Below are 63280 nucleotides of genomic sequence, written 5' to 3'. Positions count from 1 at the left end.
AGATTGTCACAAAAGTGAAAAAACTAATGTGTAATTTTCGTTTTCTGAAACTATAATATAATCTTGTATTGCTTAAACAACATACAGTGTATATATTTATTTATTTTTTATTTTTTTACTTTTTACCAATTATAATGATTGACTTTTATATTTATAAAAATGAACTTTGAAATGGGCTTCTCTTATTTCACAAGTAATTGCTTTGTTAAGTGTCAAAAAAATTGGACATTTTTGCGATGTGCATTAAACTAGTTATGCACATATCCTGTAAATTATAAAAAGAAACCGGTGCTGTAATATTTACACGCTCGTCATTTTCAGAAAACCAGCAGCCATGAAATCCATCGCCATCATCGCAATTGCCCTTGCCTGTGTGCTCGGACTTGCCACCGCCCAGTTCGGTTATAACCCAGCTGTCCAACAAACCGGGGGATTCGGAAATGGTGGATGTAAGTGTATACATTAGATTGATATCATCATTTCACTGATAGTAGTAATTATCTTCCATAAGGGGGCTAGAGTACGATTTTCTTTTATCAAAATACGCGTTTATCATAATGAAAATAACTCATTTTCACGTTAAACGGTTTTTATTTTTGGTATGTGATAAAAAGAATATTAAATGAGTGTAAGTTCATTATTGAATTTATTGAGCCCGTTAAATAAAATAATAATATGCTCGCAGGAGGCTCGCATTATATAATTTTATTTAACTCCTTCAATAAATTCAGTATTGAAATTACACTCATTTAATATCCTCTATTTATGTTATTAACACTATTAGTTTTATATAGGCTTTAATCCTTAAATACTGTAAAATCTCCTTCTTTGTTATGTGATTTAATTCGAAGTGTTCGACAATCTAAGCTATTTAAATAGATATAAGATAGTTACGCTGCTATATTTTTATTTTAACGGCTGTCTTACAAAAATACTTATATGAAAAGAAAGGATTGTTGTTTGGGTTATTCTTAAACGAAGTTCGATTTTATAAACAACTTTATTTGTAAACAAAGTTAATTGCATGATATATGGATATTTTGTAGAAATAAAATTCCAGCCATTTTTCTCAAGACGCAAAACAGTACAAAATCAATTAGTATATACATGCAACAGTAATTCCTAAAAGCTAAAAGAAACTCATTACGTCAGCGAATAATAACCACATTGTAGCAACAAAACAAGCGTATTGCAAAACCAAATAAGTGTATTACACAAAAGCACTTCTATTTTTCATAGTACTTCATAGAACCGCATAGTGACGTAATAAAGTGAATGATAATGAGGCCAAATAAAGGTTGACACTAAATATGTTAGTATTCATCCGTGCTGTTCTACAGAAATTAGAAACATTCTCCTGTCGCTATCGCTCCCGTCGAAGTTTCTAATTTCTGTAGAACAGCACGGATGAACACTAACATATACTAAGTATATACATGCAACAGTAATTCCTAAAAGCTAAAAGAAACTCATTACGGCAGCAACTAATTACCACATAATAACAACAAAACAAGTGTATTGTAAAACCAAATAAGTGTATTACACAAAAATCACGAGAACTGATTTTGTGACTATTAACTTAAATATTTCACTGCATTTTTAATTTAGAAGATGTAAAACGTATATGAAAGACAATATCAATTTGTTTGTTTTTGTTTTTTTGTTTTGTTAAAAAATCATTTATTTTTTTATTTCATGTAATGTTACTATTTTGGGTCAATGAGCTCTCGTTCTTTTTTTTTTAAATTAAAAATTCACATTTCGTCACATCTTTCATATTGCAGTCTTGTACCTTATTGGTTTATTGGTGGTTCTCTTTGCTCTATTTAACAACACTTCGTCTGGCAGCGGAAACACCAACATTATCTACGGCAATTTTTCTGGCGTGTAAGTTCTCTATATTTATTACTTATTTACCCATGTTTTAATTTTTCCAGTTTTATATCTGATCGGACTCCTGGTTGTACTTTTCGCCCTTTTTGGCTCTGGCACATTTGGCTCAACTAATACGTTCATCTACGGAAACTTCTCAGGGGTGTAATGTAAGTCAAATCTCGTTCATACCAAATCTTAGAAAATTATTCGAACCCTTAGAAATAAGTACATAAAGAGCACTTATTATACAGGCATACATGTATGTTAACGACCACGAATACTTACATGGAAATTGAAAATGTTTCAAATATCATAATACATGTACATACATACATACTTAAATCTTGTAATAACGCTCTGTATGACAATTGTGCTGATTGCCAGTAATAAATATGCTAATTGTTTTAAATATAATTTAAAAGAATTATCTGAACAGTAATACTGGTTATAAATTAAATAAATAATCCATTGCATTATAATAATTATTCTCTTTCTTATTCCAGACGTAAATAAGCGCTAAATCCGCGTATCCGTCCTGTATACCGGATAAAGAACAACTGGTGGATATTTGAACGTTTGCTATGTGATCAATATTTCATCTGTACTGCTGTGGTGGCAATATCTCATGGACTAAAAAAATGAATAAAATTTCATCTGTCTCAACAAATATCTTGTTTGTTTTATTTCTAAATTGATGTGTGTATATCAAACACCACTTGTGGACCGACCAGATGACTTCCTTAATACATAGCTCGTATAATTTTGTTGTTAGAAATTTACAAGTTAAATGTCTTCCCGGAAGGAGAATTTTTTAAAACTTTAAGGATAACAGACACGTATGTCTTTAAGAAAGTTATAGTTTTCTATTCTAGAAAGCATAAAGCATATGTTATAAACTCATCCCCGTAAAATTGTCTCCCCTTTTCACAGACAAATGTTCAAATAATTAAAACCAGTGCTAAAGTGTAGGGCATCTTATAAAACTGAATAAATACATTGTACAAGATATATAAGCAAGTTGTAAAAATATGGAGAAAATGCCTGACAACAGTCTGATATTTATAAATACCTTATAGAATTTTGGTTGAACGTAGTTTGTAATTTGCAAAAGAATATTAAGCATTTACATCTTTCTATTTTTTTTTATTTACCAAATACATATGTAATATCTTTGTTGAAATTACTTGAGAAAATACAAAGTTCAGATCAGTAAAATGAAAGTAAGCGATTCTTGAGTATCGAACCTAAGACCTCTTATTTAAAAAACGAGCATCTTACTACTGAACAACGGCCTGTGCACGATATCGCCGGTAAAGGTTAGGGTACTTATACAATTCGTTGTGTAAGGGGAGATAATCATAACTTCGGGCGTCAAAACATACGACATTTTATCCCTTTTGTCTTATTTTTTTTATATTTTTAACACAATATTCTCTCATTAAAAAATGACCGTGTGTGCATTCTTTGCTGCTTTTATTACTGTCTTATCATAAATAATCTAAATGAAAAATTCGTATTACATTATAATGATTGACCAATCCCGTGCGCATTTAAAATGAATTATTTATTTGTAAGATATCTTATTTGTAAGATTGCAAACGTAAACTTCTGATATGTTGTTTAAGCAACTGAGCAGATTTTCGAGTACTCAAAAGCAAAACAAAGAATGAAACAATATAAATGAAAAGGAATAGACAATGAAAAATAGAAAAACTCGTCTATATAAAGCATTGTAAGGAAAAAGTAAATTTTTGAAATATAGTTCCATAAAATCTTTGTTATATGATAGTTGTCGCATTGTTACAGTTTTGTCAGTTCATCTATAAGCCACTTCAAATCACTTTATTTTTCTGTATTCCGCAGCCTTTGATATTCCCGCAATCTGAAACATAATAAACTTGCAGATACAACTTTGATATCTGGTTCATTTGTTTGCTTTTTACGCCAATATGAATATATGAGCCGCGTCACGACAAAACCAACATAGTGCGTTTGCGACCAGCTTGGATCCAGACCAGCCTGCGCATCCACGCAGTTTGATGAGGATCCATGCTTTTCGCTAACCAACCATATTACAAGTAGAGAAACTGATAGCGAACAGCATGGATCCTGATCAGACTCTGCATCAGATGTAAAAGGCAAATGACCATTATGCCCTGGTCACATATTCACGGATAATGCCACGGAAGAGTTACGGTCTAATCGTTCACGGATTACTACGGAAATGTGAAATTCCGTTGTCCGCTACGGTTCCAGTACGGACACACAATGGTATGAGTACGGAGTCTGACGGATTTACCACCAAAAGCCCCCGGAGAGACACGGATTGTTACGGACCGACACGGTTTGATACGGAGCGACACGAATCAGGACGGACGCACTACTGATACACTACGGTCTGTTACGGTATAAGCACGGGTTAGTACGAATAAGTACGGTCTGATGCGGAGAAGAACGAATTGATACGGAGAATAACGAATTGCCACGGATCTATACGGACCTATTATATCCGTCCAAAACCTCTTGCATGCAAAGTTTCAAAATGCCTCACAAGAAAAGAACACATAAAAAAGGAATTGCAAAGTTCAATGATTTTGGCGGAGAGGATTCGGCCTCATCGCGTTCGACCCCCGAGACATATCAGGTCCGATTAAAGTAGATTTCTTGAAGGACGCCGGAACCTAAACAAGGTCGGCTATGAGAGCCTCATACTAAACATGAAGGGGTCTTCGTAAAAGCCCATCTCTAGTCCACCATCTCGTCTACATTAGGACTAGTAATCATTAATGAAAAATGTTGATCAATACTGCTTCTCTTTTAATTTTAAAATTTGCTGTTAATTTTACAATTACATTAATCATCGTGAATGTTTATGTTTTAAAAATATGTAAAAAGCTTGTTAATTAATCTTATTATCATTCAAGAGCCAGCGTCCGAGGCTTATGAGACACTTCGTTTTATGTACATATTTACTCCATTCTCACGATCCAATGTTTGTAAAATATGTAACATTAAATGTTATTCTATCACTTATGAATTGGTTTGCCGTAATGACTGCTTTGATGCGCAACTGCGTGTTGTTGTTGTGAGTAGCTTCGTGTTTTTCGCTTACAGCCTACAGCCTCACCGCTGGCTTCCACCTAGTGGGAACCGGGGAGCCACTTGAAAGCCTTCCCTGCCAGTTATAGCCTCTCATGCAGTAAGACCGCTGTGGCCCATTTATGGGACCTCCCCGAGGTGGCAAACGGAAACTGGGCACCTTGCGGCCCCAGGCTAAACCACTCGGTCTTGGAGGATCTAGGCCCCTAAAGGCATGGCTTGCATGGCCCACCGGTGTGTGGATATGCCCTGAAGCCTGCTAACCTAGAACCCAGCTATGGGTCAAAATAGCTCCACAGCCTCGTGGTTTAACAAATGGCCTGTCACAACCTGGGTGACAGTAGCTGGAACGACGAGCACCATCATAACCGGTGTAACGGCAATCCAGCAGTGGTCTCTGAGCACAACAGCCCGAGTTAGATCGGAACGGTGGAGAAGGACAACTCTTATACCAAACCAAGGGAGACAACCCTTTCAAAATCACCACTGCCTTGTGGTCAGTCGTTGGGTCGGCAAGGGCTTTGGGTGAGGTAACCCTAACCAACCTAGAGAGTTGAAATCGGAGATGCTGGGCCATTGGCACTCTCTAACAAACCACTGCATCACGTAACCAACGCTATGACTACACGAAACAAGCGTGATCGTGTAGAGCGAACGCCAGTAAGTAAGTAAGTACTTATGAATTGTAGTACGATATAAATATATTTTTAACTCTAGGCATGTCATCAAGCAGCTCGACGACTGCCTCTGCATTCTGAGCAATTTCAATATAAATTTGTAGCCAGTAAATGGCAATTATCATTTATTGAATATTCCCGCAAATATGTCTGTTTTTAACAAGAAGCTTGAAAAAGTACATTCTACTTAATTTTATCCGTACTAAACAGTGGTGGACCGTACCATTCCGTACCGTTTCGTGTTGCAACGCAATATACCGTATAAGACAGTGCTAATCCCTGCCTCTCCGTAGCACAACGTATTACGATCGTGGCTTTCCGTGACAATGCCGTATTAATCTGTATTAAAACCGTAGCTTATACGTAGGGTAACGTACAAATACGTAGTTCTCCGTACCAAACCGTGGAAATCCTTGACAAGTTGGTGGACTACGAATCAGTACGGACTAGTACGGTTTTCGTACGGACAAGTACGTATCAGTACGGTTTAATACGGACTAGCAGGGATACGCTACGGTTGATTTTTCCGTAGCAAATTTTTGTGCATGTTCAAAAATTGTCAAGGATCGTTACGTATATACAAGGACTACTACGATTGATTAAGGTTACATTACGGAGAGCTACTGACCAGTACGGGTAGCTACGGACGATGCCGATGTACGAACCAGCGTCCCTTTGATCACAAACCCCGATGCTCTCCCTTTTTGAGCGGGCGGACATTATTTCCGAAATGGCAAACTTAAGGAACGCTAAGATATATTGTGATATTCCTAGATACTTAAACTATATAATTATATATATATACGCTGGTGACTCAAATGAACCATTCAAATAAAAGAAATAAAGTTTGTTAAACAACTTTTATCTTTTAAAATTTAAATAAAATAATAATAATAATACCTTAGTGCATTTATTTTAATAAAACCTCCAGCATCCATTGGTTCATACTCCCCTTGTACGTTCATACTAAAATCAATAATATAACAGGGAATTAAAACCTACATATTCTATGTTAGGGCGTACTATGAACATGTTCAGATAGTTCCACCATTAAAGGGACGAGGCTGACATTTTATGACATGACGGGACTGGAAATAATTTTTCGAGATTAATGCGCCATATGACGAATGTCCAGATCAAAATTTTATGTACGAAATTTCATATCATTCGCTCAATTTGCAAGAATGATTATCCTAATTGTGTCTTATTGTAAAATAACCCGTACTAAAAGGTATTGCAACGCATTTAACTCAAACTGGGCTTTGAATATGACAAAATACCATTTTAATTCATTTCTGCGTATATATTGTTATTATATTTGCATACCTTTCTGTTTATAAAAAGTGCCTAAGCTTATCTATGTAAGAAATTCAAATTTTATGTTTTTAGGCTTTTGGACCTCAGTAGAGTTCCTTTAATGCATTTGATCACAACAGTATGTATTCGTTAGTCAGAAATAAAGTTTTGATTTAAGGTAACTGACTATATGAACAATAATGAATAATTTGGACCCAAGTGCCATTATGAAACATGTTCCGCTTAATTCTGTGATTTCGACGACAAATATTAATTGATACACAAATAAACGGAATGCTAATGAACTTGATCAACATTTCTAAAATAAGAATCACGTGCTTGCATTGCCAAGACTATTCTGACATCTATATAATAATATATACTATTTGTAAGATAATATAGAATCTGACAGGTTTTTACCTAACTAATTCCTCATTATATAAACTATTTGTAAGATAATATAGAATCTGACAGGTTTTTACCTAACTAATTCCTTATTATATAAACTATTTGTAAGATAATATAAAATCTGACAGGCTTTTACCTAGCTAATTCCTCATTATATAAACTATTTGTAAGATAATATAGAATCTGACAGGCTTTTACCTAGCTAATTCCTTATTATATAAACTATTTGTAAGATAATATAAAATCTGACAGGCTTTTACCTAACTAATTCCTTATTATATAAACTATTTGTAAGATAATATAGAATCTGACAGGTTTTTACCTAACTAATTCCTTATTATATAAACTATTTGTACGATAATATAAAATCTGACAGGCTTTTACCTAACTAATTCCTCATTATATAGAGAATTGGGTGACTTCCGGCCAAGTATATACACGCCACCTTTGTATATCTTTAGTGTAACCGACCCTTCAACAAATGTCTGACTTCCGGCAATACAGCTTCGGGTGTACTCACACTCTGGACTGAACCAAAATCCTAAAAAAAATACAAATATGTATAACTGATACACTTACATAACTGCTTAGTACGTTACTGTAGTGCCTTAAATGCTGACATAATACTTATTTTTTGAATATACGTTTGGTTATATTTTCGTCGCCAGGTTTATCCGTTTTCGGCTCCATTACTTTATTTCCTGAATATATTAAATTCAAGAAAATTGAATCAAATTGACTCTCATCGCTGTAGGTTCGAATCCGCCGGGGACTTCGGACTCTATAATATGAGAGAACTATCCAGCTAACTTAGTTTTATAAAGGACCCGCTCGGACGGTGGGCACCTGAGGTCTTCCTCATCCAGTAAGGATGAGATATCACCACATGGCCTTTACAGTGTTTTTGCGACGTAAAATCAAACAACAAAAATTTCAAAAAAAAAAAAATAAATTAAAAAAAACCTAATAACGCACAATAACCCTTTACGAAATAACTCCTTCCTATAATCAAACTCACACAATATTACACTTACTTATCTCCCTTGCCCAGTATCTCTCTTTCTTAATATGTCTCTCTAACTCACTATATCTCTTTACTCTGTCGCGCGTACACACTCGCTTAATATCTATTTTACTTAATATATCGCGTATTCTTTATATATCTTACCTACTATCTCTTTCGCAATACCTCTCTTTAAACTTAATACCTCTTTTATTCAAAATATTTTATAATTATGTCTCTTATTTACTATCCCTCTACCTGTCACCTCTATCAATCACTATATCTATACTATATTACCTATCATTCTAAATAATTACAACTCTTACTCACAATCCCCTCTACCTTACGAACTCTCTTATCCACTATCGCTCTACCTCATTTTCTCTCTTACTCACTAACCATCTAACGCATTACCTCTCTTACTCACTACCCATTAACGCATCACCTCTCTTACTCTTTAACTCTCTTATGCATTACCTCTCTTACTCACTCTCTAACGCATTACCTATCTTGCTCACTATCTCTCTAAAGCATCTGCTCTCTTACAAACTAACACTCTAACGCATTAGCTCTCTCACTCACTATCACTCTAACTCATCACCTTTCTTACTCATTAACACTCTAACGCATTACCATTCTTACTCACTCTCTAACGCATTACCTATCTTGCTCACTCTCTCTTTAGCATCTGCTCTCTTACAAACTAACACTCTAACGCATTAGCTCTCTCACTCACTATCACTCTAACTCATCACCTTTCTAACTCATTAACACTCTAACGCATTACCTCTCTTACTCACTCTCTAACGCATTACCTATCTTGCTCACTTACTCTTTAACGCGTCATCTCTCTTACTCATTATCTCTCGAACTCACCACTTCTCTTGCTCACAATCACTGTAACGCATTTGCTTTCTTACTCACTTACTCTCTAACGCATTTCCTCTCTTGCTGACTAACTCTCTAACGCATTACCTCTCTTACTCACTAACGCATTACCTCTCTTACCCACTAACTCTAACGCATTACCTCTCTTGTTCACTAACTCTCTAACGCATTACCGCTCTTGCTCACTAATTCTCTAACGCATCACCTCTATTGATCACTATCTCTCTAACCCATTACCTCTCTTGCTCACTTACTCTCTAACGCATTACCTATCTTGTTCACTAACTCTAACGCATTACCTGTCTTTCTTACTAACTCTAACGCATTACCACTCTTGCTTACTAACTCTAACGCATTACCTGTCTTGCTTACTAACTCTCACGCATTACCTGTCTTGCTTACTAACTCTAACGCATTACCACTCTTGCTCACTAACTCTCTAACGCATTGCCTATCTTGCTTACTAACTCTAACGCATTGCCTATCTTGCTTACTAACTCTAACGCATTACCCATCTTGCTTACTTACTCTCACGCATTACCTGTCTTGCTTACTAACTCTAACGCATTACCACTCTTGCTCACTAACTCTCTAACGCATTGCCCAGCTTGCTTACTAACTCTAATGCATTACCTATCTTGCTTACTAACTCTAACGCATTACCTCTCTTACATACTACATGTGTATATCTCTAATGCATCACCTCACTTATTCACTAACTTTAACGCTTTACCTCCGTTGCTCACTATCACTCTTACGCATTACCTATCTTGCTTACTAACGTTAACGCATTACCTCTTTTGCTCACTTAAATTACTGTTACTCACTAGCTCTCTAAACGATTACCTCTCTTACTGCTCAATGTCCATCTACATTATTATCTTTTAATTCTCATTATCTCATACTCATTACCTCTCTAACTTACTACCTCTCTTACTCAAAACCCTTTCTTCTGAATACCTCCTCTGTTAGTTTTACAAAAAACATCTTAAATCAATTGACGATCTTATATATATTAAATTGAATGTTTACGTGTACACAATAAAAAAAACTTTAATAGAAACACTGTTTAATACAGAGTATTTGCTTACCTTTATAAACTTGTTCTGAAAATTTTATGTCAAGATCACGTTTTATCTTCCTCACTTCCTGAAATAAATTTTAACAAACAGAAACAGCAAATAAAGTTTGTTTCATTGTTTATTTCATTTTTTACAACAACATGTTCATAATGATGATAATAAAATGGCACACTAGAAACTAATTTTTGCAATGTGTAATTACAATGTACTTGCAATTGTAACCATTCGGCCCTTTACCGTTGGTAACATAGGTAATCAAAGTGCTCATTCAGTATTAAAATAGAAAATTAATGCACATTTGTCCGTCATTGACATTTATAGAAGCACGAGGACGCAGTTAAAGCGCGGAGGGCGTGGGGTTTGATAAGTCAGTGGGCTTCTCTCGATGTTCATGCATAAAGGAATGTGCATAATCATTATTCTTGCATAAAAATTCACTTGTAATCATGCTCATGCTTAATTGTAGTGTGCTGTCACGTGCTAGTAACGATGCTTTTGAACGGTTACATTTTCACTGTTGTACAGCGTCCACCGGAAATAGCCCCTAAAAACACCGAAAACGAAAGTAGAAAGCTGCATACCGAGTACACCCAAGGTAATGTTTTAACTTATTTCTTCATCATAACTTCATCGATTTTTCCAAACTAAACAATATTGTGATACTAAATGTTTCTAGTTTTAGAGCATTATATGCTTTTGTTTGCAAATTGAATACTTTTTGTTAACTAGGCGATAAAATGTAGCGTATTTGTTGACATGTGCGAACGATGTTGATATTTACCACTAAATTAAGCCCAAAACGCATTTGCTGTATCAAAATTCGCTGTTTAACACAAACTATAGTTATCCCTCTACTTATATTTGAGTTTCCACCCTTCAATTCGAGCTGCCTTTAACAAAATTTGCAAAAAACGGCCTTGCCTTGTGTACAGAGTCTAACAAAGAAAACAAATTCAAGGGAACGGGGTGTAGTAGTTTAATGTACAGGGTTTAGTAGATGTGTACGGTGTATAGCAGTCACATATTTTTTAAAGTATAGTCTTTTATATTATTTTTAATTGGAAATAATCTCAATTCAGGTTAAACATGGATAAATTAGAGGACGATACAGAGTTATTTGGTAAATAATATAACTTTTAACTGTTTTTGAGCCTAAAAGTATAACTACATTTAATTCTTATTGTAAGATCATAACAACCATAAGATGAATAGTATCTGTCGGTATTTATATGACACATGTTGAGGAGTCTTCTGACCAACTCGCTGAATGGAAATAGTCCGAATGGGGATTTATACATATACATGTATAACTACACTACACGTAAGACAGGAGGTCGATAATTGATCAGACACTTAAAAGATTATGCACGTGTGTCATTTTCTACAAAACGGCATCAGCACTGTCTTCTATGAAACAGTCTTAGTCCCCTTATATAAGCTATAATTAGTCGTCTTAGAATAATATTGAGATACTTGAGATACCGTTTCTCTGCTACAATTTGTTGCATAGTACACATTCTTCTAGCTGACCACTGTCTTTAAATGAATAAATTACAGTTGGTAGAATCTGTACAAACTCTGCACATGCGTCATCTTCTTGAGATAAGTCCAATGTACAAAACTCAGCATTTGTGGAAGAAACATCAGATGTACAGAATTCATTTTCATTGAGATTGCCAAATTTTATGATTTTCTTGAATGGACTATCCTTTGGTACATTGTTCCCTCTAGAAATATGAAATCTCTTATTTTTGTCAGCAATAGCTTTTGTTCGACCTTGTTCTGTACATAACTATGCGGTCACTTTGTAGTTAATGATTTTACCAAAGCTCATTAACATATTTTTGTTTTTCATTGAAGTCTTAAGACCAGTAAAGTAATAAACCAATATAACAAGTTTAGTTCACAATGCATAACTCGAACATGGTTTGATATTGTTTAAGACAAATTATAGAATTTGCTGTAATGTTCTACCCATATGGATTGAAATTGCGGTCTTTTGAGTTTTACATTTTTCCTATTAACTTCTAGTCAAGAATTAAAACGTGGTCTAGCAGGACGGAAACTGTTTACTGCAATTAATATACATGTTGCGTAACATGTTTATAATTTAATTAAACATGTTTATCTTTTATAAAATAAAAATAATTCACTTCACAATCCCTGCTCCCGACATCGATCGTTTTCTTCATCAGCGTACGTGTATATGCTCTGGTACTGAATTTATTTTGCAGAAAATGACATTCGTTTACCTACTACACCCCGTACACTCGCTGACAGTTTTCCATCTTCACCCCGTACATATCTGTGCTAGACTCTGTACACAAGGCAATGCCGTTTTTCGCAAATTTTGTTAAAAGCAGCTCGAGTTGAAGGGTGAAAACTCAAATATAAGTAGAGGGATGACTACAGTTTGCATTAACGGCGGAATTTGAAAAGCGTTTTGGGCTTGATTTAGTGGTAAATATCAACATCATTCGCAAATGTCAACAAATACGATACAATTTATCGTCTAGTTAACAAAAAGCATTCAATTTACAGACAAAAGTAAACACTGCTCTAAAACTAGAAACATTTAGCATCACAATATTGTTTAGTTTGGAAAAATCGACGATGTTATGATTTAGAAATAAGTTAAAACATTACCTTGGGTGTACTCGGTATGCAGCTTTCTACTTTCGTTTTCGGTGTTTTTAGGGGCTATATCCAATGGACGCTGTACAATAGTGATTTTGATAATGTAGCTTCTGGGGCTGTCATTGCAGTAAGCTATTTTCAAATGGCGCCATAACAAAGCATATAAAAAACGTGCAAACAACGGTGCGTGCTCACGTGACTTTCTTCAGTAAATGCATATTTGAGCCGCGCCATGACAAAACCACATAATGGGTTACAGACCCTATAACAAGTAGAGAAACCGATAGCGAACAGCATGGATACTGATCAGACTGCGCGGATGCGCAAGCTGGTTTGGATCCATGCTGGTCGCAAACCCATTATGTTGGTTTTGTCATGACACGGCTCAATTTTCTTCTCTGCATGCGCAATGTTTATGCAAGAATGGGGGTTACTAACAAGAACCTATTAAGGCGGGATATATCAATTATAGCCGTGTTCAGCAAAACTAAAAATATTTAATAGTAATAATGAGACATCGTTGTCAATTTTAGTAATTGATGAATTAATAAATGAAAAGCCGGAAAGTATTTACCCTGTCTAATGTGAAAACTTCCAGGTCAATGTGAGCAGCTAGAAGAATGTTTCCACCAGGTGTCTCATAGATTCCTTAATATAAAAATAACATCAATCATTTTCAACTATATGTACAGGGATTGAGCAGTAACAGTTTTTTTTGGTTCCGTCAGAATTGGTTTACTGAATAGTTGGCTAATTAAAGGCAGAATCTGGTCGTAACTTATCATTAATTAACAATGGATGCAATTAAAATGAGATTACAACAGACAGTACTGGTAATTTTAAAGTATTCTCCTAAATAGTCCAGTAAATTTTGTGTAAGTTAACCCTTAACCTGCTGGAACCAATAGTGACAAGACTTTGACATCAGTATGAAGTAAGGTTAGTCTACACATTTGTGCGATCTCAACATGCTCTTGGTATTGTTTGAAGTTCAATTCTTGTATTTTGATCTTCAAATCTCGTTAAATTTTGTAATGAATGCTTGCTCCAAATTTAAAGTAGGATCAATCAATTGCAAAAATAAGGCTTCACTTATAGCGAACTCGGTTATATCGAATTTCCTCTTAATTACAAATGTAGATAAATTCAGCAGGTTCGACCTTCAGCTGACACATTAAGTTTTGATTTGATGTATAATATTCTTTACCTCTTGATTTCATCCCTATAAATCTGTTCTCGACTATATCTATCCTCCCGACACCATTCTGTCCTCTGAAAATTACAACTTCTTGTATATAAATGGTAATCGTAATGTTAAACCCCAGACACACTAGAGCTTACGATTACTTACGACCACCGGCGACTTGTAAAACTGACGATCATCAGCGATTGTCTGCGACCAAAACCATTTATGCACAGATAAATTTACGTTTGCGAGTATCGTAAGACAAGTAATCATTGAAAATCGTACGACAGGTCATAAGTAAACGTACGATGGTCTCAAGATTGCCTGGGATTACTTACGACTACCCGTGTCATAACATGCGATCACCTACAACTTGTCGTACGACCATCACACGATTACTAAAGACTACTTAGGATTATCAGTGACTAGTGGCAATTTGTAAAGACTGTCGTAAGATTGTCGCACTTCCGAACAACCATCGTGCGACAGTCTTAAGACCTTATAAGATCACTAGCGACCTGTTTGATCGCAAGGAGGTTTTTGTGCAAGCTCAAAAACCTCTTTACGACTGAAATTGGTCGTGGGACCTAAATAAGATAACCTGCGACTGCCAAAGATCACCGATGACCGTCGTAAGACGTTTTGAAGATTGTCCGCGACCAGAGGTCACTCGTGATCGTGAACTGGTCTTCACTGGTCGTAAGCTCTAGTGTGACTGGGGCTTTACGTACATAAACATATACACGCATATTGTATTTCGGCACCAAATCATAGGCGTTCGGCATATTTGTCTTGTCATTAATGGTAAAATTATCATAAAATTATCTCCCCTCGATCATCAAGAACAAAATTACTATCCAGCATTCGTCTAATATACATAATATATTATTTTCAAAAAAGCTAAAGTTAATTTGAAACAAATATTTAACATTAAAGTACTAGTGGCAAGTGATGCTTCATTATGATAATATGGTTTGTCAAATAATGGTTTCAACAAGACATACACTGTTGTTATTTTCTTAATCTGACATTTACTCCAAAGAAGGTTGGTGGCCCTATCAATGAGCCTTCTAGTATCTAAATGAAAACGCAACTTTAGAAAGTATTTCTCAACCAAAGTAATTTAATCCACTTTTAGTCCTAAAAGTTTTCATTCTCTCAAAACATTCCTGCAACTGTTTCAGTTTTCAGATTTTTTTTGCTTACCATTTTAATTTATTTCAAACTTGTAAATTAGAGTCGTGTAAAAATATATTACCCAATCAGATTACAGTATTGAAAAAGCTCCAGCGGTTGAGTTTTTACCGTGCCGTCACCTTCATTCCGTACTGAAACCGGAAGACCTAAATAACGAAATATTTTGTCCTCTGTTAGTTTTGCCAAGTTTTATTTATTATGTACTTAAGTAGGTCCAACTTTAAAAATTAAAATAAATGAACAACAAGTTATTGACACAAGCATGATATTTGGACTAATACTATAAGTATAAGGCCCCCCTAGATCATTGCAAACTGTTTGCAAAGTGACAAAATGAAACAGATAAAAGAAACGAACATAAACATTTCAAATTGTTTAATTTGTTGTAAGCGACTTTGGATGCCAACTGTTTCACAATACTTTTACTTAAGTACAAACATTTATAGAGTACAAATGTAACGTCAGAGACTTAATTTCCATGTTAACTTACATAACACACAAACATATACAATACAAAATCTTAATAACTTGGCGCAACTTCATATTTTAAGATTGGTTAGATATTAAAATTAGAATTTTCTTCAGTCATTATCGTCGGCTGTCCTAGCGCTGAATAACCACGTTGTACATTATACCCGAGAAACCTGGGCGCTGCACAGCGCCACCTATAGCAAATAATTACAACGAAACAGGGGGAAATAATTATCTTCTAATTCACTGCGTTCAAACGCAGAAAATTATATATACTTTCCGATATTGTTACTTATAAAATAAATGTATAATATTTTTTTCTGGTTGCTGCACATGCCAGTTCATTTAGTTAATTGAACTTAATTCTACTTGAAATTATAAAAAGGCACATTTATTATTCAAGTATGCATGTTTATATAGCAATATTTGTACCATTCGCCAATCAATGATATCAAAAACATTTAGATACATTATTTATTGCTGGATTTTTTTTATATTGAGTACAAAAGTAAATATTTAACATTTACTCGACTTTTTTGTATTTATCATATTCTTTGAACTAAATAATGATTTCAGGTAGATTAAATAAAAGGCAGGCAGTTCATAATGAGACATCAGATGTCAATGAAAGCAGAAACTGTGTAGTAACTGGCTCGCCATCTCCAAATTTGTGCGTACACTGACATTTCATCAATCTTACTGATATACTCGAAAAATGTAGCGTGTATTTCTTAGTAATCACTCGACCATGCCGGTTTTTATGCAGCATTGTTGTATATTATTTATGTATACTTTTAATTGTTTCAATTTTTTTATCCGTTTTTCTTTTATAAAAGACACCAATTTTGCGTGATTAATACTTTGTTATTTCGATAATGGCATTCCATAAACAAGAACAATTCTAAGCAAAACAATTGAAGGCCCGAAACGTACAATACAATGCATACAAATCTACGGTGTTCCGTTTGGACACTCGTGACTTTTTATTTAGTCTGTACCCGCGATGCGCGATGGTATGATGGTGAAAACGTGATAGCACGATGGTACGATGGTGAAAACACGATGGTACGATGATGATCGCGATGATACGATGGTGAAATCGCGATGGAACAATAGTACGATGGTGAAAACGCGGTGTTACATCCCTTTTTCACCATCGTACCATCGCCATTTCACCATCGTACCATCGCGCTTTTACCATCTTACTATCGCGTTTTCACCTTCGTACCCTCGCGTTTTCACCATCGTACCATCGTGTTTTCACCATCGTTCTATCGTTCCATCGCGTTTTCACTCTCGTTCCATCGTGCATCGCGGTAACAGACTAAATTAAAAATCACGACTGTCATAACGGAACACCGTACAAATCTCGTACATGTCATAGCGTAGCATGGAGGAGTCTGTTAGTGTAACAAGAGCGGTTATTCCGTCTGCTTAACGTACACCTTTGTCACCATCGGAGCATCACTTCAAATTCGGTGTTTGATATCCGGTCTAAATCTAAGATTATTTAATATAAGTGGTTCTCTTTTCTGATGATATGAATCATTTATTCAAATATACTCAAAAATGAAAACCGTAATTCAACCTTGGTACTATTCCAACGTTCTATACTTATTTCGTGTGCTGAGTGTGTTACTTTTACCAAAATGATATCGAACATATTATTGCGAAATAAAGTAGGGAAATACAACTCACTATCAGGGGTTCATTAAAGGGCCGTTGTAGTCACGGAAAAAAACTGTTCATTTATAATGTATTATATAGACCTATCACAACAGCAAGTAATGAAAGCCAGAATTGCGCAGAATAAGATATAGGTATACAGAAAATATCAGATGTTTTATCTGAAAAAATCGTTTAGTATTTTTGGAGAGTTAAAACATTTAAGACAGAAAACAAATAATAGAATGAGAAAATATAAAAGCTCATGATTTAATCAAAACTGTGAGGTCGCTAGAAAAGAGTTAAAACGTGCAAATAAAAAATATTGTAAGAACAGGTCGAATCAAAATATAGAAATACTAGTTTACAACAGACGTCTTTATAGAATAGTTTTGGAAGGAAATTAACAAAAATTAAAAAAGAAATCCTAGACTAGTAAAAAATAAATGTCATCTTAAAATGTTTTAACATTTCAAAAACGTGTTTCCAAATGAAGAGACATACAAGAATAATTTCATTTGAGGAACATTTAGATAATTATAATATAGAGTTTACATCAATGATGAAGAACTTCAATCATCGTGAGCTCCATGATGTGATAAATGCTATTCTCCCCCGCCCCCACCCCCAGGCCCCACCCCCTTAAGAGCGGTCAAAGTGCTGGTAGAAAACCTTACTCCAGAGATATTTATTGAATATAAAAACATTTTAGCACCAATACCGTGTTATGTACATTGTTTAATCATATATTTGATACAAAATGAATATTTCGAAACGTGATGTAGCTCTAGGTGAATTTGGACGATTTACTCAATTACTTCTGCGAAAAATCAGACTTATTAAGTACTTGTACAGAATTATGAAACCCCAAAGCCCTATTTTATACATGCTGATGAAGTTTTAAAAGATGCAAATGGTAATTTATTAAATTAAAAAGTTACAATATGTTTAAAATTGAATTTTATTCAAGAGAATTATTGAAGCTAATTATCTAAACCATCGTAATATGATATTAAGATTTAAGTGCTCTATGCACAAATAAGCTATTGAAAAGGGTAGACATAGAAATATTGGGGAGGAAAAACAAACGTTTCGCAAACAAATTGAGACTTTGTATCATTTTTTATTAGAATGTCCACATTATTATGACACGAGGAAAACTTGTTTATCGAAATATTATTGTCCATTGCCTAATTAAATAAATTGATATCAATAAAGAATTGTACTAACAAAAATTTAATTGTTAACTTAACAAAATATTCAGCGATAAAACTAAAAATTGAATTTGCTTAATACATTTGTTTGAATTATTGTACACTGAAAAATATGATCATAATTGAGAATGTATCATACGTTTTCTCGACCTTGTATTCTTTTGCCAAAACGTAACTTAGAGATGAACATGTTGTGACGATGTTGGTAGTTTTCATTCGATTCGGGAAGCCACATTGAATTCGCCTGAGCACAGTTCAACCACCGCATCTTTCCTGGGCAGGCTGTCAAGCAGTTTACCAGTACTAGTTGCCTTCACTTTCGCAAGGAACTGAAACTGTACATGCTAGAGCAGAGGTACAATGCGAATGACTGATCAATCACAACGAAAGTGACCTGCGCCGTGCGGGAATCGAACCCGATTTACAGTCCAACGCTCTCCCTATTGAGCTAACCGGACGGCTAGATAATCTTACTAATTAATATTTGACTTCACTTGTTATTAACAACATATTTTATAACATATTAAAGATCCTGTGACTCAAAATTTTGTATGGTATAATATCATAAATATAATTCTCAAACGAATATTTATCAATATTGTAAGTTCTAAAAAGCATTATTTGTAAAGATATTACCGAATTTACATAACATGTGAATAAAGGGAAGTAATTAGAAATTTAATTGCCATTTTTTTCAATAAGAAATGAATGCATATATTTCAATGATTACTTATAATGCGTATAAACATTTGCAGTACATATGTAACATATTCTTGGATGTTTGAACATTGTTTTAGAAGAATAATTATATACATATGTAACATTTCACTTTACAGTTGTTACATCCTTAATTACAACATACAGGATCTTAAAGAAGCGGTAAACAAATCTATAGTAACATCAGTTCTGATAACCGTTTTGTAATCATTAGCAAGTTCATAAATATTTACAGTGTGTCACAACACCATGAAGTAATAATTGCAGTTACACACAAAAAAAAATAAAAACAAAATAATCACAAAACGTTTACTCGAGAATACTTGAGTATAATACTAGTCTTTAAATGACACAATTGGTATATTTATGATTTATTCATGTTGATGCTGTATTTTAAACATATTTCCAAGGGAAAAAACTCAGTCTCTTATATAAACAGACAAATATATAAACATTAAAGATGTATAGTTTATTAATACACTGTCTAATCGCTAATCATGCATCGTTTATATCAATTGACAAATGTTAAGTTACGTTCATTCTTTCTCTGTCGCCACAAAACTCAAACAGTACTTGCCGTACACTAGTATAAATGTATTTGATTACGTGTTTTTTTTTTGTTTTGTTTTTTAAAATATTTTTTTTTGTTGTCGTCAGATTGTTTTACAGACACTCACACAGTGGGAAGAACTTGTTAGTTTTGTCAACAGGCGAGCAAGAATAGTCATCTAGGCAATAGCCGCCAGATGGAAAGATGAAAACGCAGTCCGTTGTAAGAGTGGTTCCGTTGTTCAAGAGTTTCTCAGGCTGTCCAGGGCACCAAAGCGGGGGACCAGACGATAGAACGCTGTTGTCGTCCGACCAGAGGAAGCTCTTAGTTAGTGTGGAGTACTTTGCCGCAATCCAAAATCCGATACTTCTTTTATCATTTTGAAAACGAGAAATAAGATCCGGTAAAAGTATTGTTATTGCTCCAAGCGAATGATCATTTTTGAGCAGAGCTAGACGACCACCCTTGTTGGCACATTTGAGGCTTGCATCGTTCAGAGATCTTGTGTCGATGTTGATGTATGTATAATACTTTTTTACCAGGTCAGAATATTCGTATCCTGGACAACCTCTTCTTGAAACAGACGTTGCTGTCGTATTTATTATAGGCGTCACATTTGACGTCATATTATCTGTTGTCGGCATATTCTTAATTGGTTTCTTCTTCTTATTGTAGTATACTTTTGTACTTGGGCTATCTATTAACTGGTGTGTTACATCTTCTGGTTTCACAGCTAGAAAATCGGTTGACATTAACTGACAAGAATTTGTGAATGTTGTGTAGAAGAACATCAAACAATTGTTCTGTCGGCTACATCGACTTGCGCAACGCATTTTGCTTACATTTTCGTTTCTTTCCAGAATATTATTATTGTAAATTTTTCCTGCCCATGAATCATCACTTTGCCACTCATCTGTCCGTACCGTTTCACAAACAATCCCGTTTGTCGTAAGAAAAATAACGAAAAGGGCAAACATTGCTGTATTTCCTTATTTATTTAATTATTTCAAACGTCTTCTTATATCTTATGCCTGATCAGACCCTGGGGAGCGTTTGAATTTAAACCACATGCCGCTGATTAAATAAAGCTAACTATTTGATTAGGAATCAGTATGACAGGAAATTACTTTTTTCTAGTTATAACCAAGCGTCTTATGTAACTAGGTGTCAAACGATTTAATCCAAAAGGATTGATTAATTTTGTTCTAAAACTAAGAATAGAGAACCTACTGGCCATCGATGAATACATTTCAAAACTCCTGGATAATAATAATAAACAACATACTTCAAGTGAGAGCACCGACTTCCTTCACATCAAGATAGTTTGCCGCCAAAATATCGAATGCAGACGTTAATATAAAAACACTGTTGTATTAGAGATTAATTGAGTCGCTACCTCTAAGAGACCACAGGTGTTCGGCGCATTCTATGATCACTCTACCCGCAACCCCCTCTATACCCCCTCCCCATCTTTCCTACACAATGAAAACTGTTTCGTTTTTTTATTTGTTGTTGTTGTTGTTTTCATGTAAAATATGTTTAAATACAATAATAATGATTGTGATTAAATTTCTATCATTTCAAAATATATCATTTTTTTAATAAAAGAACTTTATATAATATCTTGTATATTAAAACACATTTGTGAAATGAAAGAAAACCTGCAGTTTAGAATGGTTGAGGGTGTGTGACCAATCAACTTACAATTTATATATACATGTATACAATATTAGGCGTCCAACAGTATGTACTATAACTATAGGATAACTTGATTCGCCGATATATAATAATATAAGGTCAATAACATTTAAAATAATTCCTGTAATAAACGTTATCTTCAATGTAAATCAATAAAATAAATTTACCTTTCTGAAAGGTAATTACAAGAACGGTTGGAACATCCGGGGCTTTCTGTGGGTCTACAGTCATTTGATATAAATCATCGGGCGCCTGTGTGATAGGGTCCTCCAGTATACCAGACTCATAGCTTTAAATAAACAAAACTACCTATTAGAAACATATACATAATTATACAATTCAGCTTTCCTGGCAAACTTAGGCTTATATAATTCCACTCGGGAAATTGTAATTGTCAGGTTGGCATTATACATTTTTAAGAGATCTTTAGGCTAGGTATGAACATAGATGACAGTCATTTAACTGATTTAAAGGCCTATTAAACCTAAAAATGCTATCACTTTTATTTTTCAAAAATTCTACTATATTTCGGTGTCTTGTTACAGTTTCCAAAACATTACCCATGGGCCATATATAGCTAAGCCATTTTATGCTTCTTTTTTGCGATTCGTCAATAAGTTCAATTAAAAATCTATCATTCCATTACCTTTGTTCTTTCTACAGAAGGAAATATTTGTTCATTTCCGAGGCTTAATGTGCCTTTAAATGACAGTTCACATATTTTATTGTATAGGGCAAGTTATGATAACAAGCATTGGAGCCGCGTCATGACAAAAAAAAACCCCAACGTAATCCGTTTGCGACCAGCATGGATCCAGACCAGCCTGCGCATCCGCGCAGTCTGATCAGGATCCATGCTGTTCGCTATCAGTTTCTCTACTTGTAAAAGGGTTTGTAAGCGAACAGCATGGGTCCTGCTCAGACTGCGCGGATGCGCAGGCTGGTCTGGATCCATGCTGGTCACAACCCATTATGTTGGGTTTGTCACGACACGGCTCATTTTGTTCATTTCTGAAGCTTAATGTGCCTTTAAATGACAGTTCACATATGTTATTATATAGGGCAAGTTATGATAACAAGTATTTATTCATGTACACATATCACACTGGCAGTATACAATATATATGTAAAACAAAACCAAAGAAATAATGTTTTATGTCATAGATTTACATACAATACATAGGACACCTTAAGAACTTTCTTAAATCAAATAAAGAATGTTTTCCGTTCATGCAGTACAATTTTGCATTATGAAATACATAAGAACACACCACATCGGCTTCCGTCTGTTTACTGTTTATGGACTGAATGATTTGTCCATGTAATAATTCGGAGGTATCAGCGGTGTGTAATTCTTTTTAATTAATTGATTAATATACATTAACGATGACCAAACATTCTGCAAAAAAGGGGACCAAACTACCACACTTTTAAACTAGATTTAGACCACACATACATAAATAAGCGTTTAACGGACCTGATGTGCATCAAGTTAGCGTCCATACTCCACGGACTCTTTGGTGTCACCGGAAGTGGAATTCCTTTCTCCTAAAATTATACAAATGTCACACATGAAGGGAAATAACCGAAAAAGACCATAGTGATATTTAATAAATCAAAAACGAAGCAGAGGTCAAAAAATATAATTTGTTTAAAGATATGTGGCCTTATTCTGTAATAACTATATAATGTACAAATATGTTGTCCGATATCCTACTGGTTTCAGACTTTGTAATACAACAAAATGTTAAGATAATATTGGAATTATTTTTCTACAGTATCGAATTTGTAACATATACTAGAACCATTATTACAAACGATAAATATAAATATGTGATAATTGTTCACCGTATTATCATTATAATTATCATCTAATGTAGTTATATTTATAATAACTGTATGTAACGATATACTGTCTGTATGTGTAAAAGTCGCCGAAATAAATATCATTGCTCTTCTTCTGTAACGATCAACTTTTCTTGCATCATTTATTTGTCGTGCTATAAAGCTAGTAACATTGAATTACATTTATTTCGCAAAGACGCCATGCATTGCTTTGGTCTGCTATATGACTACCGTGATGCATTACGCTAACACAACAAGTCAAAAATTAGTTATATAATATACAAAACATGGCCGACTTTGGCTTCCATAGAATATAACCATATTTAAGAGATCTAATAATTTATCAGGTAAATTCCACAAATATTGATATTTGTAGTTAATCAACATTCTATTGAAGTTTTTATCCTATTTGTTTTATTTGCAGGAACTACGTCAAATAGTTATAAAAATAGGGGATGTCAGCAAACATATTGCCACGTATTAAATTTTACTTTATAATGGTTCACTTATGAATGTAAAATCAGATCAACGAAGTGCTCAGCAAATTTACTGAAAAGATATAAATAGTTATTATTACCTTGGCGTACTCGAAAAGATCATTACGGCCAGTAAAGCGGTTGTAGAATTCAGGTAGTCGCCATGGTGAAATCACCTGCAATTTTTAATACATCAACTTCTGCTTGTTTATCAATATATCGGATTAAAACACTGTTACCTTTCTACAGTCAACAAACACTGAACTGTCCGTATTGTTCCGAAAGTACAATTGTACATATTTTATGAAATTGTTATGTTTATGATGCCTGTTTTATGTTTTGGTAGTACAAGTTCCTTTGGCATTGGCCATATATCTTTTTGACCAGACAAAAATGTATTACAGGTAGAACTTATGTGAATCTAAGTATTAAAAATCAATACAATAGCTTTGTTAGTAAATGATCATACACAAAAAACATAACCAAGCAGGTTCACCGGCGACGACGTCCAATGTCAACCGAGACGTCAACGGAGACGCAAACACCGCCGAGTTGGTCATGACAATATATTCATTTTTTTCTCGAAAAGTGGAGCTTAAATTGTTTAATTATTGAAAATTCAACGTGCAAGAGAAAATTATGTTTCCGAGAAAATCCAGTTTTACTGATATGAATAAGTATGAGTCTCATTTGAAATTAATTGATTACGTTGTGCATATTTCACATTACAGATTACAGAATGTAAGCAAGACGTACATACTTGTATAGTGGAATGTAGAGCATATGCTGAAAGTTCGAATCGTATCTGGTCATTGCCTTTACCGGTGGCACCGTGAGCTACGTACATCGCTCCTTCTTCTTTAGCAACTTTTATCATCGCTCTATAATAACAAAACACAATCACGTGCACATGATATCATTACACGTGTCTACTCATACATTACATATAAATCTGCTGTATGGTATGAAACAGAGTTGTTGTTTTGTTTTTATACATTTATGATATTATATGTAATTTAATTATAGTCAAACTCTGTATAAGGTATGTAACATTGTTTTATTTCCGTGCAAGAAACAGGCTTAGTTAACGATCTGTAAGGTTTCCCTGTTGTTTTATTAAGTGTTCGGTGAAAATCTTTTAATAAAACATTTTATCAAGATAATTGGTGTAATTAAGGGAGAGGGGCAGAGTTATCGTATCAACGTCCGCCGGAGCATGAAATTTTGAAATTATAGTTTTCTTGTTCAATCCTGCTTGCATAGAAAATATAATGAAAATATAAAGAATATTAAATAGTCTTTGAATTTGAAAACGAACATACTTGCAGTGTTCAACCTGTTCTAAAATCATGTGTATAATCTGACAGAGAAACAATGTACATGTATATACCTGGCTATACAAGGGCGGGCGAGGGCTGTTCCCATGGGGTACCTGTCCTCGTACAGTCCATTAGCTTGTATTGATGGCCAAATAAATTCTTCTACAAACTCTTTGCGGACATCCGGTATAACCATCTATAACAAAAATCTTAAATATTAAAATGTCATCTTGATGTTAAACATATCATATTACGATTCAACAAAATTATAGTAAGATTCAACAAAATTATAGTTAGATTCAACAAAATTATAGTTAGATTCAGCAAAATTATATCTAGAATTCCTGCTGTGATTCTAGTAATCAGGCTTTACATAAGACACGATATGTAACTCACTTCCGGATTTTTTTTCAGCATCTTTTTTACATGTACTTTATTTGTAATTTTAATACTACGGAAGCCTGAATGGGACACCAGAATGAAGAGATGATCAGGCACCGGAACATAATGTTGTTGCCTTTTCGGGCAATTTTAAGGAAAAAACAAATGCCGTGTTACTAAGATTTTATGTCCAGTAATCTTTATACAATTTACCTTGACAGCACCTAGTTTCAATGCTTTTTTCCTAGCTTCATCAAAGTCTTCTTCTTGTCCAACATCAGCCTGTCAATATAAGTAGAAAACATACTTCTATCATAGTTTGGGGACCTTTCTGTTGAAAATGTGTGCGTTAACTGGAGTGCAGGTATTAGATACCCGCACTCCAGAGCATACGCACTGATTGGCTCATTTTTGTTGGTGTTTACTTATTGTGACGGCAGAGAAATGGAAAGTGACAGAAATATCATATTCAGATGCTTGTTCATTGGTTACTTTTTTTCTGGGGTTTCATGTTGACATCATTTGCCTCAAGTGAATTTTATAAGAATCTTTACAGAGAGGACAATATCTGGCTTGTGGCAAGGTGTCAAATGACAACGAGGCTCTGTAGACTTTCCGCTTAATTCTTGTTCAAGCATAAATTTGTCATAGGGTACATATATAGAGGATATTGAATGAGTGTAAGTTCAATACTGAATTTATTGCACGAGTTGAATAATATTGTTTTATTCAACTAGTGCAATAAATTCAGTAATGAACTTACACGAATTTAATATTCTATTTATCACATACCCAAAATAAAGACCGTTAAAAGTGAAATAAGAGTCATTTTTCATTGACGCGCCTATAGTATAACGCGAACATTTAGCGCGTCTTTACACCATGTTTGTATAACGCTAATGACGTCACGTCAAAATATATGCACGGCCGTGCAATACCATGTTTACGGAGTCGCAAAATCGGCACGGGTGTGTGATAAATATATTTATTACATAGTACTGGCAAATGTTTATTATCCTATAAACCTTTTTACAATACGATTCTTCCATAGCAACCAATGTTGCATTTCGCGCATGCGCATTCTGCGTAGGGCAAAAGCGCATTAAAATTGACAAAAGTGAATGATACTTTTTTTTAGTTTAATCATATTTTATTGTATAAATATACACACAATATACAATTTCATAATTTTACAGACATAATCAAGTGTACATACAAAAGGGTTGGGCCAAAAGTTCTAACAACATTATCGTGGGCCCTTCCCTGAGGTTAGTCAGAAATAAGTTTATACTATTTGAATAAAGTTGTGTGATATCAAATAATTATCAATTTCAGTTTTAAGTAATTTTCAGGAACTAATTTTCATGAACTAATTTTAACAAATGTTTTATATGTAAATATAAATTAATCAAATGAACATTTAACAGAGAAAAATATATATATAAAAAATAGAAATATAGATAAGCATTATAATAAAATTATGATACTAAGAGTGATTAGATTAAGTTATTTAAATATCTTAAATGTATAAAGTATAAGTTTCAAAAGTCAATAGTGTTCCATTTTAAGTTATTTATAGCTTTTGAATTACGTTTTCTAAGTATCAAATTTTGAGAAAAAGGAATAAATAATAGAATGAAATAACAAAATTATTGTATTTGTTACAAAAATTGAAAAAAAATACTATTAATAAATAAATAAATACAAAAATATTCACCGCACAATACCCTGCTTAATCTTAAAGTACTGTTTCAGCAGTAAAATGTTTGACTTTATTCAATTAAATCTCTTGCTTGATTTAATAAAAGTCTGTACTTCTTTAAAAAGAATTTCATTTTCGGATTCAGATCGCCCTTCTATTCCAAACAAAAGTTTTCGTACACTAAGAGCATGAAAAGATCTTGTATTTAAAAACAATGTTCTTCTTTGTTCACTGTATAAATTGCATTTAAAAAAATAGTGTTCTGAATTTTCAATATGTGCTCCACATAAACAAGATGGACATGAAACAATGTGATTTTCATATAAATCCGAATTAAGGTTACTGCAATTATTTCTTAAACGAGTATGATGTACAGTAGAGAAGCGTTCACCTTTAATGAAAAATGAAGGGACCGATGGGGATTTAAATATTTTTTTAAAGATTTGCTTTAAAGGAATGGAGGGATTCTGATTCACGTATATTAATTGGAAGTTTATTCCATAGTTGTAGTGCTGATGGTAAGACGGATTTCGAATAAATTTCTGTTCTTCTGACAATTGATGCGTAGTCTTGATTGTTTCTTAAAGAATATGGGTTTTCATGTGCATATTGTACAGATGGGGGAAATAATTGTATTAAATAAAGTGGTAATAAATTGTTTTTGCCTTTGTATATTAAAACTAATTTTTGAATATGTCTCCTATCTGAAAGCGAAACCCAACCTATTTCTGTTAACAATTTTTGTATAGTAACGGATCTTGTCAATCCTGTAACAACACGGGCAGCTTCATATTGAATTTTTTCTAATGTTTCTTTCTCGTATTGCGCACAGTTATCCCAGACTAAAGACGCGTATTCTAAATGTGGACGTAAATATGATACATATATATTATTAAATAATTCTCTTTAAATTTTGAATTTGAGCATTTTCATGGAACCGAGTATTTTAGAGGCTTTAGATACTATGTTAGTTATATGTTGATGCCAAGACCCATCTTGACTAAATGTGACCCCAAGATGTTTATGATGTTCGACAAAATTGAGTTGTACATTATCGAAGAATAATTTTGGTTTGATCATATTAAAAAAAGAAAAAAAATATTGCTTCGGTTTTTGCCGGATTGAAATTGACTAACCATTGCTTAGACCAACTTGTTATTGTCGCTAGATCCCTGTTTAACGTTTCTTCCATAAAGGTTATGTTTTTTGAGGACACAGAAAGAGAACTGTCGTCTGCGAAAAGTCTAGTAATACTTAAGAGCGAGTCTGCTATGTCATTGACATAAATTAAAAATAATAAAGGACCAAGTAACGAGCCTTGAGGGACGCCCCCTTCTAGAGTTGATAAAGAAGAAAATGTCGAAGATACAAAAACTTTTGGGTTCTGTTATTTAAGTAGTCTTTTAACCATGTATTTAGTTTCCCTTGTATACCGTATTGCTTTACTTTGAAGATGAGACCAGAATGCCAAACTCTATCGAATGCTTTCGAAATGTCACAAAAATAATACAAGTAGATTCTTTACTGTCAAATGCTTTGCAAATTTGGTTATATATATCAATAAGTTAATACTCTGTAGAATGACCTGGCAAAAACCCAGATTGATTTTGGTATATTAAAGATTTTGTATGGAGATAATTATACATATGTTTAAAAATTATGCGTTCCATTACTTTACCAACACAGCTTATTAATGAAATTTGTCTATAATTTGATGGTTCATCTTTATTACCTTTTTTAAAAAGAGGCATAACATGTGCAAGTTTCCAACTGCTAGGATAGTAACCTTCATTTAACGAATGATTAAAAAGTATACACAGTGGAATACATAAGGTTTCCGAAGTTTCTTTCAACATTGTATGGCTTATTTCGTCTGGTCCAGAAGCTTAATTTATAACTAAATTTGTTAATACATCTTTTATTTTTTTGTTCACAAATATTAAAGTCTTCTAATTTTGAGTTTGTTTTGAAACTAAAGTCTGGAAGTTGGGTATGTGAATCATCCAACTGAGAGATTGAACTGAAGAAAGAGTTTAAAGTATTGGCTTTGTCTAAGTCTGATAAGGAGAATGTGTTATTATTATTTCTTAAAGGTGGTATAGAATCGTTTTCAGCTGAATTATTCTTAACTAACATTTTAACTATTTTCCAATATTGTCGAGGGTTTGAGCTATTAAGATCATGCAAGGAAAATTCTAAACTATTGTAAAATAACTCTTTTGCGTTTTTCTTCATATTGTTTACTTTGTTTCGAATTTGTTTATATTTAGTCCAATCTGATGTGTTATTACTATTTATTGCTTTGTGAAATAATCTGTCGCTCTGCCTTAAACTTTTACGAATATTACTGTTAAACCATGGCTTATCTTTTGGCTTAATAAATGCAAAATACGACGGGATGCACTGATTAACTAAATCCATGAATTTTAATGTAAAAGTATTGCAAGCTTCATTTATATTTAAAATATTAATAAAAGTCTAGTCGGTATCTCTTATTAAATTATTCAGTTAAACAAAATCTGCATTCTTATAGTTCCAAATTTTCCTTTTAAATGGCATATTTGAATCGAAATTAACCTTTAAATAAGCAAATGTTCCATAATGGTCACTTATTTCATTATCTGTTTCAAGAACTCCTGAATCAAAAACTTGAATATTGTTTGTTAATGCGATAGGGTCGAGAAGAGTTTGCGAATTATGGTTTACCCTAGTCGGGATGTTAATAATATTTTTCATGTTATTTGTCAAAAGTATATCTTTAAATTTATGATTTTGCATGTTGAGCTGATCTTCATTTACATCTCCTACTAATATTAATGATACTTTAAGGCTTTAATAGTCGTGATTCCATGTTATATCAACCAGAAAACATCAATTTTGGGATGACTTAAAGCGGTTAGTACTTAAAACGTTAATTGATATTTATAACAGACATAATAAATATGCAGGACTAATAATCCAATGTTCAAAAGCGCATACAAAAGACGCCTGTTTAATTAGGCGACTTTTTCATTCGTAATTTAAATTTAAACAGCAGGGTGTTAAAGACTGACAATATAACAGATTCTGTACATTCAATAGATACAAATGCCCTACTTTTACAACTTTCTAAGGATGTGAAATTAATGACAGAGAAGCAAAATTTAAAAATAGACTCACTAGAGGAGAAGGTCGCATCGTTGAGAAGATGATAACGGAGCAAGTTATTGATAAAATCACAAAAGTTTTTGACAAACGCATTAGTACTGACGTGTCAAAGATTAAAAAAGACTTTACAAAGGATATGGAAAACCGGCTAAGTGATTTAAAGTCTGAACTAACAAATGATATGGAAGAAGTGAATCAGCGGTTGGAAGAGATGGCCAAATTGCAAACTACAGAAACTTTGGTGAGCAACAAAGATACTACACGCAATATTGTGGTGCGGAATCTACCGTACAATGTTTCTGAAGATATTACAAAAAGAATGTCAGACTTGGTTAAAAAAGTATTGCAAATACCGGACATTTCATTTGTTAATGTGGAGAGGAGGGAATCTACGAGGGAGAATGTTCCAGGAATTGTAGTTTGTGAGTGTAGAAATCAGGAGGACAAAAGTAAGATTCTGAAAGTTAAAAATAAACTTGGAGAGACTTTATTTTATAAAAAATGTCTATATTAACAGCTACCAAACAAAAGAGGAGAGGCAGTTGTCTACCAATTAGCGTATGCTTGTTAAAGCTATAAACAATAGTCGGTCTAATCTGAAGGTCGTGGGCACTCGTGTATTCGAATCCGATTATACAGGAAATCAGTCATCGCGTAACACAGGAAATAAAAAACTCATCGAGTATACTGTGCTCCTCTTAGTTCACGGTACTTAACACTTTAAAACAGTAAAGAACACAAACAATAAACTTACACTACAAAAACTGTCATAAACTGTATCATTTAGTCATTTTTCTGCTATATGGCACAAGGAAACAACAATATATCCAATCAAAATTAGTTTTAATTTTTCAGATGTAGACCGTGTGTCGGCCAGTTTGAAAACAGTATGTCATCATTAAACTCGCGGTAATGGTGTTTTATTTCAGTTTTTTCATGTTTCAGTTAAAATTTCTTTACGTTATTTTCAATAATTTAAATTATTAAAAGTATCTTTACATTGTAACTCAAAATTTATTTTTTCAACAAACAAGAACATTTAGAAAATGATGATTGTTTCAGACGTATGCACAAATTTAATGGACAATTGTTGTTTTTTACAGAAGTTTGTAAAATGTTGTTCAGTTTTTCCTTAAAATCTATAGATTTAGATTATTTTGCACAAAAACTTTGTTGTTAAGATGTTTGAATAAAATATGTCAATTCTGACCAATTTTAACACTGGTCACGTGAAAATATGCCATTACCGTGAGATGACGCGGAATTAGTGATGTTGAGTATAGTGCTAGTTTTCAAAATAGTGGTGCCGCGAGTGCGGGTGCGAGTAACAATATTGACGGTAATTCCTATAAGGATCAAGGAAATGGCAATGGAGCGTGGTACGGAAGAAGGGGCAGTAACAGGGGCGGTTACAGAGGAAATAGAGGTGGACAAAGACAGAATCGTGGTCAGAGAGGCCATCGTTGATGGAAAATGGGATTTTGGAACGTTAATTCTTTTAAAAATGATTTTAACTCTGATAATTTTAAATTGAGGGAAGCATGTATCAGTGTTCTGGGCTTAGACATTATGGGCATTGCAGAAACCCATTTGAGGAGTAACGATATTATTGATATGAATGGTTATAAATGGTACGGTAGTAATAGAAGTGAAATTCACATAAATGCTTGGACAGGTTCTGGGGGTGTGGGAATATTTGTCAAAGAAGAACTACTTATAGACTATTATGTTTCAATAGTTGATAATTCTTTTGAAGGTATATTATGGATTTGTCTTGATCACAAAAGTACAAATGATAGTTTTTACTGTTGTGTGTGTTATTTACCACCTAAATCATCGACTAGACACATTGATGCTAATAGTTTCTTTGATAAATTACTTACTAGTATTTATGAATATCAAAATAAAGGTGAAATCTGTATTTTTGGTGATTTTAATGGTCGATGTGGAAATTTGTCTGATTTTATTGAAGGTATAGATGATTTACCAGAACGAAATGTAGTAGACTATACTTGTAATAACTTTGGTGAAATGAAATGCTTGTTGATCTTTTAGTTGATGTGAATTTTGCTATTGTGTGAAAAATGATTTTACTTGTATTCGACCACAGGGACTTTCTGTTGTAGACTACTGTCTGGTGGGCCATGATTCTTTACATATGTATAGTGATTTTACAGTTATACGGTCCCGTGAATTGGTACAAACAGCAGGTGTACAAGATTATTCAGGTGTTCCAGACCACTCGGTACTATCCTGGGTGTATAATTTTGAAAATGGTCTTTGTAATAATCTGACTCCTTTGAGTCCGGTCCGGTCGAGTGCAAGTAATGTCAGGTTTCAAGTAAAAAACATTCCATCAGACCTTTTTTCTGGTGAAGTATGTAATAGCCTTTTAGAAACAGTAAGTTCACTGGAACAAGGGTTCCGAACACAAGAAAGTATTGATGATGCTTACACATCAATATGTTCTTTGATTACGGATGAAATGTATAATAAAATACCTCACAAAAAGCTAGTGTCTGTAAGTTGCTCGAATAATAAACGTAGAAGGGTATATAAACCTTGGTGGAATGATAGCCTTACAGATTTGTGGAATGATGTTTGTTATTATGAGAAACAGTGGATAACGGCATGTGGTAGAACAAATACATTTGATAAAGCTGTTAAAAAATGCAAACGTCAATATTGGGTTACATTACAACATGATTTACTTCAATCTGTTGAAACTGATCCCAATAAATTTTGGAAAAGCATAGGTAAAAATGGGGTAGCTAGTAAGAAAATTAACAAGATACCCATGGAGTATGTAAAAGATGATGGGTCTATAGAAAATGATACTTATAAAGTTTTAAATCATTGGAAATGTACCTTTAGAAAACTTTTGAATGATGATTCATGTATAAATTTTTGTTACACTCCAAGTAATGATAAATCAGAGAGTACTTTTGAAAATAACATTTCTGTTTTTGAAGTAATTAAAGCAGTTGAAAAAAGTAAAAGAAACAAAGCTCCAGGTTTTGACAATATTCCATATGAAGTGTTCAAGAATGATATTGCCATCTCTTATTTGCATATACTTTTTAATGTCTGTTATCTGTTAGGCGTTTTAAAACCTAATACCTAAGCCTGGTGTGGCATGTTTACGACAACCATTGAATTATAGAGGGATAAATCTATCATCAACCATGTATAAATTGTATTGTTCTATACTTAATGAAAGGCTGTCAATGTGGCTTGATGAAAATGAGAAGATTGAAGATGAACAAAATGGCTTTCGAAAGAAGCGTAGTACGGTTGATCATATATCATCTCTTTCTTCTATTATTGAATCACGTATAAAGAAAAAACAATCCACATTTGCAGCCTTTATAGACTTTAGGAAGGCTTACGATTGTGTCAATCGAACTATATTATTTGAAAAACTTAACAATATTGGTGTTAAAGGAAAGATGTACAATGCTATACAGTCAATTTATAGTAATGTTTCTTGTTGTGTGAAAGTAAATGAAAACTTTTCTGATTGGTTCAATGTGAATCTTGGTTTAAGACAGGGGTGTATTTTATCTCCAATATTGTTTAATTGTTTTATCAATGATTAAGCTATCAAAATAAAGGCTTTGGGAATGGGTAGTGACATAGAAGATGGTGAAAAATTGTCAATTTTACTTTTTGCTGATGATATAGTATTATTAGCCTCTAATGAAAGTGACCTCCAAGAAATGTTAAATTGCCTATCATATTGGTGTAATGAAAATAAGATGACCACAAATGATAAGAAAAGTAATATTGGTCATTTTAGAAATGTTGTTCATTTTGTGATAATGCTAGATTGGATATTGTAGATAAATATGTCTATCTTGGCTTGGTTCTTACTGAACATTTGAATTATAATATTACTACCAAATTTGTATCACAGGCTGCTAGTAGAGCGTTGGGTGTTTTAATAGCAAAATTTAAGCTTTTAGGTGGCATGCCTCATCATGTATACAAAAAGCTTTATGACTCAATGGTGTGGCCAGTTATAGCATATGGTGCTGCCATTTGGGGGACTATGAAATTCTCTTGTATAGAAGCTGTGGAAAATCGCGCTATGAGATTTTTCTTAGGTACAGGAAAATATACTCCAAGCTCTGCTGTAGCCGGTGATATGGGTTGGGATCCAGTTTATGTTAAACAATTGAAATGTGTTGGTAACTTTTGGTGTAAATTGTCAAATATGGATCAAAACAGAGTAAATTTCAAGATATCAAAATACTGTTATAACCTTGCAAGTAGAAATTGTAGCAACTGGCATTTTAGGATTAAAAACCTCTTTATAAAATTTGGTTGTGTAGATTTTAGTGACTGTACATTACCACAGAATAAAAATGTTGTTGTTGATACAATTGTGAAGAATGCAATGGATGTATTGATAGATGAATGGATAAGGTCAGTTCATTGTATATTTACAAGTTAAGGTTATATCAGAAATTTAAGTTTGATTTTGAACAGGAGCATTATGTCAATAAAATTATGTCTTATCGCCATAGATCAGCATTGGCTAAATTTAGATATGGTGTTGCACCAATCAGATTGGAGATTGGCAGATACGAAAGATTAAATGTTAACGATAGAGTATGTCCTATTTGTAATAATGGCATCGAAGATGAGATGCACGTATTATTGCATTGCCCCCAGTACACTGATATTCGCAATAAATTATTTGAAAATGCGGCTGAAAATTGTACTTTGTTTAATTCTTATAATGATATTACCAAGCTTTGCTTCCTCTTGTCAAATGATAATATTGTCAAATATACTGCAACATCATGCTACGGAATACTTAATGTTAGAAGAGATTTTTTGTACCAATAAATATATATTTTAATTGCTTCATTTTAGATGGAGGGTGATAATACATATTATTAATTTCAAAAATTTGAAGTTGATGATGTGTGTGTCTCACCTCCTGCCTAAAATGAACATTTTAAATAACAAAAGAACTTTTATTGTAAAAATGTTATAAATGTTTCTTTTAACCAGCTAGAATATTTTAGCTTCCTGTTTTGATAATCACCACTGACCAGTTCATTCATGGTCTGGCCATGAGAGATATATGATTTTGTAAGACATTTTTTATTATGCGCAATAGTGCCACATTTACTAAACTCAGTATTTTAATAACAAATACCTTATGGCAGATTTTAAGTTGAGGTCAGTAGTTGTTACCAAACTTTTAGAATGTATAAAGATGAAATAAAATAAGTATGTATAAATGATTTTAGTACATTTATAAGGAGACAACCATTTAGGGTTTAGTAAAGTAATGAGATTTCATTCTTTCATTTTAATATTAACAACCCTAATGTAATTACTCATACAGTTATGATGTAGATATAAATATTAGTACATTTTAATTATATTAAGTATAACATTCAATGCTTGGAATATGCTGTTTTACTTATAAATGTCTTAGAGATATTATGATGTGTTTATATTAACATGTAAATGGGTATAATTATGTAAATAAGGGAGGTAAATCTACAGTAGATATTATAGATCTCTGTAATGTGGACTGTGGAGTTGCCCCTCTTATAAACTAGAACAGTCTGTTATAATTCTTAAAAGAATGGCTGTACAATTTACTGTATGTATATTGTTTTAATTGTATATGTATGTATAGATCAGACTATAATAAAGAATAAATATAAATTAATTATGATAAAAAAAATATAAAAAAATAAAGATTAAATTTTATTACCCCTGTATAACATAATATTACACAATGTGTATTGTATACTTCCTTTGGATTGGCCAGGCGGTAAGTGTCAAACAGATTGACACGCGACCGTGGTTGTTTGTTTCTAGCTAGATATTGTATAAATATCATTCAACCGGGACGTTTTAGAACCATGACATAGTTAGTCACGTACAATTATGAAAATCCTAATTTAAGTAACTTTTATATATCTCATCAATGTTTATTGATTTGTGAAGTGACAATTGACATTACGCCAGAGAAGAGATTGCTCCGCCCACTGATTCACACGACCCGGTCATTAAGAACCTTAGACAAAAGACGATACCGACGTTTACGCGAAACTGTCATGCCACTTAAGTTACTAATGAATTTACCTTATATAATTTGGTATAAATAAAATTTTAATGCTTTTATTGAATAGTTCAATGTATTATGGTATTTAAAAAAGTAACAAATAACTGGATTCACGCATTAATGATGAATAAAACGTTTGGCAAAGATCTTGTTATATTTCTTGCTGACATCAAGGAAAATGTTACTGACAAAATGTCATTTTAGTTTACAAATTCAAAGATGGTTAAAATTGATGTAGTTGAACATAATTATAATAGTAAAATTATATCAATGAACCTTTACAATTGTTTTTGGGGTTTTATGTGCGAAATCATTTATATATAATGCATTTGCGCATAAATTGTCAACATTAAATGAGAAAATTTACCTTGCGTAAATTTGTTTTTATGATATATGATTATATGTTTGTTTGTACATTAGATATTTTCGTGATAAAACGCAATATTATTCACTTCAAAATAAATTTCACATATACCATACCTCAACTTTAAATTAAAACCCGTGATCAGATATGATGCTATTGAAGCAGATGTATTTAAATATTTAATCTTTAATCTTAATTCATTGAGCTAGAAATATTTAGGTAAGATAATTTCATCTAAAATATTAAATTTTATTGCATATTTTCTCATTTTATTTCCAAGTACTTTTTACTACTGCAGCATTTTATTGACAATATGTTATAAAGAACAAAAATGTCATATCATGTGGATATTCTGAGACCTTATAATATATTGTGATTATGAATAGACATAATTGTAATGAAGGAAGGAATTGAGTATTTGTTTAAACGTTTTCCTTGTTTAATGCAATGTGGTATAGCCCGTTTTAACTTTCCTACGTGCTATATAACGTATTATCTTCATATATACAAAGTTACTGATATTTTTGTTTTTGTAAAATGAACTAACTGACTCCATCTGTCAATATGTCAGGTTATGTTGTAACTTAGATATACCGTTTTAATATATTTTCAATGTAAATACAGCTGCACCATTGTCTTATACACGTAGCTTGTCTAAGGAAAATGGCGGACTTCTCAGACATCTTTGCATGAAACTGATAACGATCGCCGATTGGCTTATCTGTAAGACCCCTGCCAGCTTGATTGACAGGCGGCGTAATGACTTGCATTAAAAATATTAACATGTGTTACGAGGAACCGATAAAATGATTGTTGTTTCACTTTCCTTAAAGATTTTGGGAAAAAATAACTATTTAAAATACATTTATTTATTAAAAATTATCTGTTTTGCATCACAGTCAAATAAAGGATAAAATCAGGTAAACTGAACAGTAAAATGCATTATCACCGGGCCTGTTCTGACAATTTTCAGAATGCTAATTAACCTCGATTTCATATGTTGTAAAATTTCTTTTATCTTTTTAATGAATTATATTAACAACAATTTAGTTGACTTCCATTTGAATAGAAGATATATTTCCACATTTTCTTAAAAAAATCTCAATGTCAGGTCTGTGACAGTAAGCGGTCCCACCTTGAGGGGGGATTCTTAAACAATTTCCTTTTCCATGTCTTTTTATGGTAATCTTGGCAACAAAGCTATAAAGGAATCTTTTCTATTTTTGTTTAAAGCTATTTTATATAATTTCCTACCTTTTACCTTAAACTTACTCGGAATTGTCTATGAACTTCTATATTTCTATGTTACACTATGCTTTTTTGCCCTACGCAAATTTCGCATATGCGGGGAAATACTAACTTCCGATCGAGTTTTTCATAGCAACGGACCGCGTTGTAAAAAGGTCTTTACTCCAATGAAATATCCTAGATCATATTATTTGTTAATACAAACATATACACACAGAGATACGTATATGAGTTTTAAATGATACTCTTACAGGGTCTCATATGCAGTTGTTGTTATTAAAAACTCCTTTTTGTTGAACCAGATTTACTTTTGCGCGGGTCTATAACCAATCATAACTCTTTCCGTCATTCGCCGCCATTATTAAAAACAATAACAAGGCCACTTTGTGCTTTACAATATATTTCCATTTTCTGTATTTATTCATTTATAAAATTAAAGGTATCAATGTATTTTTGTATTTATTAATATATACTCTAATGAATAATGTATGTCCTTTAATTTAATATTATTTATTTAGTTAAAAATGACTTGTGTATGTATCATAAATAGCATTTATCACATAAACCGCGGTGCGGGAGTGTTATAAAGCCTTTATTATAATAAAAACGATATTACACTAGTGTAATAACACTTTGATGTGACGTCATTTGTGCTATATAGAAACATAGCGTTAAAACGCGCTGTTAGCGTTCAACTATGGGCGCGTCATTGAAAATTACTCATTTAACAGTTCACTGTTCTTATTTTATATAGAGCTCTATGTGATAAATAGAATATTATATTCGTGTAGATTCGATACTAAATTTATTGAACTCGTTGAATAAATTTAGTATTAAACTACACTCATTCAATATCCTTTATATAATATAATTACATGATCGTCAGTTTTCACTACGACCAAAAATCTATCTTATATTGCCTACCTAGTAGATTTGACTCGCGAAACATTGTATTAAATATAAGTTATTAGTAAACTATATAAGCATCTTTTTCCTTCATGCATTTACCACTTTTTTATCGAAACGATTTCATTGACAGGACTCAACTCGTGTATGAGTTTTTGAATTTTTCTAGCACCGGTGTATATAAAAATTAACATTTGAATATCCTGTCTGATATGTAAGAATCACTTCCACAAACATTACTGGTAACTATGTGATTGTAATATAGCCACGCTCAGTGGGATGTGATATAGAGAATAATAGGTTGGTGCCGTGGATGGAGAAAGTTTATCTGGCGAGGCGGAGGAATTTATTGGGTGAGCCGAAGGCGAACCCAATAAATTCCGGAGCAGAGCCAGATAAACTTTCTCCATCCACGGCATAAATCTATTATTCTATTTATCCTGTCACCGTTTTTTTTTTAAAGAATTTTATTAGGCAAACTACCTTTAATCACACACACTATCTGAAATGTTTCTTTATAAACAAAGAAGGCCCGAAGTGTGCATTATTCTACAACAATGCACTAGCTGTTCTTATTATCTCCCTGTGTATTTTCACATTGAGGGCGCCATTTTGTTTGAAAAATGTGATAAATAAAAACATTTTTTGTCGAATTTTGTTGTGTAGACTATCTAGAATGAAAGAAAATGGTCTAACTAAGAAAATGAATTCGAACACCAATATCTTTTATTCAGTCGTTAACGCTGTACAGACGTTTAAAGTATTGTTTACGTGACGTCACAATGTAGCGCCAAACAGCACGTGCAAAACAATCAAATCATGTACGCTATTTTAATGTCGCAAACGAGTTAAGTTTTACATTTATTTCACTTTTAATAATTTTTATTTCGCTTGAAAAATTATAGAGTGGAATAAAATAAACAAACAAAGTTTTATCAACGTTTCCAAAATTCGTTATTCTACACACAGAACTTAAAGTCCAACATTATAATGATAATTATATTTTTTCTTGAAAAGTAGTCCGGCAAACTATGCATACCACGTGATCAAGTGCCGTAGATCAGTAAAAATATACGGCACCTTGTTATCGGGCCGAAATTGATACAAGTGACAGGATAAAGCAATATATTCACCCTCAGTGAGATGTGATAGTAATATACTCACCCTCAGTAATATGTGATAGTAATATACTCACCCTCAGTGGGATGTGATAGTAATATACTCACCCTCAGTGGGATGTGATAGTAATATACCCACCCTCAGTGGGATGTGATAGTAATATACTCACCCACAGTAGAATGTGATAGTAATATACTCACCCTCAGTAAAATGTGATAGTGATATACCCACCTTCAGTGGGATGTGATAGTAATATACTCACCCACTGTAGAATGTGATAGTAATATACTCACCCTCAGTAGAATGTGATAGTGATATACCCACCTTCAGTGGGATGTGAAAGTAATAAACTTACCCCCAGTGGGATGTGATAGTAATATACTCACCCACAGTAGAATGTGATAGTAATATACTCACCCTCAGTGGGATGTGATAGTAATATACTCACCCTCAGTGGGATGTGATAGTAATATACTCACCCACAGTAGAATGTGATAGTAATATACTCACCCTCAGTGAGATGTGATAGTAATATACTCACCCTCAGTGAGATGTGATAGTAATATACTCACCCTCAGTGGGATGTGATAGTAATATACTCACCCACAGTAGAATGTGATAGTAATATACTCACCCTCAGTAGAATGTGATAGTGATATACCCACCTTCAGTGGGATGTGAAAGTAATAAACTTACTCCCAGTGGGATGTGATAGTAATATACTCACCCTCAGTGAGATGTGATAGTAATATACTCACCCTCAGTGGGATGTGATAGTAATATACTCACCCACAGTAGAATGTGATAGTTATATACTCACCCACAGTAGAATGTGATAGTAATATACTCACCCTCAGTGAGATGTGATAGTAACTCACCCTCAGGGAGATGTGATAGTAATATACTCACCCTCAGTGAGATGTGATAGTAATATACTCACCCTCAGTGAGATGTGATAGTAATATACTCACCCTCAGTGGGATGTGATAGTAATATTCTCACCCCCAGTGGTATGTGATAGTAATATACTCAAAGGACGTTTCAAGAGTCACAACGTCAAAACGCAAGCAATTAAATAACGATGTCTTCAACGATTATTTTAAAGAACAGTAAATATGTATGTGAGAAGTAAGCAGTTAACAGTGAGCTAAGCAAAAAGGCATTACGATTTATATAGGGAAATCAATGATCTGCTGTTATGCTCAGCTGGGTAAGCAATCTAGCAGAGCATTCCAAAATAAAGTGTAGAAATGCTTTGCTGGTATGCTCAGCTGGGTAAGCAATCTAGCAGGCCATTCCTTAATTGAGTGTAAAAATGCTCTGCTGGTATGCTTAGCTGGCTAGGCAATCTAGCGGGGCATTCCAAAATATAGCGTTAAAATGCTCTGCTAGTATGCTCAGCTGGCTAAGCAATCTAGCGGGGCATTCAAAAATATAGTGCAAAAAAATATGCTCTGCTGGTATGCTCAGCTGGCTAAGCAATCAAGCGGGACATTCCTAAATATAGTGTTATATAGTGTACAAAATGATCTGCTGGTATGCTCATCTGGCTAGGCAATCTAGCAGGGAATTCCTAAATATAGTGTAAAAATACTTTGCTGTTATACCTAGCTGGCTAAGCAATCTAGCGGAGATTTCCAAAATAAAGTGTAAAAAGCTCTGCTGTTATGCTCAGCTGGCTAAGCAATCTAACGGGACATTCCTAAATATAGTGTAAACATGCTTAGCTGTTACGCTCAGCTGGGCTAAGCAATCTAGCGGGGTATTCCATAATGTAGTGTAAAAATGCTCTGCTGTTATGCTCAGCTGGTTAAGCAATCTAGCGGGGCATTCCAAAACATAATGTAAAAATGCTCTGCTGTTATGCTCAGCTGGCTAAGCAATCAGAGCATTTTAACACTATATTTAGGAATGCACTGCTAGATTGCTTAGCCAGCTTAGCATTCCAGCAGAGCATTGTTATACTATATTTAGTAATGCCCTGCTAGATTGCCTAGCCAGCTTAGCATTCCAGCGGAGCATTTTTTTCAATATATTAAGTAATGCCCTGCTAGATTGCCTAGCCAGCTTAGCATTCCAGCAGAGCATTTTTACACTATATTTAGGAATGCCCTGCTAGATTGTCTAGCCAGCTTAGCATTCCAGCAGAGCATTTTTACACTATATTTAGTAATGCACTGCTAGATTGCCTAGCCAGCTTAGCTCGCCAGCTGAGCATTCCAGCAGAGCATTTTAACACTATATTTAGTAATGCACTGCTAGATTGCCTAGCCAGCTGAGCGTTCCAGCAGAGCATTTTTACACTATATTTAGGAATGCCCTGCTAGATGCCCAAAACAGCTGAGCATTTCAGCATAGCATTGACTTCCCTATATAAATTGAAATGCCTTTTAGCTTAGCTAATTGTTCACTACTAACTTCTCACATACAAATATATATTGTAGTAGGATTTAATTAAAGTCTTGGTAAAATAAAGATAACTTGTAGAGATTTCGCGTGAAAGTACTATGTTATTTTATTGCACATCTATAAAATCTGTTAACATTTCTATTTGTTAAAGCAGCATGCCTCGATTCATGCTAGACTAATTTTCATGAAAATTTTGAAAATGTATTTAAAAGTAAAAAATTGTGAATTGAACAATGAAAATAATTTACACATTACAAAAGGCACTTGCATTCCACGTTAATTACCAAAAAAGAGGTCAAAATATGCATAAATACCACTCAGTGCGTTAGTAACGCAGACCATTATTTAGTGATTGATTCTACAAAGTCAGTCATAACTCGCACATAACATGTAAAAAGATTAATCAAATGTTAAATATTTTTACTTTTCTTACGATCTTAATACATTCATTTTTCTAAAGATTGAACGCCTTGAAATATTTTGGCTCATCTGTAGGCGTGCAGCTTTTATTACAAAAGCATACTAGTTTCTTAGAAAAATTATTTTCTATGGAATGTAACATCTGTAGTAAATATTCAAATAACGTCGTTTTTTTTTAGTTTAAAGCTGCATGCCTCCAGATGAGCGAAAATATTTCAATATAATCAAACCTTAGAAAAATGTACTAAGATTTTAGGGAAAGTAAAAATATTCAAGATTCTAGTAATAATTTACATGTTAAGTACGATTAATGACTGATTTTTCAGTATTTATAACTATATTTCTACTGCGTTACTAACGCAGTAAGGGCAAGTTTTGCACATTTTGTCCTCGTTTTCGTAATTTACGTGGGTGTTAAGTGCCATCGATAATGTGTAAGTTGCTTCCTTTTGGTTATTTCACTAAATAATACTTTTAAACACATTTTGAAAATTTTCATGAAAATTAGCACGAATCTGGAGGCGTGCTGCTTTAAAGAAAAGTCTGTCAAAAAATAAGAAACTCACCAAAAAGGCGACTACTTCATAGCCTTGTTCTTTCAGCCATACAAGAATACAGGAAGTATCTAAACCACCGCTATATGCCAGCACCACTGTTCTGTCGCCGGACGCACTCATTTCAAATCAACCGGAACTTTTCACGACACTTATAAATTAAACTTTTGTAACTTAATGTTTAACTTTTCCGAGATATTCATAAACAAGTGATAGCAAATTTATTTTAAATTTATTTCTAAAGTGTGGTTATCCGTATTGTCAGCGTGACTCGTGGGAAATAGTATGGTCCCTTGTTTCGACGTTATCTGCATGTAAACAAGATAACATTGCACGCGCTAGACAGGTGGATGTTCCTGGTGACCAAGATATACAAAAATACAGCCCAGAGCTAATTAATATCTTTAGTTCGTGTTACTTCTGTCTTTATCTTTACACCATTGATATTTCAATTTCCTTCAGAATCAAGTCAATGAATAATAAATGCACATTTTTATTAGTGTTGTAAATTTCATTTCTTCGTTTCTAAGTTTCTTTATTTTCGTCTTTTGCAAACATTAAACAAACACTTATTGTGACACTTAGGATGTAATAAAATTAATAAAAATAGTTTTCGATTTCCGAAACTAAATCTCTACATTATTTGTACTGATATCTGAGTTTTATTGATACCATATGGTGAAAATTGAGAGTTAATTGAGAGTCAATAACGTTATCTTTATTATTTTGTAGCATATTGTCATTGACAAAGTTATTGTTACATTGGCGTACTAAGATAAAAGAAATCATGGGGATACTTTATTCTAAACTATCGTCAAAATATCTTTTGATATAAGACGATTTAAAAGACATCAGTTGTGACAGTTCAAACATTTATTATCTTTAAGACGATATCGTTGTAATGCAGATAAACTTCCTTAATTCTTATCGGTTAAAGCGGCCTTCAGATGTTATTTACGATTCTGTGTTGTTTCAATCTAATCATTTAAGTAATTTTATCTTGTGTTATCTTTGAAAAGTAAGTACATCATATCACCTTTAAGCCTTCTTCAAAACAGCGTCCCGAGAGCTATTTATAGCGCGGCGTTGACTTTCTTTTATAAAACTAAAAGATCGGGCTTTTGAGAGCGGACGGGTAGATTAGACGTATCGAGGTTATGTTTTTATCGACGGCAAATTTCATTTCCACTTTAATTATTTTAATTTGACAGTTATATGAAACGACTTATCTAAAATTAACATATTTAACCTTTAGGAAAGCTGAAAGCTACTTTAACACGCTCTTTTATATACATATATTATCGTTTCGTCCTAAAGCACACCACTTGCTTCCAAACAGGACTAAAGTATGTTTACTATTCGATATACAAAATGGCGGACAATAAATAAATAGATAAATAAATAAGCTGTAATAATCTTGCAATATTATTTTTTTTATTTAATTTTGAAAAGAAAACCTTGATCTAGTTACTTTAAATATTAAAGTGTAAGTTAGCTGAGAAAAACAACAACAACAAACAATAGTATAAGTCGTTTCTACGCGCAAAAAACACTTTTTTGGGTATCAAAACTAATGTTTTTAATAAAAAAGATATACTTACTTACATATGTTCTGTTTAACCGATAATGATTCATATATGTCATATTATTATACACTCATAGACTATCAAATACACAGGGGGTATTCAAGTTAATTTTATCTCTAATAACATGATTTAATTTCATCGAATGGTATGAAAATAAATAATTTATGAGTGGCGATAGTCACAAGTGAAATGTGATAATTTTCATACCACATGATGAAAATATATCCTGTATTTATAAATAAATTTTTTTATTTTTTTTTATTATACATGTATACATTCTATTTTTGAATTGACATTACAATTTGAAAGAATTCTCCTTAATTTTTGTGTACATGCAGAATTTGGAAGAAAGTAGTCCGGCAAGACATCAGTGAAAATACGGAAAATATGTTTCACTGCAATGAAAAATAAAGTTTTACAGTCAAAATACGGAAAATTGAAAATACGTATTTTATTTCATCAATATTTCTGAATATTTCATTTATAAGTATATTATAAATACTGATAATATTATTTAAATGTTCTGGTACCACGCTGATATCAATCGTCCACTTCGTATATACGAGTAAGTACTCGTACTTCTTAAAGACAAATTGTGTCTCAGAAATGAATAAACATTTTGTTTTGTAGAAAAAACAAACATATGGTTCATAATGTTGTAATAATGCATTTAAAACACGTAAGATGCTTATCACCTGAAGTAAATAGTACTGGATGAGAAACATATTGTCATAAATGTAGCAACATGTAAACAAAGTGGTATTTTGACTTTAATACAAATATGCAATACATGTGACTTACACTGTACTTATTGCCTAAACTCCAAAGCAGCAAAGACTGGATCATCTATGACGCCAATAATTTAGTAACGTTTAGGATACTGTTGCAGGTCACCAGAAAATCAAAAATATTACCATTTTTGAGACTTAATGTGCCTTTAAAAAGTAACTTGAGTTAAAAGTGTGAAACTTACAATGTACGCCCTTGCTGGCAATGCAATATTTGAAACGTGTACTTGAATATTTATAGAGAATTTTGTATTATCAATTAAATTCATTGAATTAATTAAACGAGTTATATTATATAGTGATATACAATATATGCGGATATGTTGACCCGTTTAAGTCACAGAATTAAAAATGTTTACACATACGGTATGTTTAATACGTTTCAAATGTGGCCTATACGTTTGGTCGTTTTTTTTCTAATTTCGTTGAAAATAATAATAGTATACAGTTATTTCATATGCTTTTTGGCAACAGTCAAACTGTTGTCCCGAGGTGGAGGGGGTAGTGTTTTGAGGACAACAGTTGAAAACACTATCCCCGACATCGGGAGACAACTGTTCGACTGTTCCAAAATAACATTTGAAATAACTGTTTTATTACCTGATCAATTACTGTAATTACTGTCAATTACTGTAACAGTACTTGCAGAAGAAAAAAGGAACAAGAAAATAGTTTTTGCAAATATGTTAACGCTTCAAGGGGGAATCCTCTATGGCGTCAGGGCACGCGAGGGAAACAGTCATTGACCGCGGTCAACAGTTCGCGAACGTTGTCGTTTTTATAATTTCAGAAAACAATTACATTTATATGAGGTAGATCTATCAGGTAATATATTTGTAATTAGATCTGCATGGATTTTAGAGTATTAATGTAATATCTGTACAAATCGGTATCATACTGTATTGTCATGGTCTAGATAACGATAAATTGTTCCTGTAATGACGCAAACATCCGTTTTAACAATATTGATTTAAATTTGAGTTTAACTGAAATTAATTTGGTACAGCCTTTACCAAATGTTCTCCATAGTTATGTCTTCAATTATAGCTTAAACAACATAAACAAACCATATCTTCATTCATGCTGAAAATAAAGAAGAAAAAATGGACCTACCTAGGACATTTAAAAATAATTTCTTATAAACCCGTAGTTTACCCTATTGTGTTGTACATAAAGCTTAGTTTAATTATTTCATATACTATGTACATCACACGGAATTTACCGAAAATCTATCGAAGATTAGTATAATATAGATGTTAATAAAACAATACATATGCTGTATTGTGTATATTATTCGTTATTTTGTTATACAGTATATCATGTACAAAGAATTTAACAAAATTAAGCTAGCTTTAGGTTTAAGTAAACTTAATTTGGTACAGCCTTTACCAAATTTTCTCCATAGTTATGTCTCAATGCAATAGAAAATGTGTTAGTGATATTTTTTGTGTGTAACTTAGACAATTTTAACATAGTGTATATATGAAGCAACTTGCTCATCATGCCCGGGACTCTGCTTTCTTTTTGTTAACGTAAACTTATTACCACTTTTCTCCGCCAAAAAGAGGATGTATATTTACTCGACGATATTCTTTTTTATGACGGATATATATATATATATATATTCAAATGTCTGCATATTTGAATTTAAACTTTACAAACATGACTATACTAAAATGGCATATATCATTATTAGGAGACGAATTAATCGTATTCGTGAAACAATAATAAGATTGACCAAAAAATTGACTAGTTTTTTATTAGAATTTTGTTACTTTGCAAACATTGTATTTTGTAATTAACCTTCTGCAAAAGTTCTTTATAAAAATCTTATAATTCATTAATGCAATTTATTAGAAGGGAGACAACCCTGGCATGTCATTATGTACATATATATTCTAGTTGTCTCCCTTAAAAAGCAAGATTTTGTCCATCATAAAATTTTAGTTTAAAAACGTATAAACCCACCCTTTCCCTCCCAGAATATTTTCCGTCTGCTTTTGTTGCGTTTTTTTCTAATATCTGTATTTAAGATGAATGTCACCAACACGTCATGGCTAGATTTCACAATACTACTGTACAAATTTTGAGACAAGTGCCTAAAGACTTGAATTTAGCAAAGCTATAATGATAAAATTGTTTTCTTTCTTTTTGCCTCATTTGTAATTGGATCTGCATGAATTTTAGAGTATTAATGTAATGCTGTAAAACTTTGTTAAACATAGTTTCAACCAAACCTTTGGTCAACCAAAAAATTTTGATTATGATAATTATCCTTTTGTTCTTATATATAAAGTAACTTATTTTGATTGATAACAAAGATGTATGAGGTTCCGATATCCGGAGTCTATTCATGCATATACATTGTTTGAATATCGGCATTTGTCAGCTCGTTGTCTCTTTTTCAAAACTTATTTTTTAAATTGATTATATCTGAATAAACATATCAAGCTTCCGATATCCGGAGCAATTTATGTGACTTACGACTGCCGGAGTAAAATTAGCCTTATGGGCTTTAGTCATAATTATATTATTATGTACATGTAATTATTAATCTTATTCTATTTCCAATTGTCTGGAATGTTTAATGTTCATATACAGCCATGGACAAAATAATGCCAAACCTAATTTCCCTCAGTAAATGTTATCAATCTAAATTAATGTTTTTTATTGTTCTCTCTGCTAATAATACATTATTTGACATTCCCAGTAAATGTTAGATATTTCTATTCTGTTCATAAAGGTTTTTATGTGTATATGATATTACAAAATTAATGCAGTATTGTACGTAATGAGTTGAAAACATTATATGTTTTATGTAAAACTTCAAATTCTCAGATATTTTATGATGTAGATTTTCAGCTATGTCAGCGTTTCTGGACAGGAGTACGAAAGGGGCATAGATTGTCAACATACGACGATCACTATGTCGGTGTGAGTTAAAACCTAACCGATGGAACATTTCTAACATGTTTCTTTCTCTTTCCTTTTCTTTTTTTTTCGTTTGGTTGCTTTCTATATGTATATGTACACATATGTACTTAAGACCTTTAGGTAATTTAACATTTTGATTTGTTATTAATTCAAGATACATTTCAAGTGCACAACAAAAGTAACCCAGGTTAATGGAATATAATAATAATTTATTTTATTAAGCATTTATCACAGACAGCAACAAATTCTATAAATATGAAACATATTGAACGCGAGTTACATAACATGTAAACACGAGACTTCCGTGCAGCATCGGCAGTAAGTGACACTGTTGTTGGAGACAAAATAATAACTGCCCTCTGGTGTTGATAATTACATCTTATCGTCGTTTTCTGAAATAAAATTAATAATAAAAATTAACATCTTTATAAAGATATCTTCTATTTCAAAATACGACTGTATGTCAAAACAAAATGACATTAAAAACAAATTTATAAAATAATGTATGTTTCAATATATGTAAAAAATACAACTGCATCATGAAAGTACAAAAGTATTGTTATAATGAATGAAAACCTATCTTTATGGTGGCATATTTCTGCCACCAGATAAACTGATAATTAACTAGTTAATTAAGAGGTTAACTAGTTACGTAACTAGTTAACCTCTTAATTAACTAGTTAATTATCAGGTTAACTAGTTAGGTATTTGCGTAACTAGTTAACCTGATAATTAACTAGTTAATTAAGAGGTTAACTAGTTAAGTAGTTATGTAACTAGTTAACCTATTAATTAACTAGTTAATTAAGAGGTTAACTAGTTACGTAACCTCTTAATTTTAAGATGATAATATAATAAAAGGATGACAGTTGCAGGCACTAACATGCATTTATTTCCTGTTATGATCTTTAATTTATTGAAAAAATTAACTAGTTACGTAACTAGTTAACCTGATAACTAACTAGTTAACCTCTTAATTAACTAGTTAATTATCAGGTTAACTAGTTAGGTATTTGCGTAACTAGTTAACCTGATAATTAACTAGTTAATTAAGAGGTTAACTAGTTAAGTAGTTATGTAACTAGTTAACCTATTAATTAACTAGTTAATTAAGAGGTTAACTAGTTACGTAACCTCTTAATTTTAAGATGATAATATAATAAAAGGATGGCAGTTGCAGGCACTAACATGCATTTATTTCCTGTTATGATCTTTAATTTATTGAAAAAATTAACTAGTTACGTAACTAGTTAACCTGATAACTAACTAGTTAATTAAGAGGTTAACTAGTTACGTAACTAGTTAACCTCTTAATTAACTAGTTTGTTATCAGGTTATCTGTTGGCAGAAATATGCCACCATATATCTTGTCCTATTAATCTTTATTATACACACGCTTCAATAGAAACTATTCTCAAGACAAAGAATGTTTTGTAACAAGACAACGCAAATTGTTTAGTTACAATTTTAGACGGTGGAAAATACACAAAATCAAATCTTTGTGCTACTTTCTCTTAGTTTTGTGTGAGTCTAATACGTACAATTTAAAGTGTAATTGAAACTTTAAAATAAGCAGGTATGTACTTACACTCCAGAAAAGTTTCCGAAGATGATGTTAGTGTTTCCAGATGTTGAACTGCTTCCAAACAGATTTCCGTTGAACAACAGTGGGAATATGATCAACAAAAATAGAAGTGGCAGAACTAAAAATAGAACGATATATGCTATAAATAGAAAAAAATGGCTAAAAATAGAACGATAATGTAGATAATGTACATAAGTAGATTACTTTAAATGGAAAATAAATGTTATTAAAAGAATTACGATAGGTAAATCATGTATTTCAACATTGTGGGGATATCTTAGAATCACTACAAGAGTACATTGTATGGCAAATATATTGCAAAATAATAAATATGCTTAAATGATATCACCCCCCCCCCCCAAAAAAAAAAGGAAAAACAAAAGAAAAAAAAAAAAACGTATGAAGGCATGAGATATTTTAAAAAGTAATTTCAATTAAACCGGACAGAATTTTACTGTATAAAATATAAAAAAGGCAGGAGGCTACTTACTTGATGAGAGACCACCAGCTTGTCCCTGGGAAACATATCCGGACTGTCCGTAGAACTGAGCTGTAACAACACCGAGCACACAGGCAATAGCAAGAGCAGCAACAATGGCGACCTTCATTTTTCTGGATTTCTAGATCAAAGAGATTGAAATGATTGTATTTTGTTTAAATTTATGTAATATTTCATTTTATTTATATAAAATTTGATTAAGTTCAATTGCAAAAAAAGGGAATGTATTAGCTTATAGACACTTTCTCGAATCCGTTCAAAGATCCAAATAGTACTTGGAAATAAGTGAAAAGCTTCTTGCTCAAGGCCCTGACGGGCTTGAATAAAAATGGCAAAATACAAAATAAAGTTATGATTTCAAGCACATTTAAACTTAACTTAGTATTTAATATTAAGTGGTCACGGCCTGAAGCGTACTGATATAACTAGAAAATAAATTATAATAAAACAGTTTTAAATTTTCATAGAATGATATTAAATAAATATTTAGAGAACTGATACTTACTTTGTGATGACTTTCAAAGACTAGAAGTGACGATAACAATATTCAGAAAGTATTTATACACTACCCTTTTAAAGTTGCTACTTCCGGGTAGACGGCGCTTCGGGCTTTGCGGAACACGTCTGCGCCATAAGTTATCTAATTATAAGTCATGAGGACAGGGGAAGGTGTAACATTTGTCTACTAAATAAACTTCAAACGCCTAAAGGGTCGTCAGTTTGTTGTGTATTGAACTTTTTAAACTTCATTATAGAGGTATCATATTTGCACCAACATATGTATGTTATAAGAACGATATATATTTATGTTTTTCATAAAATATATTTGACAAATAATTCATATCTATTTCTATATAAATTTCATATTAAGATGGATTAGTCAAAAATCGAGGAAATCTTGAATATTGCACATGTTTTTTATGTCTCACAAAAACAATCAAACGGTGCTATCTTTATTGTGTACAGTTTGAATTATATTGGAATTGCTGTTAGCTTAACCATACGAATAATTGTCAAACATCATATATCTGCTACCAGTGAATGAATGAATGAATGAATGAATGAATGAATGAATTAATTTAATTAATTTCTATAAAAATATAAATACATGAATACTTAGTATAATTCAAATCCAATATTATAGCCAACTATTCAACCATACGAATGAATAAATAAATGCATGAATTAACCCATTACGCGATATACACGCCTTTTAACGCCTTTTTCACCCCCCCCCCCCCAAGAAAATTTTGGACTTGTGAGAGGCTATAAATGACCCCAGATTGATCATAAGGTAACGTGTAACCAACGCTGAAAAGCATCTTACTCTATCTCAATCCATTGAGAAGTTGCAGCACTTTGAAATCAATTTTGGTGGAAAGAATCAACGCAAAATAGTGATTTTTGGCAATTTTGAGATGTCCCCTCGTTGCCATGGTAACAGGAAATTTAAGCCTGAGCATGTTGTTGCAAGGGCAATGGTCCAGTCAACATTTGTGCCAAGTTTGATTAGTGTTGAAGCAGTTTTTATAGTATTATAGCAATTTGAACTTGTAACGGGAGACTTTTCAATGAAAACAGCCATTTTTCACAAAATGCTCATGAAGTAATGGGTTAATGAAAGAATTTTACTATAAAGATCCTGTATGTTGAAATTAAGGTTGTTACCACAATTAAGTGAAATCTTATATATGTATATAATTATGCTTCTAATACAATTTTCAAACATCGGAGAATATGATAAATATGTACTGCAATTATTTGTCCAAATTACATGTATATGTAATCATTAAAATATATGCATTCATTTCTTATTGATTTAGACTTTATAGAACATAAATTTCTAATTACCTCACTTTATTAACATTAATTAAATGTAAATTCGGCAATATATTTACAATGAATGCTTTTTTGGAACTTACGATATTGATAAATCTTCATTTGAGCATTATATTAATGATACAAAACCATAAAAAATTGAGTTAAAGGATCTTTTAACATAGTGTATTTCAAACAATGATTACAACTTGTTATCAACACATTTACAATAAATAGATACACGAATGAAAAAGGATTAGAGCCGTATGAATGTCTTCTCCTATATATTTTTACTATGCAATTAAAAATGACAGTATTTGCAATATTGTTTGATACAATGAATTTAAATTTTAACATATTTGGAATGAAAATAAAAAATCAAAAATTAAGCTGATTAAACTAGCTATTGTTCAAAAGATCTTATTTTTAAAAACATAAATGATTTAATAGAATTAGAAAGACGGTAAAGAGATTTTTTTTCGGATAGGTCAAGTTGGCAAATTATTTTGTGAAACTAATCTCATGGAAATCGGTTTACTTTTACGTATATATACATGAACTGCTTGAACAATTTTAGAATTAATATCATGGCTAAGATTCTGGTCTCCGTTTAGTAAGGTATGAAGTGTTATAATACAGAGGTTAGAAACAGCATAAAATTGCCTAAGTATGTTATAATTATAAAAATGAAAAGCGAGTATTATGAAAAGCGAGTATTTATGAAAAGCGGGTATTTACGAAAAGAGAGTATGTATGAAAAGCGAGTATGTATGAAAAGCGAGTATTTATGAAAAGCGAGTGTTATGAAAAGTGAGTGTTATGAAAAGTGAATATTTATGAAAAGCGAGTATGTATGAAAAGCGAGTATGTATGAAAAGCGAGTGTTATGAAAAGCGAGTATTTATGAAAAGCGGGTATTTACGAAAAGAGAGTATGTATGAAAAGCGAGTATGTATGAAAAGCGAGTATGTATGAAAAGCGAGTGTTATGAAAAGTGAGTATTTATGAAAAGCGGGTATTTACGAAAAGAGAGTATGTATGAAAAGCGAGTATGTATGAAAAGCGAGTATGAATGAAAAGCGAGTGTTATGAAAAGTGAGTATTTATGAAAAGCGGGTATTTACGAAAAGAGAGTATGTATGAAAAGCGAGTATGTATGAAAAGCGAGTATTTATGAAAAGCGAGTATTTATGAAAAGCGGGTATTTACGAAAAGAGAGTATGTATGAAAAGCGAGTATGTATGAAAAGCGAGTGTTATGAAAAGTGAATATTTATGAAAAGCGAGTATTTATGAAAAGCGAGTATATATGAAAAGCAAGCATGTATGAAAAGCGACTATTTATGAAAAGCGAGTATGTATGAAAAACGAGTGTTTATAAAAAGCGAGTATTTATAAAAAACGAGTATTTATGAAAAGCGAGTGTATATACTTCCTTACAGTCATTGTTTACGTGCGGTCACTATTTTCTTTTAATTGGCTTTTTAACTTTTAACTGCCATTTGTTTAGATTCAGTAGCTATTTTATGTACGCCATGGTGAGAGTCTTTAACCTTTATAATGTCATCATAGGTCCAAGCTCCAACAATAAATCGATCTTTCAGAAGTTGGTGGGCTCTAAAGAAAAAGGCATGTTTTGTTAAACACATCTTTGAGTAATATATTTAAATGTCATAAATTTATCGAAATTCTTGCTGAATATGTCTTGTTTGAATAAAAGAATGAATAAACTATGTATGGGAATCTGTATTCCCTATTATAGGTCAAGTAAAGTTGGTCTTTTCTTAAAAAAACTGCCTTGTTTTTAATGACACTATACATTTATATTACTACCGCCTATAGTGTGTAAAGTTTAAAACACATCATATGTACTTTTTGTGAAGTCAAAACATGTTTATTTTATATTTACAAGGAGACTTGGTAGCAATTATCAATATTGTCTGATATCGAATTTGAACATAGTCTATCTTTTAGTCTTCATTTACAGACACATTTGTAACCAAGGTTTTTAGGTTCTAAACTTGATTTAAAGGGCATGTTTCTTGCTCTGTAAGTTGAAAAACTTGACGATTATATATCTCTGGACTTTCCCGCCTTTGGTTTGCCAACACGGTGAGATCGGTCAATATCTTAACTTGTTAAGTGGACATTTAGTGCTTCCGCTAAGTGCTTTTGTAAGATTTTTCCGTCTGCAGATTAAGGGTTAATTATAGGAGACTTTACAGAAGTCTTGTCAGTTGTTGGGTAATTTTCGTCACCATTTGCAGGAACACCAGATATACGAAGACAATTTCGTGAACAGCTTTGCTCATCCGTGTAAGCATCACGTTCAAGTTTAGTGCTCGCAATACTTCATTCTCGTATTCAAGATGATGGGTTATTTTGTTATAAGACCTGTAAGAAATCCGTTCTTTAGCATCTACGCTTAACAGTTCTGATCTAAATGTATCTTTCAGAACGTCATCGATAGCAACACAGGATAATATGAGTTTCAGACGATTAGGTTTTTTTATGTTGGTCTCTATAGGTGAGAAAGAATCTCGTTTTTTGCCCTCTGATATAGGTGTTCAGCATTTAGCGCCTTCAGATTTACTCATGATTACTGTAACAGTATAGATTTGAAATTGAGCGCGTGGGAGTTTCTATAAATAGTACAGTGCACGAATATCACGGATACTAACGTTTAAAAATGTGTACATTTTCAGAAATCAAGAACGGTACAGTTAATAACTTCATTACTTCATTACTTTATGTTTCTTTAGCCCATTTAAGCCTGCAAGCACTAGTTATACCATATTTCAACTTTTTGTTTACAAATTTATCAACACTGCCATAACCGGAAACTGCTGACTAACAAACCTATACTTCTAAAAGATTGACATTTCGAAATTTACTATGAAATATTTAGTTGAATTTAGATATCAATATCACGCTGAAACAAAGGCGTATACAACAAATGACCTTTCGGTTTTTCAAGCACTATTCCCTAATGACACGAACAATTGCAATAATTGATAATGATTATACACAAATATTTACTCTCGCTTTAACCATTTATATAACCATGTTCACATAACATGTTACAAACAGTGGTATAATGTTACATACTATAGTGAATATATGGCCGAATCTATTGTTGATTTAAAATGTAGGTCTATGAGAGACAATCTATTATTTTTTTGGCATCCCAGAGGGAACTGTGTCGGGTTTCAATCATGTACCTAGGGCTTACTCATATAAAAAAGGAGATGCAAACGAAAACCCACCACCCGCACAAAACTCCACCGAGGATACCCTTACATATGCAGATTGTACCAGTAAAACCATTGTCACGGATGACTGCGTCGCTAAAGTCAATTTGTTTTGTAAGCAGATATTGAATATTGAAAATCCAGAAACAACTCTAAATATTGACCGGGCACATAGGGTAGGTGCCCATAATCCGAATAAAACTCGTCCGATAGTAGTAAAATTTAGTACGGACTCAAAAATGACGGTGAAAAACGCATTAAAGAACATCAATTTATATCAGACGCCATACAATGTTAGCGATCAGTTTCCGCCCGAGGTACAACAACGAAGACGTGAATTGATTCCCAAGATGTTAGAGGAACGCCGTGCAGGAAAAAGGGCCGTTCTAGTCAGGGACAAACTGTTCATAAATAATGTACTATATAAACCTGAAACAACAACAAATAATGACATCTAGGAATGCGCAGAAAAGTTTGACTTAAGTTTATTATCATGGAACATTGAAGGGTTATCCACCTGTCTCGATGATGACGACTTTCTAAATTTCATTTATAATTATGATATAATTTTTTCAGTGAAACTTGGGAACGTAGCAATGATAACTTTTCACTAGATGAATACGAATGCTTATCAATACCTAGAATAGAATCGCTTTCAAACCGAAGTAGAAGAGGTCATGGTGGAGTATGTCTGTATTACAGGAATTTTCTGAAGGATGGAATCGAAATTGTTGAGACTGACAGTAACGGCATAATATGGGTTAAATTAATTAAAGACTTTTTCCAAAATGATTTTGATGTATTTCTCTGCTTTATGTATATACCACCTAGTAATTCTGTTTATTTTAATATACACGATATTGGCTTTTTTGAAGCACTTGAAATAGGTGTCCGAAAATATTCTCAATGCGGTAAAATAGCGGTTTTAGGTGACCTGAATGCAAGATGCGGTAATAGGTCAGACATTTTAGAAGAAATGGATCATTTTAACCGTTATATTTTTCGATGGAAAATTGTGATACGAATAACAGTAATATTGTTATACCCGATAGAAAATCAATGGATAGTACTGTCAATTCTTCGGGAAATAAACTTCTTGATTTATGCTTGAGTACTGATCTTAAAATTGTAAATGGGAGATTAGGGAATGATGCAGGTATAGGCAATTTTACCTTTATGTCTAATACAGGTAAAAGTCTAATTGATTATGTGCTTATGCAGTGCGAGTTATTTCCCTTTGTACATGAATTTAAAATACATGATTTGTTTACTTTTTCACATCATAAACCTGTTCAACTTGATCTGAGTTTTGCATGTATATCGAAAAATCATTGATAATGAAAGTGTTAGTATTAATGTATTAAAATGGAATAAAGAAGATAGAGACAAGATTGATAATTACAAAGAATTGATTGAGATTGAAATTACGAACATTGACATGATTGTGAATAGTGTAATTAGAAATGATGTTGAATTAGATATAGGTATACAGAAAATATCAGATGTTTTATATGAAAAATCATTTAGTATATTTGGAGAGTCAAAACAAATAAGAAAGAATACAAATAATAGAAAGAGAAAAGTTAAAAGTTCATGGTTTAATCAAGACTGCATGTGAGAACGCTAGAAAAGAGTTTAAACGTGCAAATAAAAATTATTTGTAAGAACAGGTCGAATCAAAATATAGAATTACTTGTTAATAACAGACGTCTTTTTATAGAATAGCTAAGAGGCGAGCACGTACTAAATTTCATTTAAATCAGAGAAAGAAAATGTTATTCTTAGCTGGAACGCAGACACAAAAGTTTTGGAAGGAAATAAAAAAAATGAGAAAGAAATCAAGCAAAAATGAACTGTCATCGGAAGATTTTTTTGAGCATTTTAAAAACTTATTTTCAAACGAAGAGACATTCAAAAATAATTTCGTTGAGGAACATTTAGATAATAATGATATATTTTACAATAATGTTGAAGAACTTGACATGGATTTTACGATCGATGATGTGATAAAGGCTATTTCTACCCTTAAGAGTGGTAAAAGTGCTGGTATAGATAAACTTATTCCGGAGATATTTATTGAATGCAAAACAATTTTAGCACCAATATTATGTAAATTGTTTAATCATATTTTCAATTCAAATGAATATCCTGAATCGTGGTGTAGTGGTATTATTGTACCAGTGCCCAAGAAGGGTAACCTAAATGATGTGAATAATTACAGGGGTATCACCCTTACTAGTATATTTTCTAAACTTTTCTCAATATTGTTAGACATGAGATTACGTAAATGGGCCGAAAGTAATGAAATATTGAATGACTTCCAGTATGGTTTTAGGAAAGATAAAAGTACTACTGATTGCATTTTTGTTTTATGTTCAATTATTAATAAGATAATACGTCATGAAAAGAAAAAGGTATATGCATTGTGGCGCCGTTATATGTCGCAACGCCGCTAAATGTCGCACTTGCCGCTAAATGTCGCACCATTGACGCTAAATGTCGCAACCGCCGCTAAATGTCGCAAAACCATTTGACGTTAAATGTCGCAATGTTAACGTTAAATGTCGCACGAATTTCCCTTACCGTTAAATGTCGCAACACTACCGTCAAATGTCGCAAGATGTAATTTTATGTTGAACTCAAGTTTTTATTGTTGTATTCATATTAATTAAATCTGACTACTCAATTTGAAAGCGAGTGAATTTATTATATATGGAACTGCGCTACAATTTAGGCGGCGATAATACTCATATTGTAAATAAATGTATATTGTTTTGCGTTCGATATTTAGCTGATCTTATGCAAAGTACATATTGATAATTATACAATTGTCTACTATTTGTATGAAACTGCAAAATTGGCATTGTTCTGTAAATAGTTTAGTACAATTGTGTCTGTAAAATGGCAGAAGGGACAGGCTGCCTGAGGTGGCAGTCGGATGCCTAGTTGACTGAGGAGCCAAATTGATCTCGCAGTCGGAAGAGGTCCCCAAAATTTTGGCTGACAAACCGGGCCCCTTAAGGGTTTATTTAACCCCTGTAAGCCTAACGTTGGAAAGCCTAGTACCCTGAGGGGGGCCCCCAAACCCCTTAACAGCCAAACGTTTTAAAGTTTTGGGAAAACCTTGAAGTTGGCATCAAAACGCCTTGAGTCGGCAGCCTTAGGCTTAAATTTTAGTGACTTTTATTATAAATAGGGAAAATTTTTAAAAATACATTTAAAATCACTATGAAAAGGCATGAAAGCCCCATACACAGCTTTTTTTTGGGAAAAAAAAAAAACCCTTTTATTTTTAGTGATTTAATTTTGGGTGTCAAATTTAGCCTAAAGTGGCAGCCCTGGGAACCCTGGCACCCTAAATTGGTGTCATTTTTATAAAAAAAAAAAACCCGATCAAATAAATAAAACTGAAAGTTGGTTTTCCTAAAATCTACATTTTTTTTTTTTTTTTTTTTTTTTTTTTTTTTTGAAACAAAGGGCTTCATAATTTTACACATTTATTGAATCAAATACAATAATCTTGATATGGCTATAAAGTAACTAATAATTATTGCAATAAATTTTAAAATCATAGTTATTGCCATTTTTTCAGGCAGTTTGAGATGAATAACGGTTACCGCTACGGCAAGTTGTTTTATCTTAAGTACTGTGGCTTCATAAATTTTCCAAACTTACTTATTTATAAAAAGTCATTTGATTATTGCCACCGCCATTTTCCCCAAGTTATATTACCTTTTTTTTTCACTTCTCGAAAATAAGAGCCATTGTTAGGGTTTAACCCTATTCCCGGGTTTAAGTTGGATTTATCTTTGAAAACTTTATTAAGATGATATTTAACATAATCCTGGTAGGGATAAATTTAAAGGCCCGGTTTTTTTTTATGGAAAGTTAAGTGGGTCTCGTATTTTAAAAGGTCTACTGGTGTAAATTTTTTATAACATTTTGCTCATTAAAAGCCTTTATTGTTAAGATTATGGTATTTCATGTTTATAATACAAACATGCCAAAGAGGTCCTCTTCCTTTTGGGTTTTAGTTGGGGGGTCCTGTGGGTAGAGGCCAAAGTCACCAATGACAAAATAGATTTTAACATTTTTACAGGTGTTTTTAAACATTATTCTTTTGAAAGATGTCTTTTATATTTGGTAGGAACATGGCATTGAGGTCTTCTCCTTTGGATGGAGTTATGGTTCAGTTGGGTCAAGGTCCACCAGTTCTAAAATAGATTTCTACACTTTTACAGCCTTTATTTATTGACAAATGTATTTTCATATTTGGAAAGTAGATAACTTGCATGACATTCTTCCTTTATATTGAGGAAGGGACCAATGGGCCATGGTCACAAAAGCCTAAAATAGATTTTAATTTGCAGGATGAAGTTCACACAAACAGTTTATGCTTTTATCAAATTTGCTAGTCGTATGCGTGTTTTTATTTCCATTTAACGCGCCAGAAAGGCAGTGGTCATTCATAGTATTGTTGCAATAAATATAAAAAAGATGTTTTCTTTACACATCTGTTCCATTTTTTTATTTTTATTTTTTTTGAAAATAAAGTTCTTAAAATTATCTTAAAGATAAATACAACTATTGTGCGTATGTTTGTATTTATGGTCATTTGAACTTCACTATGACCCGTACTCTCAGACACGCGCATTTTAGGACGAAAATAAAAAGTGTTTACAGATATCTAACCAATATCGTCGTTTACATATGTACGAGTATAATTCACGTCTTGTGTTTTTCGAAAAAAAATGTCAGATTTAATTTCATTGAAATATTTATCATGAAGCGTTACAGATGTAAGATTTTTCATTACAGCAAAGCAATGATATAAAAAAAGCCTAAATTCTCTGGCCAAAACGACTAGCTGTCTTTAGCCAAACAGCAAGGCCAATATGAGCTTAATCAATTATTTGTATTCTTATTATATGATAGTTACTGCAGAATCTTTTCATAGTATAAAGCGACTTGGCGAGTAAAATATCACTTGCCACAATGTCAAAAGCGTAAATAGTGTTTGAACAAATCGTAAAATGTACTAAATCTTGTGTACTTTGACATCTGCTTACTGTGTGTGAATTTGCGTTTATTTATACTCGCCACCGGTTGCCCATATGGGCGAGTCCTCCAGAGAGTACAAGGCATTTTATATTTTGGAGGATAATGCAATTACAGATATAGAATGATGCCCCTATTCAACGTGCCAAGTTGTTTTAGCACCCATACACGGGACCTCGATTTAAAGTATCATCCGAAAGACTAATCAGTAATTTAAGTTGGCCAAGCCCGGGAATAGAAACCAACAAGGTCGAGGTTACAAGTCTCGCGCTCTATGCGGGCTGGCTGCTTACAAAAATTCCGGTGCATATAATCGTAAAATTCGCTCATATCTAGCACCCGACTACGGATCGAATACTACATGATCAAGGAGTACTACATGATATTTTTTTTTCGATTTTCGTATTGACCATGCATTTCAAACTATGTTTTTCACGTATTTGCCGTTTTCTGTTAAAAATTAAAAATTTGCCTTGATATTCAATCAATATTTCACGTTTGAATGTGAATATTTGTGATGGTTTTTTTTAAATATAATAAGGGAGATATTTTAGAAAAATACGTCATCTGTCCTTTAGAAATGCATTAGTACTTTCATATGAAATATAGTATTTTAAGTTTAAAGTGAATATGTTTTGAAATTAGCCTTAACCAAAAGGTTAATCAGAGCGAAAACATCTTATTAGAGAAATAAGGGGAATAACTTTGCAAAATATAACTAGGATTATCTGCCTTTTGATATTGCATCATATGATCATAGTGAACAACTAAACCACGTTTAAAGTAAATTGGGTAGTTTCTGAGAAAATAAATGAAATTACTTAAACCAAATTCTGAGAGTGACAATACCATAATACCTTTAATCTGTTGTCAATCAGGGTTACAAATGAAAATGTTAAACAAGAGAAAAATATACTTATCTATTGAGAATTTAGTATCAATTATCCTTTCTAGCCTAAAGATTACATTATATAGTAGCTCAAAACCTCGATATTTAGGTTCATTAAAGAAACCAAGTAAGACAAAGATAATTTTTGTGTAATGGCAATTACAATCAAAATAACTATGAGAATGTTAAAAAGTAATATAATTCTACTTTAAACATGATTTTAACATGAATTTACATCTTGCGACATTTAACGGTAGTGTTGCGACATTTAACGGTAAGGGAAATTCGTGCGACATTTAACGTTAGCATTGCGACATTTAACGGCAAATGATTTTGCGACATTAAGCGGCGGTTGCGACATTTAGCGTCAATGGTGCGACATTTAGCGGCAAGTGCGACATTTAGCGGCAAGTGCGACATTTAGCGGCGCCACATGCATCATTTATTGATTTCAAAAAATGTTTTGATATGTTATACAGAAATGGAATATGGTTTAAATTAATTGAATCTGGTGTATCATATAAAGTTGTAACAATGTTACGAAGTATGTATAATTGTGTGAAATCTTGTGTAAGAGCAAATGGTTGCCTGACAGATAATTTTGAGAGTTATATGGGCTTAAAACAGGGGGAACCACTCTCACCATTGTTATTTATTTTCTTCGTAAATGATATGCACGAAAATTTACAAATAGATAATGTTGATACATTTTCATTAGATAATATACAAATATTTTTACTATTATTTGCGGACGATACAGTTTTATTCTCTTATTCTAAGGAAGGATTGCAATGCCTCCTTAATAAACTTCATACATATTGTACTAAGTGGGGTATTGTTGTGAATGTAGAAAAAACGGTTGCTATGGTTTTTAAATCTGGAAATAGAAATGAAAATGTAGAGGTATATTACAATAATGAGCTACTTAGCGTTGTTAAGTCATTCACCTATCTTGGTGTTACATTATCGTCTAATGGGAATTTTTATCAAGCCCAAAAGGCGTTATCTAATCAAGCGCTTAAAGCACTATACTCTGTTAATTCTCTATTTGAATCAATTTCCCTTAATGTCACAGAAAAATCAAAATTTTTGATAGCATGGTTTTACCGATTCTTACATATAGTTCAGAGGTATGGGGTTTTCATAAGGCACCAGACATCGAAAAGGTACATTTGAAATTTTTAAAACAAGTTCTTGGTGTACGTCAGCAAACTACAACATCAGCG

General features: G+C 32.7%; 1 protein-coding gene across 1 annotated transcript; it reads right to left on the bottom strand.

Annotated features, from left to right (window-relative positions):
* Positions 1-2997: 2997 nt before the first annotated feature.
* Positions 2998-44213, bottom strand: LOC132759078 (argininosuccinate synthase-like). Its single transcript, XM_060750803.1, has 14 exons — positions 43660-44213; positions 25898-25966; positions 25375-25499; positions 24745-24865; positions 24086-24160; positions 23141-23211; positions 21831-21952; positions 15410-15494; positions 14173-14237; positions 13540-13613; positions 10338-10395; positions 7740-7896; positions 6552-6617; positions 2998-3757 (listed from the first exon to the last, which is right to left on the bottom strand). The coding sequence occupies exons 1-14, from the start codon at positions 43768-43770 to the stop codon at positions 3718-3720; spliced, it is 1239 nt and encodes a 412-aa protein (XP_060606786.1). The 5' UTR covers positions 43771-44213; the 3' UTR covers positions 2998-3717.
* Positions 44214-63280: the final 19067 nt, after the last annotated feature.

Source organism: Ruditapes philippinarum, unplaced genomic scaffold (genome assembly GCF_026571515.1).
Source record: "Ruditapes philippinarum isolate M1 unplaced genomic scaffold, ASM2657151v2 ctg3657_1_1_1_1, whole genome shotgun sequence".
In the NCBI taxonomy this organism is placed as follows: Eukaryota; Metazoa; Mollusca; class Bivalvia; order Venerida; family Veneridae; genus Ruditapes; species Ruditapes philippinarum.
Note: the sequence above shows the minus strand (reverse complement) of the source record. Positions and strands in the feature narration are given on the sequence as shown.

Coding starts and splice junctions, on each gene's coding strand:
- LOC132759078 (XM_060750803.1), bottom strand. CDS start 43,770: ATGAGTGCGTCCGGCGACAGAACAGTGGTGCTGGCATATAGCGGTGGT. Junction 25,500..25,897: donor TGAAACTAGGTGCTGTCAAG/GTAAATTGTATA, acceptor TTTTTGTTATAG/ATGGTTATACCGGATGTCCG. Junction 24,866..25,374: donor GCCCGCCCTTGTATAGCCAG/GTATATACATGT, acceptor TTGTTATTATAG/AGCGATGATAAAAGTTGCTA.